This window comes from Xenopus laevis, chromosome 4S (assembly GCF_017654675.1).
Source record: "Xenopus laevis strain J_2021 chromosome 4S, Xenopus_laevis_v10.1, whole genome shotgun sequence".
NCBI classification, from domain to species: Eukaryota; Metazoa; Chordata; class Amphibia; order Anura; family Pipidae; genus Xenopus; species Xenopus laevis.
This window is the reverse complement of record NC_054378.1, coordinates 51,178,232-51,239,179: the sequence shown is the minus strand read 5'-3', so window position 1 is coordinate 51,239,179 and position 60,948 is coordinate 51,178,232. Positions and strand designations below refer to the sequence as shown.

The following is a 60,948-nucleotide window of genomic DNA, read 5'->3' as shown; positions in this document are numbered from 1 at the left end:
ATTTATATACACAATATGCATGGCATCTGTTAATGTGCTTGAACAATTCCTAAAATTTGTAATCAGTGGTCACTAGACAAAATCATGAACAAAATATGATCTTTTACGTGGTTATACTGACATACAGAGGGTTATTCGTCAAAATACGTTTTTTCCCCCAATGTTTTAAAATAAAAGAAGAAGAAATAACATTGTGGCCTTAAATGACTTACACACAGTTTTACCTGACACACAGTTTTACCTGACACACAGTTTTGGTAAAATTAGCTTTTTATTTTATAAATCTTCATTATATTTATTTTGCTAAATATTACCATTACAATAACCTTCATTTTTAAGGAGAATGATTTACTAAAGCTGAAATATGCAGAAGTTGAAAACACCATCTTAATGAATTATATAAGGAGACTAAAAGGAGAATATTTACTTCAGCTGAAATATGAAATCAGATGACAACAAACATCTTATTGGTTGCTATGGATTACTATATGGGGGCGTCAGAAGACCTTTTATTACATGAGCTTCGTATGTTTTTGTTTTCGTTTAGGGTTTCTGTACTAATGGGGTGTTGACCAGGGTCAGCCTTAGCAATTGTGGAGCCGATTCATCTGTCTGTGTATCTATCTATCTATCTATCAATCTATCAATCTATCTATCAATCTATCTATCTTTCAATCTATCTATCTATCATCTATCTATCTATCTATCTATTATCTATCAATCTATCTTTCAATCTATCTATCTATCATCTATCTATCTATCTATCTATCTATCATCTATCTATCTATCTATCATCTATCTATCATCTATCTATTCTATCTATCTATCTATGTATCTATCTATCTATCTATCTATCTATCTATCTATCATCAATCATCTATTCTATCTATCTATCTATCTATCTATCTATCTATCATCAATCATCTATTCTATCTATCTATCTATGTATCTATGTATCTATCTATGTATCTATCTATTATCTATCTATCTATTGATCTATCTACCTACCTTCCTGTTATTTAGCAAAACAAAGAACAAATATGTAGTACAATGTTGACTTATTTCTTTTGAATTCTGTTTGTGTGGGGATTTGCTGCAAAAGATTAACAAATTATGAAATTATTTAATTTCCAAAAATGGAATACAAGAGTTGAAATGGAATAGGTTGCACATTCCCCAGCTGAATATTTAATCATGGCTGAGTCTTTAATAATAGGCTATTCAGCTCCTGAGCAAGCCAGATGATTTGTGACAGAACCTAAGGCATTTATTATTGTGCACAACAACAGACATATTATATCAGAGCAGGAAAGCGAGCAATGCTTGTGGCAGTACAGTTAACATTTTATTATAGTGTTGGATTATGAACATGCCTTCCAGCTATTGCTCTATTTATGGTGAGCTCGTCACTATAAATTGAATTCCCATAGCCCCTGTTTACAGGGGGATAGTCTGCTCTTACAGATCTCCCTCAAAACTGGTGATAACGACACTTTTTTCACCTTAACAAATAATTTGATTTCAGGATAAGGAGTTTTGCATTTTCTTGAAAGTCTCTTTGAATGTTTCTGACTGAATACACATTTTGCAATAAACCAGGTATAGTGCTACCTTGCAGACATAAAACGTATGCTGCAGAACAATGTACAGTACGTTGTAAAAGGCTAACAGTGTACACTATTCCATATTATGTATTGGCACAGCATCAAGCAATGAATCCTAAAGTGATCTGATTCTCAATGCAGTTTTTTAAATTCAATTTGTTAAAAAGAACCTATGGGAGGGCCCTATGTTACATGAGGCATGGGCTAATTAAGGAATCATATCGATGAGCCCTATTGGGGTAAGCTCCACATCGGGCTATCAACTCCCGGAGTTAAATCGCTCTCACTCAACCTGTGCAGTTGTTGATAGCCTGATGTGGAGCTTACCCCAATGGCCTATTGTTTGTCCGTCTATGCCCTGCACCGAAACCATGTTATCGCATGATGAACTTTCATAAGTTGAAAAAGACTGCAACAAGCATACCTACCCTAAAGGGTTAACATATATTCCTCTGGTGAATGCCAGTAACACGTAATACAGGGATTGATAAGTATGATTTTCAACTCATCTATGGATGGTGCTATTGGCTGGTGTAAAAGCATTGGTGATTGTGCATGGCCACACATATCTGACATATACTCCACTTACACTTATTGTGGATTTAAGAGGGTGAAGCTTAGAGTTATTAAGCCGCAAAGTGAGCGATAGTTTTGATACTTGATAAACTAATTAGTACAAACGATGGAATGAGTCTCTAAACAGGCCTGTTATCTTAACTGAAACTTTGGATGTTTTTTTTAACATTGTTTAATGCTGTGTTGAGGAAGTAAGTAGTTACAACAATACTAATAGATTGAAAAAGAGTTACATAATATCGTGCTTTTAACTGTAAAATAGATTTATTGTTTTAAACGTTGAGATTATTTATAGTTGCTATTTATATAAGTGCTATGCATTTTTTAGACGTATATGTATGTAATGAGCGATATTTAAATGGCAGTCACGTTTCAGTGACTATGTCACTACATCAGATTCAATTTGCCTGGTTTCCCGTCTGTATTTAAGGCATTTTTACAATCTCTTAGACACTTTGAGAAAGGCCTCGAAGGAGGCCGAAACGTTAGTCTCGCATTTAACAATAACATTTTTTCTTTAATTCATTTAAGACTTGAGAGTGTGGTTCTTTCTTGCTGGAGATATATATATATATATATATATAGGACTGCTGTAAAAATGCAGAGAAATATTTTCTCCTCTGAGCATTTGAGAGTCTGGGTTGAATTAATAACATCACTGCACATATGTTCTCCTTTATATTGCTTTCAGTAGATTAACAGATTCATCCTTATCTTTTCTGACTATTTTAGAGCCCCTGCACAAATTACTCAGTGGAAACGGAAAACAGAATGTTATAAACAGCTTTGCATGAGCACCATGAAAAATAGCTTAGTAAGCAACAGGGCTGTAATGAAATATAAAGAATCCCTCATACATTCCCTTCAAACATAACAAATACAGGCAAGTCCATCACCTAATAAGGTTTTCATTTTGGCAACACCATTTGCCATATTGTCCTATTTAAACAAACAATTTTTATTTTTGACCGATTTGCTCCATCGTAATAATGAAACAGTAGGTTTTGTCTTAATGATTTATGTAGCCTTAAGTCTTGGTGCTCCACTTATGGGAAAGCCCCTTATCTGGAACAACCCTGGAAGAAGCATTCTGATACTTCTTTTGATTCTGTATTCACTATTAATATATAATGGGTCTGATGTGTTACTTAAATTGATGGTGGCAGGATGAAATGCTTTTTACATATATAAATCAAACTGACAGAACCACATGTGCCTGAGAATCAGTAGAAGGATCCCCTCCCATATTAGCATTATCTATACATGTTTTTTATGGGTTATGGGTTATGGCTATTTTTAAAATTTGTGCTGGTAGAATATATAAAATAAACATTTTTTAGTAGATTTAATTTTGGTATTATTTGATTTGTTCTGCTGGCTTAAAATTGAGTCCCTATATAAGTGTTGGTTCTATAAAGTTACTAACAAACATGCCGGACATCGGGTGGGGGCAGGTAGAACTTCTGTCACATGTCCTGTTAAAGTTGGGGCCCAGACTACCTACAGAGGGACAGGAAAAAACCCCAAAAATATATGCAATCATCATGACATGGCATAATGCATGGGTTCAGTGCCCTATGTTCCATGTATACCTATTACATCAGTTGAACTAGTGGCACACCTTAAAAGTGACCAATAATTACATGTAGGGAAGCTTTGTAAATCCTATGGGAGGTTGAAATGACATTATAACTTTGACAAAGCCTGTTTCAGTTAAATAATTTAATTTGTATTATATCACCGCAGTGAGCAGTGCTGAAACTTCCAACATTTATAGTTCAGTGAAAGGAGTAAGTGCAGTAAAACTATTTACACAATACAATCAGAATGGAAGATTGAGCCAAAAAAACAGCTTAAAACATTGCAGTTCATATGGGCCCTGAGCATTTATGGCAATAAAAGCAATTACAACTACAACTGAAGAAACATGTTGAAATAATGTGAGGCAAATAGGGTGACAGAACAGATAGAACTATTGAGTAATGTGCAAAATGTACCTGGTTCAGTAACCCATAGCAAATTTCCCCATGTAATTATATAACCATATTATTGTTTTATTGGTTAAAATGTGTCCTAAGATTGTCACACATACAGTAGAACCCCAAGTTTATGCTTTCTGGGTGAGGGGTTTCAAAATGGCATAAATTTCAAGAAATCCAGGAAAGAAAAAATGCATCTTGCCTGAATGGGACCACAACAAAACAGCATCAGCTCAGGGAAAACAAACTCCAGGGAAGTAAAACCAAGGTTCTAATGTAGCATAATGTTATATAGTGCTTTACAGAGGTTGTTTATTATTATATGATCATAAATATCATTCTCCCCGATGAATACTTCTCCTTAACGAATAGAACTTTTTCCACTTCTGGACGTTGTGTCTCCTTTGTGTATTTTTTGCCTCCTGACTATATGCTTCTTAAGTCTCATCTGCCAAGATGCCTTATGTTTCAACTATGGTTGAAAAAGTGAGTTGTACCCTTACTTTAATGGTGGTCACTCCCCTGTGGTGTCTCAAAATCTTGTTATTGTGCAACACTGAAGCAGTACAGTTATGCATGCAGTAATACCAGCCCAACACAAGAAGTCTGAAACCTGTATTTGATAAAATGTTCATGGAGTGACATTTGCTTGTTTATCGGTTCATCTAAAACTCTTTGACTGACTTTGCTTAAAATACTTGTGCAGCTCTTAACTCAAATGATGCAGGCAGTGGCTCTAAGGCTCTAGGGAAGGACATGGCTGGGGTGCACCACAGAGCTGCATATGTTTGATAATGGTGATGGCGGTATCATGACTTGGGCCTGCTTTCTTGCCTCCGGACCTCCATGACTTGCCATCTTTGCCAAGTACCAGCAAATTCTGCAGGAAAATGTCAGGACATCCATCCTCAAGTCCTTTACCAAATAATGGTAAAAGCATTAGAGTGTTCATGGTTAGAAATTAGAGTCCTTACCTTATGATGAAAGCAGCAGAAGCAGGTAGTTTATGTGAGGAAGCCCACCAACATGCCTGAGCTGAAGCTCTTCTTTAAAGAAAAATGGCCTACAATTTCTCCAACCCAATGCGCAGGACTGATCAACACTGAAGTTATCGCTGGAAAGATGGCAATGCAATGCTAGACCCATAGCACACAGACAAATAGCTACTCAGTTCAGGGTATATTGTGTACACTGCTATTGAGGAAATGGCGAGATGCAACGAAACACATCAAGTGAGGGGTATTATTTACTACTGCGTGTAATGTAAAATGATTTTAAAATATACCCAATAAAATAAGGATTTTATGAAATCAACTGCCTGGTGCTCCGTGCAATTGAAGCAGGGTATACTGTGTAGAACTAATGGGTTGTAAAGCAACAGAAAACATTCAGTACCAACAGCAGCTCTAAGCTTTATCGGGTAAGCCATCACCATTGGGAAATATCTATAATCTCCTTGATCCTCCTCTGAAACCTTGCACAACAAGACTACTAATTCCTCACAGAAAGGAATTATTCACTATGTCTCATTTTCATATAGTAAATCCCTGTTAGAAAAATAAAACACTCAGATTACTTTTAACTCATGGTTTGAAGGCACTGTTTAAATATTGGAATTGGATGATGTTGTCCTAATACATTTTATTTGTACCTAGAAAATAAGAATGATGTTGGAGCCCTCTTTAGCACTGCTTCTCCCTCAAGAAATCAAGGCATTTTGCAAATCATAAGCAGTGAAAAGTTGGCATTTAATAGACTGATAAAGTATCTGGACAGTTTAGGCCTCATAAAGAAGATAATGTTTTAGCAGGGAATAATGGTGATACGTTACAGATTTAGTGCTGCAGTTAATCCACAAAAAAACAATATTGCTGTCCTAAGCCAGATAAACCAAACTGAATTCAATCCTTCTATCGACGATAATGAAGGGCTGCAATATGTCAGCAATATCTATTAGACACTGAAGAAATGTGTTTTCTAATTAAACCTATCCAAAATAAGTTGGCCATTTAAAATCTGAGGATATATATTGGCAATACTATCACCCAGGGAGGGAGCATAGAGGGAGTTGCCTTTTTTCCCACTTAAAGGCCCGGACTGGCAATCTGTGGGTTCTGGCAAATGCCAGAGGGGCTGCTATAAGGTCCCATAGAAAGTCACTATTTAGTGGGCTTGCTGTTTGGGCCTCTGTGTGGGCTAATTGGGCCTCTGTGTACTTGACAGTCAGTGACCCCTATTTTAAAGCTGGAAACAGTCAGAAGAAGAAGGCAAATAATTCAAAAACTATAAAAAAACAAGGCCTATTGAAACGTTGCTTAGAATCAACCATTCTATAACATACTAGTGGGGTTATGTAATAAAAGGCACTAAGTTTGCCGTGGGGCAGTAACCTATAGCAACCAATCAGAAAATAGAATTTACTAGTCATCTGTTTAAATGCAAGCATCTTATCGGTTGCCATGGGTTACTGTTCCTGGGCAAACTTAGTGCCTTATATTACATGAGGGTAAAAGCTAATTTAAAGGTGAATTGTCCCTCATAACATTGTACTACTGCATGTCCTAGCACTCAGGCATAGGATGCATTACCAGGTCCAAGAATATCTGCCAATTCAGAACAGTGTGCCAACAGTCATGTTACTATAATTTTGCAAATGTTGGCTTCCTGATATTACACTTTAATCAAACACAAGAAGGGAAGATGTACAGCTGTGCAATTAAGACAATAACCTGGAGGAATATTGCGCAACTCTTTTTTTTGCCCCCCCCCACAGGAACCGCCTAATGGAAAAATACTTTAATTGCATAATCACAAGAGAATGTCTATGTTGTCAGGACATATACTCATACAACTTTTCTATCATTCTTTAAAGCAGCCATTACAGAGACAAACAAATCTCATTTATGTAAATTACAGAAATGATAAACTAGCTTCAATCAGTTGGATTTACAGCTGGTTCCTCTTAGAATAACTGCAAAGGGAAATCTTTGAAAAAAACGACTATATTCCTTTCCAAACATGCTGTTTGTCAAAGTGAAAAAAATGTTGTTCAAAGATGGAGGTGTGGCAGTCCTATGTAGATAGGAGTTTGCACAAAAAGGGTCAATGTATCGTTGCAACTATAGCGTGGTACAATAAAAATGGCCATACACTATAACATCTGGTCACTCACAAGGTCGCCTAACACACAGATCTTTCCCCAATATGCCTTCCTACGGTAGGTGGTATCGGTCTTAATCTGATTGTTGGTTCTAGGACCAAACAATCAGATTATAACAGCAGCCATCAGAGTGAGGATCACATCAAATATCCGATGTGGTCCTTGATCAAACCAGAAAATCAAGGCTGCTCGATCAACATGTGGACAATTTTTGGCCCATTTGAGGGCCCCATACACTGGCAGATAAGATGTCAATCTGTCTAGGACCCGAATTCGCAGCTACAATCTGACTGTGAATGGCCATCTTTAGGTTCAAGGTACTGTGGAACAGTAAAATCCTTCCTAATAAAAGTAAACGTCAAAGTATCTATTTGGTGGATACTACTTAGAACATGTTCTAGCTGGGTTCAAAACATTTGATGTTTCACAATGACTTGTATACATAAGCTCATTATTTGACCCTGGCAGAAAAATCTAATTGTAACAGACTCCTGGGAGAGATCAACCATGTGGTCATTTGAGAGAACTTCCAAATTTGCCCAATTGATCAAACAGGCTGATATTTAAGCCCCACCCACACAACAAGCTACCAACTTGGCCTATATTGGTAGCTATGTCTTCCCAGTTTAACCCAGGTATAGCCGCCATTCCTGGGGAAAAGTTTTTGTGGTTAGCATGGCCCCCATAGTTATTACACTATTACACAAGAGAGTAGCACATGGCAAACACTAATATTAAGAAAAACAATATTCATAACCCCTAGGGGCAGATTTATCAAGGGTCATCCATCAAGCAGAATCCTCCGACATTTAAATTCGAAGTCGGAGGATTTTATTCATCGTACAATCGTACTATGATCGTACTTCGAATCGTACAATTCAAATGTTTTTATCGTACGATTGTGTGATTTTCCTTCGAATCTAAAAAACATAGAAAATTGCTCTGGAAGGTCCCCTAGGGCTAACATAGCACTTCGGCACGTTTAAGTAGGCGAAGTATTTTTAAATAGACAGTATTTCGATTATCGAGGTTTTTTTAAAGAGACAGTATTTCGATTATCGAATGGTTGAATGGTCGAATGGTCGAACGATTTTTACTTCGAATCGAAGTCGAAGTAAATAGTATCCTATTCGATGGTCGAAGTATTCAAAAAATTACTTTGAATTTTGAACTTCGAAAATTTCCTCGAATTCACTTTGACCCTTGATAAATCTGCCCCTTAGTGTGCAAAACAATAGGAATTCTCAAAATATTTCACTTTTTACTTGAAAGGCCAAATCATGTTACTTAGAGAGAGAATTTTATCATGTAGGTTTCAAGGGGACATAAATCTTTTCTGAAACATTCCCGGTTGAGTCCCATATTTGTCCAAATTAGACTCATCAAAAGTTATTACAGATGAACAAGTATTCCCCAGTTACATGAAGAATAGAGTGTCCATAGAAGGCAAGAGATATTATTGTACTGGGTATGGAGTTCTGCAAAAAGAAATGTAGTTAGAAATCGCCCAGCATACTGGGAGAAGAGTATGCTGGAAGTTGTAGTCTAGATACATTTTTGTGGACAAGACTGTAATAATGGTTTGTCACCTTTTATACATTTTCTCTTGCTGTATGTAATGGCTAGCTGAAAGTCCAATAAAATACAACATGATATAACCCGCATTTGGCAGTCCTCTGACACCAGAAGTAAGGGAATGAGAAATTATTACAAAAAACGATTCTGCCCTCACTGCCTCCCTGAGATGACCCACCCAATAGTGTCAAACTGCACATAACTTCTTAGCAGCAGGACGGGTTAAGGAGGGACCACAGCACCAGTGCAGAGACCGTGATTGTTCTCTCTGCACTAGAATAGCCAACTTCTGCTTTGGAAAATGAAATTTCAGCTTTAAAATTGACCGGGAATGTCTTTTTGCCCTAGTAACCTGTGGGATGCTGCCACCTATAGTAAATAGTGAACTGTGTGCAATTAGGCGTAGTATTTTCTAAAAATCAGAGACACAAACATTCACTGAAAAAATGGACATATATAAAATTAGATAAAGAGCCTGTACTGGGTTAAAAGATGGATTAAACACAAGTACTTCTTTAAAGAACATGTAAATATGTCAAACATACAATGCCAATTTGCTTAAAAACACGGACAGGTCTGTCTTAGTTTACAGTACAATTCTTCTCAGCATCACCACTAAAATACACCATGCTAATATAAAATATTGCAAAGGCTAATCCACTGAAGGCTAGAAACCTACAACAACCACAATACCTTCCCAGTCTATTCAGATTTTTAACTCGTTTATCACCCTTAACGTTATAATTGACAGTAATTTATTTCTATTACTAAAGGAGATGGAAAGATAAAATTGTTATGGGGGGAGTTGTTAATAACCTGTAAATGATTCTATTTGCTTCCCTAGGCTGACACACCAGCCAGCCAGGGGTATTGTTTGCGGACCACAACCATCTTTATCAGTCTCCTCGGTGCACCCCATTGGCTTGGGAGAGTGTATGCACATACAGATTTTATTCTAAGATTGCTGTGCATGCCTATTGGCACAGCATTCAGCAAACAAAAGCACATACACATATTTTGAAGAAGCGGTGTGCCTTCGTCCAACTTGAAGCTGTGGCCAATATGAGAGTTTTTCTTACCCGTCCTATCCAGCACTTTGATGAGACATCCAGCTGATTCTCTGTCCAAGGTCCTGAACAAGGTAATCTGCCCACTTTCTCTGTTGACTGTAATGGGAGAATCCACAGAAGGTGATATCAATTCAAACAATGGGGCATTAAAGTTTTTAGGAACCAGTGTTGATAAAACTGTGCCCACAGCAGCATGCTCAGGTAAAGAGACAGCATAATAAGAATCTGACAACACAGGTGACCTCTTTTGTCTCGGGATACCAAGGTAAGAATCTCCTCTTTTAAGTAAAGAAAATGTCTTGACCCTGGGGCAAATTTCTACCTCAAGAGGTGCACTAACCAAAGGTGGCTGCCCATGATCTTTGGCAAAGATTGTAAGATTGTTAGATGATTGGTTTCTTAACATTTAAAATAAATTCTACCATAATCACCTGTCCAGTTTTAGGGATGACAAAGAAGTAGGCGTTCATTGGATCTGTGAAGTACAAAATGTTAGCATTGATCTGCATCCTCTGCACTGACTCTGTACACTACAGATTTTAGTCCTGTAATTTCATCTTATTCTGTAATCAGTAACATTCAGTGGGGTAAACTGGGGAGCATCGTCATTAACATCCAAAATGTGCACAATAACGAAAGCCAACTCTGCAGCTATGTTTTCTTGTGAGAGGCAAAGTTTGCAGCATATTCCCAGTCAGAACATATATATGAATTTCAGTTCCCTATCCAATATATGAGTGGTTTTAAGAGACAGCTGAGCATACCTGTGGTGGAAATAAATTTCAAAATGAGATCTTCCCCTAGCAGTTGTAAGTGCCACTTGCGCCCTGGAACCATGGAGCACCAATGTTCTTGATTGATTCAGTTCAGGTGGATATTTATAGCATCTACTTTTGTTTTTATGGGCCAGTTATCCAGTACAGATACAGAGAATACAGGTCTTCTTATCTTAGCTCCATCTCCTGCGGCAGTAAAAAATGCCATAGCTGACAGCAGTGTAGATTTGAAAATGCTAATAAGAAAGCTGCTTCTGTGAAAATAGTGCATCCTTCCAGCAAAGAAAACAAAATGTAATCACCTGCAAGTAAAAATTGCTCCACTGTATGTCTCTGTTCTCCTCCTTTAACAATTTCTCTGGGTACTGCATGCAGCGTAAGGCAGCAAAGCTGGAGAATTAGGGAACTTCATGGCGTTAGCTTCCCCTCCTGTGGGTGGAGATTAATACCAAGTGCATGAGAAAGTGCTATGGTTCAGTTTAGATGCAGAGATTATAATCATTTAATCTGCAGAGATTATAATAATTTAATTAAATAAAATGCAACAGCTTCTGATTTGCCATGAAGGCAATTTATTTTTCCCATATCACTTTATATTGGTACAGTATACTCAGTTTATACTTTAACACATAAACATTTTTGTTGTAAAAGATTCCTAGGTCTTGTTAATACACAAACAGTATGAAAAAAAAGGATATATGTGAAGGGGAAAACTACATTTCCTAACATATGGCACCTAAACTATACAGTGGGCACATGTATAGGGCAAAATAACAACTCTATTTTATTTTATGAAGCTTTCCCAGGCTTGTGTAGTGTAATGTATTTGCTGCTACATATATGTCCATTGTACTTTAACTGCACGCCGCATGCATATTTGCAATCACTAGCGTATCTTCGAACCACTGATCGTAACATCGCTAGCGCAACTTCGCAAACGATCGCAACTTCAGATCTTAGTGAATTTCCTTAGCCCTGCCGAATCTATGCCTGGCGAAGTGCGACAAAGTCAATTCTGCCGCAACTTCGGTGGTAAGTAAATTTGCCCCTGGAGAGAAAGGAGTTAATAGGAGAAAACACTGATGGGACTTGAAGAAGATGCATTAGGAGAAGGGGGGTTAATTGTAGGGGGATTATAGATTCAAGGCTGTTATGGGAAGTAGGATTATAAATTGATTATGCTAGAAAGAGAAAGAAAGGAATAGAGGAATACATGGATATTGTAGCCTCTCTAGTATATAGGGATTTTAATGGGATTGGCGCAGGGATTTGCAGAAACTATTACTGGAGACACGAAACACAGACAGGAGACCCTGGAACATTTGCCAAACCCCTCAATAGAAAAGCAGTGGCCAAATTACTATCTGCCCTTAGATTAAGGGAGGCTATTAAAAAAAAATCACTTATGGGAAAGTGACTGGTTCCTGAGACAGATTACCCCCTCCATCTTCCTAATAACCAAACCCCTATAATTATAACCTGCCTTTCCTTCTTAACACTCATTCCCCCACCTGTATTAGAGACCTAGAGAGTCAGCCTACTCCATCTTTGCTACTTCAGAGATGTCCTCCATGGTGTCTTCTAATCCATTATTTTTGACAAGTTGTGGACTAGCTCCCCTGCCTTTCTGCCCCCTCTTTTCCCTCTTAACTGTGACAAACATGACTTTACATGCTTCCACTGTTCAGGCGCGTTTCAGGTATTAATGCCGTCTGAGGCGGTGTTCAGAATGCTTCCCCCGTCGCGCTTAGCTTCAGATCGCCAATGGGGGTCTGGTGGGGGCCACATCGATATCACTAGTTACCGCCCCTGGTAACTGCTGGGGAGCTGCCATCCGAGGCAAGGTGCTCACCTTGCCTCATGGCAGAAATGCCCCTGCCACTGTCCCTTCTCCATCCTCCACTCCACTGGCCCCTGTCAGTGGTTGTTCTGTGAACCACTTATCCTACCCCCAGACCCCCTCAATGCTCCACGTTGCCCACTTAGATTCTGTAATTAGATTCTAAGAGGAAACCTGTTATGTTTTGGTAGCAGAGGATGAGTACAGTATAACAGTGCTTTATTAGCAGATTCATGCAGGCATTACACAACAGTAACTTTTTACTTACACTTTTAAGCTGACAGGAAGTATGCACAGTAACTCATGTAGACAGTGACACCTGCAGGCCATTTGTATAAACACCACAAAATCCTGCTTGCATCTCTCACAAGTGAATGCTCCATGGAACTGCTGCTCCAAGATCACATATTCAAAAAACACCCTTTCCCAAAGTCAGCATGATGAAGATCTAATAATCAGAAATGCATTCAAAATTTGGGATACTTTTCCCCAATGTTTAATAAAGTGAAGGAGGGCAGAACCAGCCAGATAACAGTGTGTAGGACTGTTAGGGACCCCTTGCATCTACTTGGAGATTTTATTTGCAAGGTCAGCATAGAACGGAGACATTGCCTATAAAAATTATCCTTAATGTGGCCATACACAGACAAATAAAACATAAAACCCTAATCTATATTCATGTACTGTATACTATAATATATGAAAAATTGGAGCTGTCCTCTTCAACAAGAGTTATCTTAGAGTGGCTATGCCATATTGTACAAATATATACAGTTCAGTTAAAATGAATTACCTAATGTTGTCCTATGACAATTAAGGACATAGACCTGGAGGCTTATTTATTAAAGGTCAGATCTTAGAGGTTTTTGAATTCACAACTAAACACAGAGTTTTTTGGACAATTTGTAGCAAAAAAAAAAGTTAAAAACCTCTAATATTCTGACTGGTTTAAAGATGGTCCAATAGGATTAGCACACCTCCCGTTGACTTCTATAGCACCTCAGCAACTTTTACTTGGCGATAGTTTGCCATGAAAGGCTTTTCGTGTTTTTTTTTTTAACTTGATACATTTCAAATTTTTAGAGATTTTTAGAAATATATATATAATATACCACAAATTTGTTCATGATTCATGGAAAAAAAATCTAAATTTGATTGTTAGTAAATGGGCCCTGGAGACTAGAAGTGAGAAGGTTTCACTGTGAACATCAACAGGATTTCTTTACTGTAGGAATGGATAATAGGTAAAAAGATGTAAGGCTTGAAATGGCAGGGTAAAAAAATTTACAATTTTTCTGTATGTTTGGCAATTCTCCCAGATGTGATATCATAGTGGTGTCACTTCTGGAATCAAGCAGAACTCTGTATATTATTTGTTTCACTGATTCACATCACCTTGGAAAAGATGATGATGTGGGGGTGAGACTCATAGAGGACTCTTGCATAGACCTCATATTCCTTAATATGCTCAGTAGAACATTTGCTTATCCATAATACAGTATCTCAAACCCTGTGTATCTGTATATTCGTATTTGTATGCATGTGTTGAAGCTGCCGTGTCTGACTCTGCAGCTGCATGTGTCTCCATAGAATATATGCAATTTTCTATGAATAAAATGTAATTTGTTAGGAACTGGTGTATTGCCAACAAAGTGTATGAATTTGGAGAATCAAGTGCAAAAAATAATAATAATAATAATAATTTTCAATTTAAAGTCAGATTTGTTGCCTCTATTTCAGTTGCAGTAGAAAAATGTCAACTAAACCTTGTTTGGAAGTAGTGTTTATCTTCCATTTATTTTTTATTTCACAATTTGTAGCATAATGTTTTGTTGCAACGTACAGAACCTAAAAACTGGAGCTATTTATGCAAGGACTGACTCTGCAAGCTGTTTTTATGATGCAAATAAAAAAAAATAATAAAGAGCATGAGAAATGAGAATATGATTATGATAATATTTTTTCTTTTATAGTGCACAAATACAGTATAAAATATTGTGGATTAAACTATTATTTTGTTCTTTCTTTATTATGTGTCTCTGTTCTAAAAAAAAGAAAGTGTATAGCTTTACGAAAAAATCCCTCTTTCCCATTATATGAATGTTATACAGTTCACAACAGATTGTCTTTGAAATAAGAAATCATACATAATGTGCACGATACTTATCCTCATTGCAGCTGAGAACATAAAAATGGTGTTAAACTATTAGTCTATGCAAATATAACTGGGAAGTCATGTGCAAAAAATATGCCAGCATCCCCAAGGTCTCATTGCAACAAAGTGACTTTTATTACTAGAGGGACATTTTAATGTAAATGTAATACCATTAATACCAGTCAAAGACAAAACATATAGCATATTCAATAGCACTTATTTCTTGGTGTGTAAGAGCGATTTGAATGAGGAATTGTCATATGCATTGCATGCACATCACACAAAATAAAAATAATAGTACAAAACATATTCTAATTATTTTTCTTGTTTTGTATAATAAATGTATGGTCTATGGTCAGGGGCATCTGGGCATGGTGGGGTCAATCAGGGACCTAGAGTAAGGAAAGGTGAAGAACAGAAGTCATTTTATTGCATGCAATTCAAGGGTGAAAGTACCTGGGAGATAATTAATTCACTACGTGTAGAGAACATTGATATCATGATTATAATAGGGTGTGAATGATTTAGATAAAAAGGTGAAATTGAATAGGATACAGGTATCATAGTGTGTTTCACAGAATAGTCAGGATGGAGTGATTATAATAAGAAGTATATGGTGATGATGACTGGTATAGAATCATGATCATGAATTTAATGTGAATTCTTGAGACATGCAGGCGCATTCATGAGACTGTGCAGTACAAGTCAGAATACATTAGTAATAATCTGTATGATAGAATAATTAGAACTTCTCAGTAGTGGAATTTGTTTTTTTAGGTCAAACCTATTGTTCAAATAAATGTATAATAATGCCTCCAGCCATGTATTATCCAGCAACATCTGCAGTAGAATGGATCTTACCGAAGAGCTCAGTGAATTTCATGTGGCACCATCCTTGCATGCCACCTCTCCAACAATCAAATTGGACAAGTTTCTGTCCTGCTAGACGAGCCACAGTCGACTATAAACAACTTAACTGAGAAATATATAGGAAAAAGTTCAGGACAGCTGCATGTAGTATGTAAAAATGGAATGTCCTTAACTGGAGCACATGCAAGTTTCTACTGTATTCCACACTGTCTCTAAAAGCAACAAGAACAAAGACTAGCCTAAAATGATGGTTTCCATTGGTGAGCAGTGGCGCACTTACATAATATACCACTGCCTTTACACTCTGGAGCTTTGAAATGCATTCTTTGGAATAAGGCTGTAATGTTCACAGCGGGAAACCGCTGCAACAGGAGTTAAATTCACACTTGGTAGTGCGTGTGGTGGAAGCCCAGGGAAAAAAGCCACAAATACTTGAAGCAGGCATGGTGAAATATACAGGCATTAATGGAACTGAAGCAAAACAGGAACAGGTCAAAAATAAAGTCTTTACCAGGCAGGCAATGAAAAGCTGGAACAAAAACACAGGAACAAGTTTCAAGAACTTGGAACTTGGAAAATCCAGGAACAGATTCAGGAACAAAACCAAACACATTCAGATTCAAACACATTCAAGGTTTAGGTCAGGAACAAACAGAATACATTCAATGATTCAGCCCTGAGCAAGGCTCAGGGCGTGGTTTATAAAGGGCAACTGATTAGAAAACACAAAACACATGAGAATAACAAGAAGGGAGGAGACCAGGGAGTAGACACACTGGAAACATAACAAGATACAGGATCACTATAACAGGATCAGGAGAAACCCCAAGAGCCTCCAGTGGCTCACTTGGTAAGTGCACTGACTGTGCACTTAAAGTCCAACAACCCCAGTCCCAAGTGTTCAAATCCCAGATGGTCCTTACAAAGGCATCATACTTCAGGACCTGGTCATCTGAAAAGGTAATCTAGGTTCATTGTCAGGAGAATGCATAATCCCAGCTGTAAAGTTTGGTGGGGCAGAATATATAATGCAGTCTGTAAAGATGTATGGAGAAGGAATAAAAGTGTGAAGCTGTTTTTAAAGTTTGGGCTAGAGCCTCTGGTTCCAGAGAAAGCAATTCTGTGCACTTTGAGACAACTGTTTTGGGAAAGACCCTTTTCTGATTCAGCAGAAAACATGGTCTATACAGTATTCATTTGCTGAGAACTGAGCCAAAGTGAACTCAAGTGAAATTAACTGCAATGTCAAATATGAGACAGGGCTGACTGCCCCACATCAACACCTATTTACGGTGGTAGTATGGGAGCAATTCTCACCACTGTTGTTCTACAACAAAGACTTATAAGGGAGTAGAGGCAGAAGATGGGTGGACACACATTAATTAATAATTCTGGTTTTGACGTTAAATGTCTAGATAATTGTGCCATTAAGAGTAAAGTATATAGTAAGATGGATTGCTAAATACAAGTGATATATGATAATCAGAATTAGAAGAAAATATTGGTTATATGTATATGTTGGGGCCCATTTACTTAGCTCGAGTGAAGGAATAGAGGAAAAATACTTCGAATTTTGAATGTTTTTTTTGGCTACTTCGACCATCGAATGGGCTACTTCGACCTTCGAATCGAACGATTCGAACTAAAAATCGTTCGACTATTCGATAGTCGAAGTACTGTCTCTTTAAGAAAAAACTTCGAACCCCTAGTTCGCCACCTAAAAGCTACCGAAGTCAATGTTAGCCTATGGGGAAGGTCCCCATAGGCTTGGCTATCTTTTTTGGTCGAACAAAAATCGTTCGATCGATGCTTTAAAGTCCTTCGAATCGAACGATTCGAAGGATTTAATCGTTCGATCCAATGATTTTTCGTTCGATCGTTTGATCAAATGAATAGCGATAAATCCTTCGACTTCGATATTCGAAGGATTTAACTTCGACAGTCTAAATTTTGAGGGTTAATTAACCCTCGATATTCGACCTTAAGTAAATTTGCCCCTTATGTAGAACCTAATTCAGTTCCATGAGAAACTGTTATTTATCACATGAAAATGTATAGGCGGGAATCAAATTCATGATAAGCAAATAGAAATTATACAGGTATGGGACAAAATGCTCGCACCCGGGGTTTTCCACATTAGCGGCCTTTCCGTAATTTAGATATTTATACCATACCTTCTACTAAAAAATCTTGTAAATATTAAATAAACAGGCCGGTTTTGTTTCCCATAAGGATTCATTACCTCTCAGTTTCAATCAGGCCCAAGGTACTGTTTTACTATTACAGAGAAAAAGGAAATTCTGCATAATGGGTTTCTGGATAACAGATCCCATACCTGTATTGTGTAATGCGTTTTAGTAGGTTAAAAGTAAAACACAGTAAAATTACTACCCACTACTGTTTTGTACCAAAGAGTATATTGCCTAAATGGGATTGCATATTATTTCCCCAAATCACTAGTGCTAATAGATCTGTATACTATAGCAACAGTTTGGTGTATTGATTGCTATCACAGAGGTGCAATATGCCTTGTATTTAAAGGGGACCTGGGACTTTAAGGGGAAGATTTATCAAGGATCGAATTTCGAAGTTCAACCATCGAATTAAAAAACTTCAAATTTGAATATCGAATTTGAAGTTTTTTCAACAAATTTGGCAATCCTGCAGTCGAATAAAAATTGTTTGATCAAACGATTAAATAGTTCAAATCGAACGATTCAAACGATTTTAGCGATCGATCAAAGGATTTTTATTCGATGTGTAAAGACTTAGAAAAATGTTGTAGAAGGTCCCCATAGGCTAACATAGCACTTCGGCAGGTTTCATTTGGCGAAGTATTGAAGTCGAAGTATTTTTAAAGATACAGTACTTCGATTATCGAATGGTCGAATATTCTAACGATTTTTACTTCGAATTGAAGTCGAAGTAAATTCGAAGTTGTAGGGGCAGATTTACTAAGGGTCGAATATCGAGGGTTAATTAACCCTCGATATTCGACTAGGAACTAAAATCGTTCGACTTCGAATATCGAAGTCGAACGATTTAGCGCTAATCCTACGATCGAAGGATTATTCCTTCGATCGAACGATTAAATCCTTCGAATCGAATGATTCGAAGGATTTTAATACAACGATCGAAGGAATATCCTTCGATCAAAAAAATTCAGGCAAGCCTATGGGGACCTTAACATTGACTTCGGTAGCTTTTAGCTGCCGAAGTAGGGGGTCGAAGTTTTTCTTAAAGAGACAGTACTTCGATTATCGAATGGTCGAATAGTCGAACGATTTTTAGTTCGAATCGTTCGATTCGTAGTCGTAGTCGAAGGTCGAAGTAGCCCATTCGATGGTCGAAGTAGCCCAAAAAACACTTCGAAATTCGAAGTTTTTTTAATTCGAATCCTTCACTCGAGCTTTGTAAATGTGCCCCGTAGTATCCTATTCAATGGTCGAAGTGTCCAAAAAATTACTTCGAATTTCAAATTTCTTTACTTTGAAAATTCCCTCGAATTCACTTCGACCCTTAGTAAATCTGCCCCTAAGAAATAATTCCAAATCCTATTTTATGCTGTTAGTCCAGCAATAAAAACTTCCCCTACACTATAAAAATTATTGAAAAAAATGAAATATACAACCACAGCAAGAAGACAGGAATAGGAAAGCAGCAATTTCTGGGAAGTGCAGAATGGAAAGTGAAAGTAATTGCCTGCCCTGCCTTATGCATAAGCTATAGTGGCAAAATGTGATTGACAGCTGAGACTTTTAAAGAAGTTTATAACAGGTATGAATGTTTTAAGTAAAAAAAAGAATTAGGGTTTCATGTTTTATTATACAGCTTTTTATGTCTAGGTGACAGGTCCCCTTTAACATCAGCATGAGGCTCACTTTAATTATACTACACTGAGTTATTTTTAACATGGACAAAGCATAGAAGAATCTTCACAGTATAACAACTCTACAATGTTTAAGGAGTTCCATATTTCGCCTATTTTAAAATCCCATTAACTTTTTTTTTTTCAGATTCAGAACTAATCCATGACATTCATGTCAGAATGTTCGGCTATGAAAAAAATAGAATCTCAATTATAAAGCAAGGCCGGACTGCAGCCTTTTGAGAGAAAGCAAGGAAACACATTAGCAATGTGGAATCACTACTGTGTTCAAGCCCAAGTTAAACTATTGGCTAAACTGTAAGCTTTTCACAATTTATGTTAACTACTGTACCTTTTTCCAACACTTCGCAACTCTACTACATCATACACGTTTGCTTAGGCTTTGAATACAAAATATTGCATTTTGTGAATGATGGTGTCGTTTTAACTTGCCACTGACTCTTTATTGTGTATTATTAGGGGCCCATTTACTTAGCTCGAGTGAAGGAATAGAAGAAAAAATACTTTGAATTTCGAATGGTCGAATATGGTTACTTCGACCATCAAATAGGCTACTTCGACTTAGATTCGAACGATTCAAACTAAAAATCGTTCGACTATTCGACCATTCGATAGTCGAAGTACTGTCTCTTTAAAAAATACTTTGACCCCCTAGTTCGCCACCTAAAACCTACCGAGGCCAATGTTAGCCTATGGGGAAGGTCCCTATAGGCTTCCTAACAATTTTCTAATTGAAGGAATACTGTATCCTTATCGAATTGTTCGATTCGAAGGATTTACCTGTAATCGTTCGATCGTAGGAATAGCGCTAAATCCTTTGACTTCGATATTCGAAGTATTTACATTCGGCAGTCGAATATCGAGGGTTAATTAACCCTCGATAGTCGACCCTATGTAAATCTGCCCCTTAATTTATGCACACCAAATGCATCCTGGGTGTGTATTGCATTTATCTATTTATTTTGTAGCACAACGTAAATAAGAATTCAAAAACTACAAGCCGCTGCAGAGAAGATTGTATGGGCTTTATTTATATGAAAGCATTACATTTTTCAATTGAACAATAATAAATATGTTAGTTATACTACAGCTTTAGAGGCATAATCAACTTTTTTTCAGGATAGCCTTAGCTAAAATCCATTGAGTGGAAATAAACAAAGAATGACGCTCACAGTAATACAAATAATTGCACTATTATATGCTGTGATGGTAAATACATAGCCAGTGACAAGAGCGCTGAGGATGAAGATTGTACATTGATAATGATTAGTTTGTTTTGCTCAAATACAGTGCCAAGCAAGTATATTACTAGTAAGGTATGGGCTGTCTGAGATGGCAGTGCAATGCAGGAACATTAAATGCAATTAGATTTCCATCTATAAACAAAGCGGGTCTGGTGTGCAGCTCTGTGGAAACTGCCGCTTTCTGTTTAATGAGCATTTCTCATTCCTGAATCCAGCAGAAATGCTGCTCATTTAAAGAGCTTTTGATTCCAACCAGCGGAAAAGAGGCAGTGTGGGACAAGTGGAAAATGGAATAGAAAAATATACAGGACTACTTTATATAATGTGCTTTCTTTAAGATCTGTATAATTTCATATTAGTGTCTTTCATTCTTAACATCATCAGACAACTGGCAAGTAATTTTGACCCATGAAGCTCTGAGGAATGTGTCAGTATTACAATGCATTTTCTTTCTATTTTTTTTTTCTTAATAAAATGCTGGTTGCCCTGGAATATTAAAAGTTGGCTACTCCTGGTTGGGAAGCTCTAGGTGTGTTTTCTTTTGTAATATTGAATGCTGAGTGCCATGCCTATGTAAGAAGCAACAGTCATCTCCACAAAAATGTCAGTAGCCCTCTCTCAGGTCACATTTTGTTAAGATAGAACGCCCATTTAGCTCCGGATATTGGTCATAAAGAATGTAGAAGAACTGACTTGGGTTAATCCATTGCACTGCAGTCAACAAAGATGCAGGGTCTCACAACTCAACATGCAATCATTGTGAAGCTTTATTTGAGACCTCCTGTGCGTATGTCCTTTGAGTCCTCAATTAAAGGACAAATAACCACTTCTGCCTATGAAAAAGCAATACAATTACCTAGGGTTACATGCTGTTGCCACTACATTTAAAGGTTGAAGAGGTGAGGAGAGTATTTTCTGTTCTCTCTAGGGTCTCAGCCATATTCAGCTGTTCTTAGGACCAAGCATGTTCACTACCAATAATAAAAAAAAAAATAATCTCTAATAGTTTTGCTGTTTTGCTTTGCTTCCACTTGAATTAACAGAATCAAAATGCTTGCCACTGCTGTTGTAACTTCAAGTTAAAAAGAACACAAGGACAACTAGTGGTGTGAGCCAGACTTGCATCTGCATATTAGAACTGATTCACTGAAATATGCTTGCAAATGTGGGGTCTGATTTAGTTGGATCTAAAAAATGATCTATCTATGGTTTATCATGAGAAAACCACCAACTGAATGGCACCCTAATGCCATCATTAACTCTGTGTGCATCGGCAAGCTGAAAGTGATGCCAGCTCCGATCTGATAATGTTAGCTGTAACTTATGCATTCATAAATATGCATACATTTTGATATATTGTTCACAAATGTGGTAGGTGCTAGAATTTTGAAGAACTACAATGCATTGTGGGGGAAAAACATGGCTTCCTTTCCTGCCATAAAAATGTGTTTCGTTTACTTAAAGGGATTTAAGGTAACTTTCAGTATGTTATAGAACGGCCAATTCTAAGAAACTTTTCAATTGCTTTTAATTATTTATTTTTTATAGTTTAATAATTATTTGCCTTTTTCTTCTGACTCTTGCAGCTGTCAAATGGGCGTTGCAACCCCTTCTAAATGCTGTTAGGCTAGACATTTAGGGGCCCATTTACTTAGCTCAAATGAAGGAATAGAATAAAAAAAACTTTGAATTTCGAATGGTTTTTTTGGCTACTTCGACCATGGAATTGGCTACTTCAACTACGACTTCGAATCGAATGATTTGAACTAAAAATCGTTCGAATAGTTGACCATTCGATAATCGAAGTACTGTCTCTTTAAAAAAAACTTTGACCCCCTACTTCGCCACTTAAAGGGGACCCGTCACCCAAAAAAATTATTCAAAATCCTATATTATCACATTAGTCAAGCAAAATGAACTTTAATTCCACTGTTTAAATGATTTGAATCTTGTTTCCTTCAGTCTGGGAATTCAAAATGATAGCAAGCAGGCAGCAGCCATTTTGTTATTAAGACAAGCCTTGCATCATCTCAGAATTTTGTTTGTGCACCAGAATAGGGGACCCGATGTCCATCCCCATGCCCTGGCTACACAATTAAATGGTAAAGAGAACGGGGGAATGTGTGGAGAGCAGTGACATCAAGGAAGTGCTGAATGGAAAGTGTAAGTAATTGTCTGCCCCGCCTCTATGCCCATGGCATAGAGGAGGGGCAGACAATATTTGATTGACATCTGAGATTTTTAAATGAGCTTACAGCAGCTATGAATGCTTTAATAAAAAATAGAAATTGGATTTCATCTTTAATTTGAAAAGGACTTTTATTATATAGATTTTTGTGTCTGGGTGACAGGTCCACTTTAAAACCTACCGAGGTGCAATGTTAGCCTATGGGGAAGGTCCCTATAGGTTTTCTAACAATTTTTTGGTCGAAGAAAAATCGTTCGATCGATGGATTAAAATCCTTCGACTCGAACGATTCGAAGGATTTAATCGTTCGATCGAACGATTTTTCGTTTGATTGATCGATCAAACTATTTGCGGTAAATCCTTCGACTTCTATATTCGAAGTCGAAGTATTTCCATTCGGCAGTCGAATATCGAGGGTTAATAAACCCTCGATATTCGACCATATGTAAATCTGCCCCATATTGTTATTGCTACTTTTATTTCTCATCTTTCTATTCAGGCCTCTCCTATTCATATTGCAGTCTCTTATTCATATCGATGCACGGTTGCTATGGTAATATGGACCCTAGCAACCAGATTGCTTGTAATGCAAATTGACGAGCTGCTGAATAAAAAAGCTAAATGAGTCAAAACCCACAAATAATGAAAAATGGAAACCAATTGCAAATTGTCTCAGGATATCTCTCTCTACATCATACTAAAAGATATCTCAAATGTGAACAACCTTTGCCATTATTTTAATAATTCACTCTAACATTTAAAATGTTATTCTTAAACCAACAAATGTATTTTTTTTAGCTGCCTGTAATATTGGTGTGGAGGCAGCCATCTCAGTGCTTTGTGCCTAATTCTGAGCTTTGAGAAGGAGCCAGAATTGCTTTAAGACAGCTATTGTTTCTCGCTTCATTGTATGTAATCAAAACCCAAGCAAGGTTTTTCCTGCTTGGGTGGTATTCTCACGTCTACTACTAGGTGGGGCACTGAAATGTAAACAAACCCTTCAGCAGAGGTGTTAGGGAGCTGCCCAATGTTCTGTTGATAGGCTGCTTTGGGCGTGGGAATGGATGGGGAGTGATATCATTCCAACTTGCAGGGTAACAGTAAAGAGTGATTGGGCCCACCAGGGTTGTACCTAGTGTCCCACCAGCCCAGTCCGACCCTGCTCAAGAGCTTTGTATTTAGTACATACAGGTATTTAGTACCTACAGTATATATACCAGGGAACATCACAGCTTCAGCCGAAATCAGCTTAAAAAAGGAACTAAAATGTTCTGAAAGCATGCTATGATTATCTTAACCTTTTTACCACTTTATTTTTTACTGCAAAAGGGTTGCCCTGTTACATAAGTAGAAATTACGGCCATTGCCACTTTTTAAAAAAAACAAATTACCGGCCAACTAAAAGGGCAGAGCGAGACGCAAAAGGGGTGGAGCTGGCGGGCTGTGCAGAAAAGGGGCGGGGCCACGGGGTATTGTCACAAAAGGTGCGGGGCCACATCGCCACAAGCCGAAGAAAATTTAAGTTTTCATTGGTGGGCAAGGGATTTTGTAAATGGTATGACAAATTACCGGCAGCTACATTGCCGGTAAATTTGTAATACCGGCCCCGGCAGGTGTTTTACCGACCAGGCCGGTAAAATTCTGGACGGGTGGCAACCCTATTAAGATGCCAGCATTAACTTGCTAAGATGTTCGAGTAGAAAACCTTTTGGAAAGACAAATTTCCACCAGGCAATTAGTTGAGAGTGAAGAGAGTTTATTGCGTCCACAGCCTCACGCAGTTTGTGTCACAAACACCTAATCATAGGCTCCAGTAGTGTAACAGGAAAACAGCCCAACCAGGTAAGTGGGTGCCCAGTGTTTGAGCCAAACATAACAATGGGGATGGGCTAAGAGAAGAAGAAAATAATTCTTTAAAATCAGGAAGGCTTCCCCCTCAGAAGTTCAAGCTGTTTGCTTCCGCCTAGGATGACAGACAACCCAAAATGGCACAAAACAGAGACTACATTCGATTATGAAAGCCTGCAACTAGTAATGTCTTGGGAAAGGCGCTAGTGCGCAGGCGTGCCGCTGTAAGAACGCCGTGACGCACAATTTAGGCAGTTCCAGGGAGGCCGAGTGTGGAGAGACTTGGGGTGTAACCAGGACTGGAGCGGAATGGCGGACCCGGAGCTGGAGGCGATTCGCAGGCAGCGCATGTCAGAGCTGCAGAGTAAACATGGGGTGAGGAGTCCGCTTTATTCTCCTGCACAGATTCTCATCTATCAGTAACACGACAACGTGCTGAGCATTGAGCCTGATGCTGCTATGCGTCTCATTATCCCTGTGACACTTCCATTCACTCTTACTCTTTGTTCATTGCCAAATCGGCTTCATCCCAGACTGAACATTTAAACACACCCACCACATACATGTCTATAAAATCAGCACTGATTGCCAGTGTGCGTCACATTTAGCGATTGCGACAGCTGTGTGTGCTGAGCACGTGACATGTAATGCACTGGGGGAGAGCACAGGTGCCACATAACTGACAGTGGTCCATAAGCATTGCACCCAGAATGCACAGCGGTAGCACATAGAATTGTCAGCAAGTTTCCATCGATGTCCATTAACCTTGTTTGTTGGGTTTAATGTCATTTGTAAATGTAATTGTTGTTGAATGTGGCGTTTGTCTCTACGCTCTGCCCTTTTCCCTCTGACTCCTGAAATAGGACAAGTCCAATCTGGAGGTTAAGTGAGTTCTGCTTGTGTCACGGCTCTGTGTCTGTCATTTGAGCTACACAAAGGAGTGCATCTGCAGACAGAGAAAAACAGATCATTCCCTAACCTAATCCTATATACTAACCGAAGGCCTATCTATGTCCCGAGTGGAGGGGAGGCAGATGCGCACGCAACTTCGGTTAGGATCTATGAGATGCGCGCGCAACTTCAGCCGAAAGACATAGATGCGGCCTTCGATTAGCAGATGTGCTGGAAGGTTAGGATCAGAACAGGTTAGGATCGGGGAGGCAGATGCGCTGGAAGGTTAGGATCTAGGGAGGCAGATGCGCTCACCGTCTCCTTCTGCCTCCCGCCGCCTCTTCTTTCCTGCTCACTCAGGCGGTGACCGCTGGAAGGTTAGGATCTAGGGAGGCAGATGCGCTCACCGTCACACTAGGGGAACCGGTTGCGTACCTGCACGAAAGTCTGTATAAGCGTCGGCCATCTTGCTACTCCTCTGCGACTTTGTCATCCGCCCACTGCCAAATCCGCCCACTAAAGTCTGTATAAGCGTCGGCCATCTTGCTACTCCTCTGCGAGTTTGTCATCCGCCCACTAAAGTCTGTATAAGCATCGGCCATCTTGCTACTCCTTTGCAAGTTTGTCTAATGGCGGTGCTAGCGTCACTCTAGGAGGGGAACCGGTTGCGTACCTGCACGAAAGTCTGTATAAGCGTCGGCCATCTTGCTACTCCTCTGCGACTTTGTCATCCGCCCACTGCCAAATCCGCCCACTAAAGTCTGTATAAGCGTCGGCCATCTTGCTACTCCTCTGCGAGTTTGTCATCCGCCCACTAAAGTCTGTATAAGCATCGGCCATCTTGCTACTCCTTTGCAAGTTTGTCTAATGGCGGTGCTAGCGTCACTCTAGGAGGGGAACCGGTTGCGTACCTGCACGAAAGTCTGTATAAGCGTCGGCCATCTTGCTACTCCTCTGCGACTTTGTCATCCGCCCACTGCCAAATCCGCCCACTAAAGTCTGTATAAGCGTCGGCCATCTTGCTACTCCTCTGCGAGTTTGTCATCCACCCACTAAAGTCTGTATAAGCGTCGGCCATCTTGCTACTCCTTTGCAAGTTTGTCTAATGGCGGCGCTAGCGTCACTCTAGGAGGGGAACCGGTTGCGTACCTGCGTGGGTGGCCATTTTTAGCAAAACGGGCTATATTATCTCCAAAAAATATTGATGTTGACATGATAAACAACCAAGTGATTGCATTACTTCCTGGACAAAGCTGTGTCTTTCTGAGTACAGACTGTATTGATTCTGAAGACGAAAGTGAGAAACTTAACTTCCCATTAGAATATTTAAACACTATCAACAATGCTGGATTACCACAACACAATCTTATACTCAAAGTAGGAACAATAGTCATGCTGTTAAGAAACCTTAAGGGTAGGGGCACACGGCGCGATTTCGCCGCGATTCTGCGCTAAGCGAGTTGTCGCTGCGTTTTTTAAGCCGAAATAGCTTTGCTAACTTTGGCGCTGGCGTCAATGCAAATCGCGGCGAAATCGCTGCGCTAATTCACACGCGGCGATTCGTTTTCTATTGTCGTCCGAAGTTGCCTCGCTGAGCGTTTCCGGGCGACAGTAGAAAAAGAATCGCCGCGTGTGAATTAGCGCAGCGATTTCGCCGCGATTTGCATTGACGCCAGCGCCAAAGTTAGCAAAGCTATTTCGGCTTAAAAAACGCAGCGACAACTCGCCCAGCGCAGAATCGCGGCGAAATCGCGCCGTGTGCCCCTACCCTAACACTAAGCAAGGTTTATGTAACGGTACACGGTTGGTTGTGAAGAGCATGAGACAAAATGTTATCAAGGCAGAAGTGCTTACAGGATCCCATAGCGGTGATACTGTTTTGATTCCCAGAATTGACCTTACCAGTTCTGACCAGGAATTACCTTTTAAACTTAAACGACGACAATTCCCCATTAAGGCTGCATTTGCCATGACAATCAACAAATCACAAGGACAAACATTGGATAAAGTCGGCATTTACCTATCTGAGCCTGTGTTTGGTCATGGTCAACTTTATGTTGCATTTTCAAGAGTGCAGCGTTCATCTGATGTTAAAGTCAAGATTTTAAGTACAGCTCACCAGGGAGAACTCATTCAAGGACAGGAGAACATTTTCACAAAAAATGTTGTTTATAAAGAAATTTTTCAGTAACACTTTACTACCAATAAACTCAAAATTTAAGAATTCTAATAGCAGATAGGTAATAACAAGCAATAGGCACAGATTCACTCTACATCCCCACAAATTAGCGTCGCCAGTTGCTGCCTGGGGATGCCGAGTGAATCAGCACCCATCGCATTTTGCTGCCTCACTGTTGTTACCATTCTTTCATTAACGATTCTTTAGAGAATCGGGGGTTTACTGGTGTTTACTAGTCCGGGGCTCATAGTGATGCCATTTCCTTAGGGATTTCATTTCCTCAAGTTTTCCTGTGTCCTGAACTGTGGGGAAGACCTTTAAAATAGAGTCCTGTGTGGAACCAATTTCTAAGACCCCGAACCCGCAACACGACCCGCATATTTACCCACTTTGATCCGCTACCCGACCCTGATGCGCAATTGCCTTATCCACAACCGATCGCCATCAAGGAAGTAATGTTGCTGCATCAAAATTTGGCGGGGGACAGAGTAAAATATATAGACAATAAAGTACCCCTTCTTGTAAAATATAAGGATACTATAAGTTACCTAGGAGTTTCATGACCATATAAAAACACAAGGCCGAAGGCAGAGTGTTTTTATACAGGTCATGGAACACCGAGGTAACGTCTAATATCCTCATATTTTGCAACTGGGAGTACTTTATTTATTATAATACACAAGTTTCAGTAAGTCATGTGACAGAAATGACATCAGAACTCACCGTTTATAACTGATGACATCAGAACTCACCGTTTATAAGGATATCATTCATGGCTTTTGTGTATTATAGACAATATAACATAAGATAAAAAATTTAGATGAGACCTGCAACCCGCAGACCAGCATTTATACCCACACCTGAAAATCCTACCCTCATTCCACAGGGTACCCGCTTTTTTTTTGCGCAAGTACCCGACCCACTGTAGGACATTACCTTAAAAGGCTAAAAAAAAAAATCATACATTAAACTTATGAATGTCTGGGAACAAAGCAAGAAAAGCAAGGTTCTTTATAGTACATAACCATTTGGATAATTCCTATCGGTGTCCACTGAAAATAAAACACGATGTGCATTCTGTTACAAGGCTTCCTTAAAGGGGAACCATCTTCAAAATTAAAATTTTATATAAGCGTCATCATACTGAAATAAGAAACTTTCTAAATGCAATAAATTAAATATCCTGCATCGTTTCTGAAACAATCAAGTTTATATTCACTATCCCTCTCTCAGCATCTGTTTGTCTTCATTCTGTCTTCATGCAGCAGTTGGGTGTCAGATAATCATTGACAGTTAGATCCAGGGGCGTAACTATAGAGGAAGCAGACCCTGCGGCTGCAGGGGGCCCAGGAGGTATAGGGGCCCCATTAGATCCTAATTCATATACAATTTCAATGAATATTGGTAAAACAAGTCAACCTCTAGATATTTTGGGGGCCTGAAAAAACATTGCTGTGGGGCCCTGTAATATCTAGTTACGCCACTGGTTAGATCCAATATATCTTATAGGGGGCTCCCTTTCCTAGCAGATGTATTAGAGCTCACTCAAATAACTGATTCCAGTACAAACAAAATAACTGCCTTTTGCACAAATTCTGCATGTAGAGAGACACGATGTCTGGTAGTTTTAATAGAGTGAGCTTTAATACATCTTCTAGGCAAAAGGAGCCCCCTATAAGATATATTGGATCTACCGTAACTGTCAATGCATATCTGACACCCAACTGCTGCATGAAGACAGAATGAAGAGAAACAGATGCTGAGAGAGGGACATTGAATATAAACTTCATTATTTCAGAAACTGTACATAATTCTTATGTAATTGTATTTAGAAATTTTCTTATTTAAGTATGATGAAGCTTATATTAAATTAATTGTCACAATAATTCCCCTTTAAACTCTGGCTCCTTAGATTTATTAAAGGGGTATTTCACCTTCAAAGTAACCGTAAACATTAAAGGAATTTTTCAGTATAAAAACTGGGTAAATAGGCTGTAGAATAAAAAATGTTTCTAAAATAGTTAGTTAGCCAAAAAATGTAATGTATAAAGGCTGGAGTGACTGCATGTCTAACATAATAGCCTGAACACTAATTCCTCCAACTCTCTCTTGGTTTCCACTGATTGGTTACCAGTCCAGTGACTTGGGGGGGGGGCATGGGTCATAACTGGTGCTTTTGAATCTGAGTTGCATACTTAGGGTCAAAAGTCACTCACTAACTCAGAGTTAGAGAGCTGCGAGCTTAGAGAGTATTTTTTATTTGTTTTTATGCCTGCTTAATTAAAGAATCCAATTCTGTTGCTAATAATAATATAGACATTTTTTCGCAGGCTGAGGGGGTCTCTCGCTTGAAAAACATATGTGGCTGCTTTCACACTTGCTTTTGTGGCATCTTGTCATAAATAATCAGCATACACACATATTAAGTACATAGTGTGGGTTCTTTACTGCAGTGCTGTTTGAATTGCTTGTAATTGTGTATTTGTGTAGTTTTTCTCAGTATTATGATACCTTTAAAACTGCATATACATTTCTCAGGGAAATTGAATTCTTGAAAGTCTAGGAAAAATTAGCTGAAAGGTTTCCCTGTTTGCAAAACGAATGTGTTCTTAACTTTCAGCTTCTCCTTTTTTTCATCATTCCTTTTGGAACTGATTATATTAAGTATATCCATGTAGTATAGTCCAGGTATTAATTATTCTTTTATTTTTTAGGATGCTGGGAACGATCAGTCTCAACAGGAAGCCAAACAAAGGTGTGTGCATAAAGTAAACAATGCCCTTAATTGTGATATATGCTGGCAGTGCAATACAGTCTGCCAATGAATGTTCAACCTTCTAGAAAATACATTTTAAACACAAAAGGGGGATAAGTAATATGAGGAGCAAGGTTTGCTACTCTCCTTATCACATATAGCAACCAGTCAGCAGGTAGAACTTACTTGTTACCTGTTGTACTTGGCCAACCATTCTGACATTTATTATATATGAGGGAAAACGGGCTTAGTGAAGTGGTGTTTGACCCTTATACACAGGTCAGTATTGCTTGCTAACTTGACTGCTGACCAAAGTCCAAAGCTTATTGACTAATATATGGGGCAAAAGGATGGTCTTCCTTTGGGGTTCGGCAATGACTTAAGCTGTGAATGCAGTCCTCTCTCAATAAGTCTGCATAGGCCCCTTGTGGGATCCAATTTTTGGCCCATGAAATCAGAGATAAATGTATTTAGCCACCTTGCCTTCCTTTTCCCCTCATATGTATGTGTCCCAGCATGGCTGCCACATTGGGACCGTCCTTCCAGTGGAGGAAACCATTTTTTACTGATGGGTGCCCTTTAAATGGGTTGTTCACCTTCCAACACTTTTTTCAGTTGAGTTGGTTTCAGATAGTTCACCAGAAATAAAGACTTTTTCCAATTACTTTCTATTTTCGATATGTGACCGTTTTTCTAAGTGTAAGGTTTAATTTTTCACCTTCTAAAGCAGCTCTGGGAAGGGGGGTCGCCGATCCTGTAAACTGTTCTGAATACGGAATCCTAATTTGCATATGCAAATTAGGGGTGGGAAGGGGAAAACATTTTTTATTTGTTTTGTGACAAAAAGTCACGCGATTCCGGTTCGGCCAGACAGAAGGATTCGTCTGAAATCTGCTGAAAAAGGCAGAATCCTGGATTTGGTGCATTTTGTTGATATGTTTGTGAGTACAGTGAATCCTACGATCCCAGGGGGCGGCCCTTATTTTTTAAAATGGCAATTTTCTATTTATGATTACCCAATGGCACATACTACTAGAAAAGTATATTAATATGAAAATGGTTTATTTACATGAAGCAGGATTTTACATATGAGCTGTTTTATGCAATATCTTTTTATAGAGACCTACATTGTTTGGGGGGTATAGTTTTCCTTTAAGTTGGAAATGCATTCTATAGCTGTATTTTTCATTGTGGTTTGTAGTAAACAGTGCAGAACTGTTTTTTTTTTTAATTCATTAATTACCCTTTTTAGTTTACTCTGGGTCCCACCTACTGCAAGTAGTCATGTAAGTAGGGCATTTATTTAAACAAATCTAATTTATAGCCCCTCTATAATAAACCCCTTACTTGTAAAACTGGACATACACTGAAAGATCCATCTAGGGATGGGTGATTTTAACCTGTTTCGCTTGGCCAAAAATTTGCTGCTGGGGAAATTTGCCAATTAGTTAGTCTATGGTCGTCAATGTTTTTTTTTTTTCTCCCTTTGCAGTCTATTGGCGTCATCTCTGCAGAACACTGCATGTTTTAGTCATGCAAAAGCTCAGCCAGTTGAACTGATTGTACTGTTTGACCACCAAGCATCAATCAGTCCCACTGGTCATTGTCCAACAGTCAAACTTCCTTGTAGCTTTTTCCCAGGGTAACATGTCTGAAGTTGCATTCACAAATGACTTGATCATTCAGCCCCTTGTGTATTCTGGTCCAGAGGCTTACATTCAGTCATGGTGGGCTACAACATGGAAGACACTTTTTCTTTTTTCTTTTTTAAAGTTGCATAAATTACATACATAAATGTCTAATCTTGTAAGGACATTTTATAGTTCCCTTTGTCTTTGTTTTTTTAAATATGGATGTTCAACTTTGGTTGAAGGTTAAAGTAAGCTTATTAATTTCTTTGCTCTTTGCTCACAGAGAAGATGACATGAGAAATAATATTTTGGCTCAAGTTCTCAGTCAGGCAGCACGGGCCAGGTGTGAGTATCTTCCTGTCTCTTCTGTTTGAACTACACTTAACGCACCTTCTCTTCCCCACTGGTTAAGTCATTATTTCTGTTGTAAGACATGGTTATTCATAGAACCCAATCAGATGTATGACTCGCTCCTCTGTTGAAATGTTAACTACCAAGATGTCCACCTGAATTCATTAGATCCCCAGCCAAGCCTCTCTTCCACCCAGGCCACACCAATAAAGCATTTCTTGGTCCAACAGAGATGTTGCTGCGGATGAGGAGGGGTTTTAATCAGGGTGACTCCCAAAAATGTTGGGTTAGTTGACATATCTGTTAGTATATAAAAGGAACCACAAAAATAAGAGCGTTGTGAGCTTACAGTTTGTGTTGCAGTGCATACATCATATTTTCTTTCATGAACTGGGGAATCAGATTTATGCATTCTTTCTCAAACTGTCAGATTACATTTATAATGTAGTCTCCCAAACTGTGGGGTCATACTCCGATGATGCAAGGTAGCATGTGGGGGCTGGGTTCTTCCCCAAAAGCAGTTACATGTGGGGGCTGGGTTCTTCCCAAAAAGGAGTTAAAAGTCCATCAGTCCCTGCCTCAATGCAGCTTACAATCTAAGGTCCCTCACATAGTAGGGTCAATTTTATCAGGTGCCAGTTAACTTTCTTGCATGTTTTTGAAGTGTGGAAGGAAAATCGAGCACCCAGTCACAAATAGAGAACATACAACAAACTCTTTACAGATCGTAGTACTGTGAGGCAGAGTGCTACCCACTGAGCTACCATGCTCTCTTACATCTGTAATGTTGTTGACTGCTAAGCACTATGAACAGTTGGTTGACCAGAAAGGGACATTAATACCCAAAATCCAAAAAAATAAAGAAAGACTAGGCTTTAAAGGGACCCTGTCATCGGAAAACGTTTTTTTTTTTTCCAAAACGCGTCCATTAATAGTGCTACTCCAGCAGAATTCTGCACTGAAATCCATTTCTCAAAAGAGCAAACAGATTTTTTTATATTCAATTTTGAAATCTGACATGGGGCTAAACATTTTGTCAATTTCCCAGCTGCCCCTGGTCATGTGACTTGTGTCTGCACTTTAGGAGAGAAATGCTTTCTGGCAGGCTGCTGTTTTTCCTTCTCAATGTAACTGAATGTGTCTCAGTGAGACATAGGTTTTTAGTATTGAGTGTTGTTCTTAGATCTACCAGGCAGCTGTTATCTTGTGTTAGGGAGCTGTTATCTGGTTACCTTCCCATTGTTCTTTTGTTTGGCTGCTGGGGGGGAAAGGGAGGAGGGTAATATCACTCCAACTTGCAGTAAAGAGTGATTGAAGTTTATTAGAGCACAAGTCACATGACTTGGGGCAGCTGGGAAATTGACAATATGTCTAGCCCCATGTCAGATTTCAAAATTGTATATAAAAAAAAAATCTGTTGGTTCTTTTGAGAAATGGATTTCATTGCAGAATTCTGCTGGAGCAGCACTATTAACTGATTCATTTTGAAATTTTTTTTTCCCCATGACAGTATCCCTTTAATATCCGTACCAGTGCATAGATATTAAAGAAGAAATCCAATCCATAGGAGATGCCAAAAGTTAGGACACCCCCAAGGATTGTAATGACTTGCCTGATAGCAGCAACCTGGGGTACTCACATGCGAGTGATCCTCTTCCCTCTTCAAAATCCAGCATCAGCACATGCACAGTGCAAATGCTTTTTTTTTAACTGTGCATGTGAGCCTGTGCAAAGAACAAAGGAAGAGGATTATTCGCTTGCAGGTATCCTGGGCCAGTGCAGTTATCGGCTAACAGGAGCACTGGCCCAGGGTATCAGACCAGTGGATTGAACATTTCCTTCTCTTTTCAAACTCTATGCTCGCCATCTGCTCAAATGAACTGTTTGGACTGCAAATGGGCATGAGACATAGATACCCCTGATTTTCAATGTAGCAATAAAAACCCCAGAACAGCTAATACCTTAATGTGTTCAGTTAAACAGGATTATTGACAATATCCAGTCTGTTTTCTAGAGACCCAATGTTATCTGCAGCACTGGCTCCCTAATATGACAAAGCATATACCTTATTTGGGTGAGCCTATGAAGTATAAGAATATAGTCTGCTCTGGTGAATGTGTGATTGTATTGTTTGTACAGTACTGTTCTGTTAGAATTAGGGATGCACCGAATCCTGTAGTCAGCCATTTTTAGCAGGATTCAAGCGAATCTGAATTCAAATCCGAATTCTTAAAATCATTTGACTTTTCGTCACAAAACAAGGAAGTAAAACAATTTTTAGCCACGCACTTCATGCGCAGCTGTTTTTCCGTCCCCCTCGCTGATTTGCATATGCAAATTAGGGTTTGGATTTGGCCCGATATTTGGCCAGATCTTTCATAAAGGATTCGGGGGTTCGGCCAAATCCAAAATAGTGTATTCGGTGCATCCCTAGTTAGAATGGTATTATGTTTATATAAATGACCAATATTATATGAAATTTACTGATAAGCTTACTCATTAATTGACAATATTATTATCTTTAAACAGTGAATAATCTGGCACTTGTTAAACCAGAGAAAGCCAAAGCTGTTGAGAATTATCTTATACAAATGGCAAGATTTGGACAACTTGGTGGCAAAGTAAGTTCCTATTAAATGTCACAAAGATAAATTCCTAATTTACATTATGTTACACGCTATGATTTTGCAGTGGCACTTCTCCATTGTTTTGGTGAAAGGTGCTCAATCCTTTGGTTCCTTTCAGTAAATTCTACACATAAAAAGTCACTACATTTAAAGGTCAGATATATCGGCTATAATAATTTAGTGTATTTTGACACTCGTTCAATTGAGCTGAGCAGTTTGATGCCTCTCCTGGGTGTTTCTTCCTGGGCACAAAATAATCTGGTTTTGTTTGGCATGTCTTGAGTATATTTTACTCACTTTTTATTGGACTATTCCTCTAAAAGCATATTAAAACGGATTTAAAAAATAAATATATATTTATATTTGACCCACTCTCTTTTTCACTACTGTATTCCTGATTTGAGTCAGATTAAAGTTGCAGATCACATTTTAGTGGAGCTTACATTTCTTCAGGATGTAGTTACCATTCCTGTGATATCCCTTCTTTCAATTAAAACATGTTTTAATTCTTTTAGAAGTAACTGGAGGATTGCACCACGTGTTGATATAAAAAATGTTATATTTTTCAAGTCAAGAAGTTGCCTTTATACACAGTGCTTGGTAACTTAAAACCATATACTACTATAAAGTTCTAATGCAATCAGTTAATTAAATTCTTTACCTTAGCCTCACAAGTAGCTTAAAGTGACTAAGTGCTCTATTAAAAGTGGCTGAGTGTTATTAGATAATCAGAAAGAATTGAATTGTAGATTATTAAATCATTAGTAATTAATTCCCAACGCTGTATATAACATTGAATTATGCTAGGTTAAAATAAGTGTCCAATTGATGTTATAAAGTGAATATGTGCCAAAACGAACAATTCTTCCAGTAGAATTCATGTAATTGCTCAAATTTTATAGGTCAGTAAGAAAAGGAAATGATAGAGGGTGGAGAAGTCCTGTGGTAACTGTCTTGATTTTTGCTATCTTCGGGACTCCACACAGTTCGAGAAGTCAGGGCTTCTGGGACTGTTGTCTCAAAGTTACCTTATCTACCTTGTATAAGGAGCTAGCTTTCCTGCAAAACCACAAATCCCAGGGCTCTTAAGAGAGAAAACAGATTGGCATGGTTATAGACTGGATTTCTTAGCAAGAACAGAGAAAAGATGGCTTCCAGCAAAATTCTTAAACCCCCCCCCCCCCAAGGTTTCTATTAAAATGGTATGAACCATCACTATAAAATCAGTTGCCATGTCATTCCATTGCCATTCCTGTGCTCTCACACCAAGGGGCATTTTTATCAAATGGTGAATATTGTGGACATTACAGTTTGCTGGAACAAATGTCTTTTACTATTACAGTTTTTTTAAGGGAAATAGAGTGAAAATAGACCAAATTTATGCCTTATAGTGCGGCGTGGTATATAAGCTCTGTTAGTTTAGGCTCAACATGCAGATATATGGGCTAAGTCCCCAGCTTTCCTTGTATCAGGTTTGTGTTTCAGTATTATTACACACATGAACTTGATTCACTTTAAGCATAAGTTGATATGTGTTGACACGGATCATCAATCACATATTCACATATTTTATGTGTTCTTATGTGTTGTGAGACCATTCTAAATTTAGTATATAACGCAGTTTAATTTCCAGAACAGAAAATATGATGTGTTGCAGGTTACACATTTCAGGGGCATAATGCACCTGGTTTGCAAGACATATATTAAAAAATAAACAAAACAACTTTACTGTATACACTTTAATAGTAATTTGTACAAGAAACCCATTATCCAGAAAACTCCCATAGACTACATTTAATCCACATTTTTAAAATATTTCCTTTTTCTCTGTAATAATAAAACAATACCTTGTACTTGATCCAAACTAGGATATAATTAAACCTTATTGGAAGCAAAACCAGCCTATTGGGTATATTTAATGTTTACATGATTTTCTAGTAGACTTAAAGGGATGCTGTCATGATTTTTTGATGTAATTTTTATTTCTAAATTACACTATTTACATTTCAAATAATTCACTCTACAATACAACATTTCATTCCTGAACCAGCAAGTGTAAAATATTGTAGTTGTAATATTGGTGTGTAGGCAGCTTTCTCAGGTCATTTTGCCTGGTCATCAAATCACTTCAGGATGGAACTGCTTTCTGGTTGGCTGTTGTTTCTCCTACTCAATGTAACTGAATGTGTCTCAGTGGGACATGGGTTTTTACTATTGAGTGTTGTTCTTAGAACTACCAGGCAGCTGTTATCTTGTGTTATGGAGCTGCTATCTGGTTACCTTCCAGGCCCGGACTGGCAATCTGTGGGCTCTGGCAAATGCCAGAGGGGCTGCTGTATAGTTCAAAAGAAAGATACCATATAGGGGGCTGGTGGTGGGCTGTTTGGGCCTCTGTGTACTTTGAATATCAGGGCCTATTGTGACGTCCAGGCCTGTTACCTTCACATTATTCTGTTGTTAGGCTGCTGGGGGGGGAGATGATGATATCACTCCAACTTGCAGTAAAGAGTGACTGAAGTCTATCAGAGCACAAGTCACATGACTGGGGGCAGCTGGGAAACCGGATGTCCGATTCAAAATTAAATATAAGAAAATCTGTTATTTTGAGAAACAGATTTCAGTACAGAGTTCAGCTGGAGTAGCACTATTAACTGATGCTTTTTAAAAACAGTTTTTCTCCATGACCGTATCCCTTTAAGGCAGTGATCCCCAACCAGTAGCTTGTGAGCAACTTGTTGCTCTCCAACCCCTTGGATGTTGCTCCCAGGGTCCTCAAAGCAGGAGCTTATTTTTTAATTCCAAGCTTGAAAGCTAATTTTAATTGCATAAAAACTAAGAATATTGCCAAGTAGAGCCTCTTGTAGGCTGCCAGTCCACACAGTGGCTACCAAATAGCCAATCATAGCCCTTATTTGGCACCCCAAAGAACTTTTTCATGCTTGTGTTGCTCCCTAACTCTTTTTACATTTGAATGTGGCTCACAGGTTAAAGAGGTTGGGGATCCCTGCTTTAAGGTATGACGATTCTAATTTCAGAATGATCAGTTATCAGAAACCCCAGGTCCCAAGCATTCTGGATAACAGGTGCCATAGCTGTATTTCCATATGAGATTTATGTAGACACTACCAGTCAATGAGATATTTTTCTTTTACTTACTCCACCTAAGAATGTGGGGATGTTTTGCAACGCTGTGCCAATGAATGGAAAACCGTGTCATGGAATTCTTAAAATGTGCATGCCCCGTTTCTGAATCAATGTTCTATTTATGTGAAGCTTATTCTAAATTAAGCTTTGAATAAAATGTTCATTTCAGTATTGCTGAGTGGGATGTAATGGTTATAACAGAAATTCTGTTCCTCTCAGTTGTCGGAAGATGGATTAATAGAAATTTTGGAAAAAGTGAGTCAGCAGACAGAGAAGAAGATTACAGTGAAGGTGAGTGCATGGCCAGCCCCACTCTTACTTCCCTTTTCTCTCCTCACGATTTGATGTAAAGGATCTTGTGGTTGTCACTCAAGGGGACTAGTGGCTTCTACTTTTTATTGACTTAGAATTTAGATTTTATTTCTGAAAGAGAAGTATGTTGTTATATTGTACAACATAATAAATGTTACCCAAGCTAACATTAAAATAAGACGGAAGGAAGGGAATTTAATGTCAGGCTTCTTATGCTAACCATATCACAAGGCAGTGAATGCAAGAATTTTGTTGAAAAACTTCTTAGGAAAAAAAAAGTCCTCTATTGAAACAAATTTGAGCTCCAGTAAAATGCTGTACGAAAGCCAGTATGAATCTAATTTTTTTTATTAATATCCTGATCTCCAATATGTAAAGAAATCTTACATTTTTGCTCCAGTCTACAGGAATATTGGCCTGGTTGATGGCAGCATTATATAAAATCACTTTATTCATATGTGTTTTCTCGCCTTCCAGTTCAACAGAAGAAAAGTAATGGATTCAGATGAAGATGAAGACTACTGATTAATAGCCGAGATGTTAAACAACGAGGCCTTTGATGTGATTGAGCTTTCAAGCACTGCATGCTTTTTCAAAAACAGGCATTGAGATTCTTTAAAGGAACAGTAACACCAAAAAATTAAAGTGCTTTAAAGTAATGAAAATATCATGTAGTATAAGCTACACAATAGCTTATTTGTATAAACAATAGTCGTGTTTCTTAAGCAAACACAGCAGTTTTACCAGTGCAGGGCAACACTGCATTATATTTTCATTACTTTAAAAAATTTTATTTTTTGACGTTACTTTAAGTTAAGAACATGACTGAAAAAGACATTACATTTTCTAAATTAAACAACCAGTCTTCGTTAGAAATTTTTTTTTATGGCTTGTACATAAGGCGAGGAATATTGTATGCACTCTATGCTATACATCCGTCTCCTGGAACGTTATCAACCATTTATATGTTAAATTATTTGAACTGCACACATCATTTTCCCTCACCAAACTTGTTCTGAAATTTCAAGAACTTGTTTTAAAAAATTTTTTCCTAGAAGTGTGACTAACATTTGACACATATTTTAGACATGCTCAGACAATAAAGGTTACATTTTGTGGTGCACCGGCCCAGATACTGTACTTTTTGTATATTCGTCATGCATGCCTGTTGTATTTATGGTCTGTTTAGAATATGCAGTAACACTACAGGCTATAAATCACAACCGCATATAAGAAGGGTAACCGAGCTGTGCAAACAAATAGATAAGATATTGCCATTTAAAGGAACACCACCATGATTTTAATGGTGGTATTAATAATATATTACACTGTATGCATTGCAAAAAAAACATACCATTTTAAAATGACATTTTTTAAGAATAATAATCTATAAAAAAAAGTGTGCCTGCAGAAACAGCAAGCACAGCGCAAGTCCTTTTAGGAAACTATTAGGGATGCACCGAATCCACTATTTTGGATTCGGCCGAAACCCTGAATCCTTTGTGAAAGATTCAGCTGAACCCGGATTTGCATATGCAAATCAGTGAGCGGGAGGGTAAAAGAGAGCTGTGCACAAAGGTCGTGGCTACAAATTTTTTTTACTTCCTTGTTTTGTGACGAAAAGTCACATGATTTTAAGTGCCAGAGTATGATAAATCTCAAAAATCGAATACAATTTTTTTTAAAAAAAAACTCTAATCGAGTTTGGTGAATTTCCTACTCAAATTTGACCATTTAAAAAATTTGAATTCTCAATTCGCCCCTTAATAAATCTGCCCCTTAAAGTGATTCTGACAATAAAAAACTACTGTGTGTGCTAAAAAAAAAATCCCTAAACGGTGAGTTAATGCCATATCGTTCATATATTTTTGGGCAAGCATATAGTCTGACAGATTCAAAGCATGTCGACACCTGACATCTTTCTTTTGCAAAAAAACATGTCAGGTGTGTGCATGCTACATCCTTGCATTTATATGATGATATGATTTCTAATATATTAGGAAGTGTTTTTTTTACTCAAAATATTCCCCATATTGTACCATTTATGGCATGTACAAGACATGAACAAATATTTCATAATATAGTTTATTAAGTTTTAGTATTTAGAGGTGAAGGCACATTAGAAAACCCACTAAAAATTATAAATTACTTAGAAAAATATAAGCTGTAAACTCCTATGTTTCTGGACATGTGATTTGCAATTTAATTCAAGAGCTAATACAGAAGCTGAACCAAGTTCAATTCTCTTGTCTTCCTTCATTAATGAACACTGATCCTTATCAAGTAAGTCAAAATATTTAAAAGATGTACTTCTTTATAAAGTGGACTCTTCTGTGCTCTTTGATATGAACAAAAGTGCCAGTCCACAAAAACATTGTTACATCTAAACAGTTGTGCTTGTGGTTTCTTTCTGTAGTAACTGTGCAAAATCAGGGTTAAAAATAATTAAGTAAACAGTGTTGTCCGATTTAAAACATTCCTCTGATCTGAGAAATCCACTTACAACATATAGTGACAAAGAAGTAATCACAAACTCTACATCAGCAAATCATTGTTTGGAACTATGTGTTTACTAGTAAAGATCAAACTTGGCAAAAAATAGCTCTTAATCAAAAATGTCCAATCATTATCCAGCTATAGTTAAGATACAAATCCTAGCTCTGCCGTCAGGGCTGCAGGGAGTTGTAGTTCAACAGCAGTTGGAGGGTCATGGGTTAGGCACAGTTATTTTCACTCCATTCCCTGAACTAAAAGGAAGAAACAAATCACAACAGCAAGGTCAGTAGATTACCTTAGCCCTATGGTTTCAATTCTTTGTACTAAAGGCAGATGATGTTAGAGAGGGACTGTATTAAAATCATCCTCTTTGGAGTCTACAGAGCAGGACGGATTAGAAAAACCGGCCACAGCCCTAGAAGATTCTAATGCCAAAGTACAAGCCACACAAGAACAGTTGTTTGTTCCAGAACAGTCAAGATCATGAGTATTTGGAAGTTCTTTAACACCAGTCCTTTCAGGAAAGGGCTCCTTCGTCCAGGTCATTTCTGATAACTCCTGGTTGCTCAGACAAACTTCATGTCCTGAATCCAGATCACAAGTTTCAGACAAGGGGGAACTTGCACCCGTCCCATTTAAGGTATCTGATGCCTCACTTGAGTCCTCCTGTGTGTCTGTTAAACACGCAACATTCAGGCTGTGTCTTCTCATAAAAAGATTTGTTTTTAGTGGAGACAGGCGGTCATGATTTTCCAGGGCTTTTTGGGCTTCAGCACTGCTTCTGCTCATTTTATCATGGCTGACTTCTTTCAAGTTGCCACCCTCTACCTGCTTTACAGATAACTGCAAGGAAAATTAGTGGACATGTTACCAATCTATACTCTTCCACTGATCTTTTCATTCTAAAAGGAAAGCATGAGATCTGCCTATGCAGGGTAGATTTTGGCAAGAAAATGCGTATACAAGCAAATTTTTGCCTTGGGACAGTGACAGATGAAACCATTTATTCCTACTGCTCTACACTAGGGATGCACCGAATCCACTATTTTGATTCGTCCAAACCCCTGAATCCTCCGTGAAATATTCAGCCACATACGAACCCTAATTTGCATATGCAAATTATAGGTGGAAGGGGAAAAAAAAAATTTTATTGTTAAAGAATAAAAAGCTTTATGTGAGAATCAGTGCAGGAAGAATGAAAGGGTTTATATGGTTTTATTATGTAAACCGTAAAATCAAATGGAAATGAAGCAAAACTTTAGAATGAACCACATTGAACCTCTTTGGGTCCCTGGTTTAACTCCACATCAATCATAAGTGCTCTTATAAAAGAACCAGAGACTATTCTCACAGCTGTTGCATGAACTAAATCCGTTAGTACTGGGTAACAATATACTCAACACTTACAAAATCCTTCCACGTGTACAGTCATGCTTGAAAGTTTGTGAACCCCTTAAAATTTTCTATATTTTTATATAAATGTGACTTAAAACATCATCTGATTTTCAAAAAAAGTCCTAAAAGTAGAAGAATAAAACCTAGTTAAAGAAATTAAACAACACTTATTACATTTGGTCATGTGTTTATTGAATCAAATGATCCAATAACATCTGTGTGTGGCAAAAGTAAGTGAATCCTTAGGATTATCATATAATCTGAAGGTGAAATCAGAGGCTGGTGTTTTCAGTCAAAGATCAAGTGAGAGTGAGAGATTCTGTTTAATTTAAAGATCAGGGATCCAGCAAGGCCTGATCACACATATAACAAATTTGCCAATCCGTATCATGGCTAAAAAAAGAGGGGTCTGAGGACCTCAGAAAAAAGAGTTGATGATGCCCATAAAGCTGGAAAAGGTTACAAGACTATCTGTAATAAATTTACCTGGTGGTCTAGTGGTGCGGCGGTGTGGACGGCCGCCGCACTCCTGTTTCGGCCTCCAGCGCCGGCGCCATCTTGCTTCTCTAGGGCGCGCTTGCGCGCCTCTTAAAGGTACAGGCGCGCTGGTGCGATTACGCCAGCGCGCATTGGGCACATTTTGGCGCGAAATTTGGAGGTATTTAAGGCCCATTCTTACTCCCAGCCAGTGCCCGTGATAGAATCTTGATTCTGGTGGTTCCTGAAGCCTTGTGCTGTCTGTTCCTGTGAAATTTGTATCTGTTATTCCGGTTTTGATCCCTGCCTGTTCCTGACTATTCTGATATCCGAATCCTGACCTTTGCCTGCATCTCGACTACTCTTTCTGCCTGACCCCATCTGTTTGATTACCCGGTTTGACCCTTGCCTGCCTGACGATTCTTGATATCTGCCTGCCTCGACCCTGCCTGTCTGACGATTCTCTTGCCTGCTCCATTTGTACCGTGACCTTCGGCCCAAAAGACTATCTACCGGCCGTGCCCCTCTGCTAGCCAGAACATCTCGCCTTGTACCCCTCGTTAAGTCCAGGTGGCACCCAAGTAAGCTGAGGGCTCCTCCCGAAGCCCAACGGTGGTCACACTACTGGTGAAGCCGAGCCGAGACCAGGGTACTTGGCACCTGTTCTGGTGTTGGGTGCCGGCCGTGACACTATCGCTAAAGAGTTAGGACTCCACCAGTCAACAGTTAGACAGATTGTCTACAAATGGAGGAAAAGCAAGACCGTTGTTACTTTACACAGAAGTGGTTGACCATCAAAGATAATTCCAACTGCAAAGTGTCTAATAGTCTGAGGGGCTACAAAGGAACCCGGGGTAACTTCTAAGCAACTGAATCACTGTGAATATATAAATGCATGTTAATAACTGATGGCCTGTCTCACATTGGTGAATGTTCATGTTCATGAGACCACCATCAGGAGAACACTGAACAGCAATGGGTTTATGTTAGGGTAGCAAAGAGAAAGCCACTGCACTCCCCCAAAAATATTGCTGACCTTCTACAGTTTGCTAAAGATCATGTGGACAAACCAGAAGGATACTGGAAGAATGTTTTGTGGACAGATATAGCCAAAATAGAACATTTTGCCTTAAATGAGGAGTGGAAGAAAAACACATTACAATATAAGAACCTTATCCCATCTCTGAAACATGGTGGTGGGGACGGCTTGCCATCATTGAACAATGAATTCCAAACTATACCAGGGAATGCTAAAGGAAAGACAGTGGGTCATACAGCAAGACAACGACCCTAAACACTCAAATCGTTCTACCGACAAATGATTAAAGAAGAATAAAGTGAATGTTCTGGAAAGTCAAAGTCCTGACCTTAATACAATTGAAATTTGTGGAAAGACCTATAGCGAGCGGTTCATGTGAGTAAACCCACCAACAACCAATAGCTGTTCTGTATGGAGGAATGGCCTAAAATGTCTCCAAGTTGATGCGCAGGACTGATCAACAGTAAGGGGCTGATTCACTAAGGGTCGAATATCGAGGGTTAATTAACCCTCGATATTCGACTAGGAATTGAAATACTTCGACTTCGAATATCAAAGTCGAAGGATTTAGCGCAAATACTGTGATCGTACGATCGAAGGATTATTCATTCGATCGAACGATTAAATCCTTCGAATCGAACGATTCGAAGGATTTAAATCCAACGATCGAAGGAATATCCTTCGATCAAAAAAAGTTAGCCAAGCCTATGGGGACCTTCCCCATAGGCTAACATTGACTTCGGTAGCTTTTAGATGGTGAACTAGGGAGTCAAAGTTTTTTTTAAAGAGACAGTACTTCGACTATCGAATAGCCGAACGATTTTTACTTCGAATCCTTCGATTCGAAGTCGTAGTCGAAGTAGCCCATTCGATGGTCGAAGTAGCCCAAAAAACAATTCGAAATTCGAAGTTTTTTTACTCGAATTTAGTGAATCGGCCCCTTACTGTAAATGTTTAGTTAGTTATTGCTGCACTAGTGGGTCATACCAAATACTGAGTGAAAGTAAGTGAACACAGATATGTTATTGGATTTTTTTTTCTCAAAAAATACATGACCAAATATAATCATTTTTGTTTAACTAGGTTTTCTTCATCTACTTTTAGGACTTGTTTGAAAACCAGAAAATGTTTTTGGTCACATTCATATAAAAATTTAGAAAGGGTTCACAAATTTTCAAGCACAACTGTAAGTGCCTGAAACAGGTACTCTGTCTCTTTATGTGTGTATACAGTATATATATATATATATTTTTTTTTTTTTTTTATTATATACTGCCACCCAGTTATTGTTCTATTGAATACCTGTAGCTCCATAGAGGCACATGCAGAATTAAACTCATGCATCTTTCACACAATTTTATTGCATATGGAGTATCTTTATCAACAATATGTTACTATGTGAGATCCTGATCCATCGCTTCACTGCTGCAGGGATGTTCTAACTAGTCGTACTGTTAATAGCATTTCAAAGCCCAGTCATAATCTGGAATGAAAGGAAGCAGTGCCGGGTATATTTCCTCTACCTGCTTTGAACAATTTCACTGGTTTATTTAAAGTTCATATTAGTGACTGGAACTTACTTAGCCACTTCAGGCTGCCTTGCTGTAAGTCCTCCCTCTTCTCCTCTAGGAATTGAGTTGCTGGCTTATAAAAAGTGAGAATATAATTAACTAGATGGTGTCGTTTCTGAAGAAACCACAAGATGTTGGCTTTGAAACGCAAGAGGTGTTGGGGCCAGTCGCCCCTGGTGCATAGAGAGTACACAAAGTTGGTAGAATCTGGTTTAAAACTGAAAATTGAAGCAGATCAAATTGTACCATTAAAAGCAATCCAAAAACCTGATTGGCTGTTTTTGGCTCCACCCACTTTTAAAATTTGAATCCCAGTCCCCCTGTGACCGACTGTGCCAAGTTTGGTGTCCCTGCCATTAACTGTGAAAGAATGGCAGCAACTTATATATTGACATTGATTAGCAATAGGTAACATTTGATTGGCTGTTTTAAGCTCCACCCAGTTTTCTGAATTTTAACCCCAGTCACCCAGTCATGGTCTGTACCAAGTTTGGGGCCTCTGGCTTTAAAACGGTGAGAATGGCAGTATTTAAAACTTTTACATTGAAGTCAATAGATAAAATCTGATTGGCTGTTATTGGCTCCTCCCACTTTTCCTAAATTTTGACCACAGTCACCCAGTGAGTAATTGTGCTGAGTTTGGGACACTTGGCATGGACGCCGTAATAATAGCAGCAATTTGGCGTTTTTCATTAAGGTCAATGGCTGAAATCCGATTGGCTGTTGTTGCCCCGCCCCCCCTTTTTTTCCTAATTCTGAACCAGAGTCACCAAGTGACTAACACTTTAAGGTTTCGGAATCATGACATTTAACATGTAAAAATGGCAGCAATTTTATATTTTTCTATTGAAAATCAATGAATGACATTTGATTGGTTGTTGGTGGCTCCACCCACTTTTCCTAAATTTGAAGTGCAAACACCCAGTGACCACATTTGTGATATTCGAGGTCCATGACATCAATAACGTGCAAATGGCAGCAATTTTACTTTTTCCCATTGAAATCATCAAAGAAATCTGTTTTTGGCTCCACCCACTTTTCCAGATTTTGATCCCGGTCCTCCAGTGACCAACTGTGCCAAGTTTGAGGACCCTCCCATTAACAATCTAAGAGCGGCGACAGTTTTAACTTTTAAACTAGCTTGTAGTTTCCACATACAGTACCACATTTCTCTCCCACTTAATTCGATCTTGCCCACTCCCACACCTTGTGTATTACTCCCTTCCCTTTAGAGTGTAAGCTCTTTCTGCATAGGGCCTTCCTCACCTTTTGTACCGATATTGATTGTGATGAATGTAACTCCATATGTTCTATGTATATAATTCATGTGATTTAGTTGTATAATCACATTTACTTTACAGCGCTACGCAATACTATTAATAGTAATAATAGTTTTCTGTCTTTTTTTTGTGGCTAATTCCATGAAGGAAATAATTTGTATAAAAAGAGTAAAAAAATGTCCCCTTGTTTTTTTATAAAGCAAATCCAAATAAATGGCCAACTGCTCATGATTAATGAGGCTATATACATTAAACATGGGAAGCTATGTAATACATGTCCCTGTATAACTGTCATTAAAGGAACAGTAACGTCAAAAAATAAAAGTGTTTTAAAATAATGAAAATATAATGTAGTGTTGCCCTACACTGGTAAAACTGATGTGTTTGCTTCAGAAACACTACTATTGTTTATATAAATAAGCTGCTGTGTAGCAATGGGGGCAGCCATTCAAAGTAGAAAAGGCTCAGGTTACACAGCAGATAGCAGATAAACTCTGTCTGTCTAATGTTGTTATCTGTTTTCCATTAGTTAACCTATGCCTTATAGCTCAATTTCAGCCATTCCTCCACAGCAGCTTGTTAAAATGAACTATAGTAGTGTTTCTGAAGCAAACAGATCCGTTTTACCAGTGCAGGGCAACAGTACATGATATTTTCATTACTTTAAAACAATTTCATTTTGTGGTGTTACTGTTCCTTTAACAGTAGCGTGCACACGGCCAAATCACAGTTGCTGAATGACAGTTGACCATAGAGCTGTCTCAGTGAATGGTTCACTTTCACAGCGTCTCCCCAGTGAGAAGCGATTTTTCTATATTTTAGTCATTTTCAGGATATATCAACCAACTATGGATAGATCCAAAAATTCTCCAGAATCCCGTGGGCTCACGAGGAAGAGAACCATCAAGGAGAAGACAGAAGGGGCACCTAAAAAGACCAAGCTTATGGGTAACAACATGGAGGAGAAAAGCTTGCGTCAAGTAGAGCAAGAGGTGCTGAAGAGAGAGAGAGAGCGAGAGCCAGCAGAAGGTAAGAAGTACCACATTGGTCATAAACGTAATTTTCAAATGTTATCTGTAATATGACTATGAAGATTTTCATTCATAGTTATCTGTAACTCATCCTTCCAAGAAAGTTTCCCTGCACCCTGCTAGTTTGTCAGTTGGGCTCAACTTACAGTTGGGGGAGATCTATGGAGAATGCCCATTTGCTTTCCTAGTTACATCTGGAAACCCAACTGAAGGGATATTAGACTATAATTTGAAGGACATTTACTGCTCTACTACTTAGAGGTTGGTTATCTGTCATTGATGTTAAAAAATCACCAAAATCCCATCGGCAAGTATGTTTAAACAGTCCCCTATACGTTAGAAAACGGAAACAATGCTCTGATTGATTTTTGTGGACAACAACACTGGTGACATTGCTATCTATGCTAAAAGTGCAGCCTCAAACATATATCCATGGCAGTTAAACCTTTCTCACTGATCCACTCCAGCTTGTATCATTTACTAACCATATTTTCTGCATGTATGTATTTATTATTTGCTCATGTAAATAAAAAGCACAGCAAACAAGTGTTCGCCCCAAAACTCACTCTAATTGACCCTTAGAATGGACTTCCATAAGTAGCAACAGAGGTTATGTAAAAAAAAAGGTGCTAATAAAAAAGAAAGTCTAGTTATCTAAGACAACCAATCAGCAAATGGCATTTATTGGTCACCTGTTTAAAAGCAGACATCTTATTGGATACTATAGGTTACTTTGTGTATTTAATTATGTATATGGGTTTATAGGGTAAAGCTGTTGATATGAAGCATAAAACTAGTGTTGTACAGGCAATATCTTTATTGAATAACTAAAATGATAAACACAGCAAGCTTTCAGAATATTTCAATTCCTTTTTCAAAGCTGATTGCAAAGATGCTATGTTGGCTCCTACTGGTGTATTATATTGTGTGGTGAATGGTCCCTTTTCTGAGGCATTCTTCATCTTCTCCAATGTAAATGCCTTCACCAATGGGGTTTATTGTATAAAACACATTTATTGCATAAAGCACATCTATTGTATAAAGCAGATTGGTGGATGAGCAAGTGTAGTGGTCGTACCTCTGGTGTGCCAGGAATTGTGAAGATGTGTGGGCAGGTTTTGCATCTCTTCCTTCCACATGGGTGGGTTCCATTGCTCCTGGGTCTTTTTTATAATAAGTCTCCTCAAGTTTGGAGGTTGTCTCTAAAGCTACACATTTTTTTGTTGATGGTACTTTTTATTGCTCATTTTTCTATTCAGACCTCTCCTATAAATACTCCAGTCCCTTATTCGAATCAGTGCATGTTTGCTAGGGTAATTTGTACCCTAGCAACCAGTTTGCTGAAACTGCTAACTGGAGAGCTGCTGAATAAAAAGCGAAATAACCCAACAACCATAATTAATAAAAAATGAGGACCAATTGCAAATTGTCTCAGAATATCACTCTCTACTTCATATTAAGTAAAGAGTGAACAACCCCTTTAAGGTTGGGTGAAAAGTATTTACTTGTTATTGGAACTGGATGAGCTTTTTCTCAGTGTCTGACCAAATGATAAAATGTCATCAATGGTGCAGAGGTATGCTAGTGGTTTGGTGGTACTGTACAAGTAGATAGGAAATCCAGTTCTAGTTTAGCCCTAAAAACTGCAGCATACTGGGGTGCAAACCGCATTCCAATCTGGTCCCATCTGCTGTAGGTACAATTTTTGGCCAAATGAGAAATAGTTATGTGTTAAAGGAGAAATAAAGCTTAAATAAAGAAATAGCTAGAAATGTACATTATGATTTGGATTTATGTACTAGCCCAAGGCAACCACAGTCCTTTAGCAGTAAAGATCTGTGTCTCCAAAGATGCCCCAGTAGCTCCCCATCTTCTTTTCTGCTGATTCACTGCAGATGCTCTGTGCTGCTGTCACTTACTGAGCTTAGAGACCCACTCACAATATACAGTACACATAGAATAGAAATATCACAATATAAGGCTGATTAGTACTTAATACAGATAATTTACTACATGGCAGCACAAAAACCAGTGCAACTAGCATCAGAATTTAATAATCAGCCCTGTAGCATCAGCTTATATTTCAGTGAAACTCAATGAACTCTGGCAAGTAATGGTGGTGACATGGGGCATCACTAAGAATGCAGAAGGGACCATAGCCCTAAGACAACTTGTGAACCTTGTGAATGTTAGAAACATGGAATATATATATATATATACAAACAGGCCTGCACATCTTTTCATCTTATAAACCATGTGCCAATCAGATTTGGGGTTTCTGCAACTTTCCAATACATTTAAAGCAATGCACTGATGCTCAGAGGCTCATAAATAAAAAAATATCTTCTCGCATTAATTCAACACCACAGAAAGGTGTCTTCCAGGGTATGTTAACATTTTGAATGATTAATATTCTTTCCCCCCAGCAGGAAGAAGTGGAGCGAGTAGGCCTTGTGTTGAAGCTCAGATGCCTAAAAATCCTAAAAACATCACCAACTACAAGTTTCACAAGGAGCTGGGAAAAGGAAGCTTCGGAAAGGTGAGTGTTTGGCTTCCCAGGTACCGGTATATTTAGGTGTGTTTAGAAAATGCAAATTTGAAGCAACTCAGGCAGAAGCTACTGATAAACATGTAAAAAATGTGCCAATTTTAGAGAAAGCAACAGGGAGCTATTGTATGTTACAGAAAACAATTCTGCCTATTTTGTGATGTTTTCCCTTAAAAATAAAATACAAAGCCATCAGAACAACTACAGACAATTTGTGTCTGTTCATATCTCCCAACATTTTGGAAATAAAAAGAGGGGAAAAAACCACGCCCATTTTGTGGTCGCCCCCCCTAATTACCATGTTCATTTTACAAAATTTGGCAGGTTATGAAAGTTTGAACATATTTCTTATTACTGTTTTGCTAATGAAGGTGAATTGCCCTTTAAACTGTGAGTGTAACTTCTTCCAAGAGACCTGTTATCTTATATTGTTACAATTACTCATTTGTATCTTATCTGCAGCTGTGGCTGTTCTGGGCTCTCTGCCAAAAGCCAATTAAGTTAGAAACTTTGGTTCTTTTTCTGCCTGTTCAGTGCAGAGAAAATCGGGACTTTCCAGTACAAACGCGGGACTGCGGGTTGGGCTGTCAAAAGAGGGGCTGTCCCTCTAAAAACGGGACAGTTAGGAGGTATGTTTAAGCCTGTAGCATAATTAACTCTATAACATCAAATTCAGAAACTTGGAGCTAAAGGAGAGGTACACTTTAATACAAATAATCACTTTTTTTGTGTATATTAAAAGAGAATTTTAATTCCAGTGCATTACACACGTTATCCTCCTTTGCTAATCACAAAACATTGAAAGTATGGTGAGAATCAGAGGCCCACCATACAACACAATTTTTCAGTGGTAGGGCAAGAGTTTGCAAGACAGACACTGCTTTAATAGTAATTATTAATAAAGTTACATTAATTAAAATGTGTAATTAATGTGTAGCTGTATGAGAATCATTTTGTAAGTGTATACTTAAAAAAACCCGCATATTGTTTATTTTGTCATTCTCAGGTTATGCTGGCGTCGCTTAACAACTGCAGAGATCAAGTGGCAATCAAAGTGATTCGGAAGACTACGAGTGTAGAGGACATCCTGACGGAGGCGCGCACTCTCAGAATCACTGGAGCTTGTCCCTTTCTCTGCCATGGATATGGAGCTTTCCAAACGCAGGTACAGCATAGAGCCAATAGTGCCCTGCAGTTTATGTTACTGTTTGCCTTATTTAAAAGCTGCTACTGACTTTACTTAAGACACCATATTATACTTCTTTTCTTAAAAGGAAATTGGGCACCCCAATGATTCTGGTCTCTCAGCCCTTAGCCAGAGCTGCTGCTTCTCTGCTTCAAAAACTCACCTGTCGGTAGTGTCTGCTCCTGTTCTCCAAAAACTCAGCCCAGGGTAGTATCTGTTTAGTACTAGATCACTTTTAGGGGTTTATGTAATTTAAAGGCATTAAGTTTGCCCAGGGGCAGTAACCTATAAAAAAACAATCAGCAGGTAGAATTCCCTGGTCACCTGTTTAAAAGCAAGCATCTTATTGGTTGCTACTGGACAAACTTTGTGCCTTTTATTACATATGGGAGTTAGTCTGATGTAGTGTGATATTCTGAGACAATTTGCAATTGGTTTTTATTTATTTATTTATGATTTGTGTTATTTAGCTTTTTATTCAGCAGCTCTCCAATTTGCCATTTCAACACTCTGGTTGCTAGGCATAAAGTTACCCTAGCAACCATTTAGAATAAGAGCTATTTAGAATAAGAGACTGGAATATGAATAAGGGAGGGCCTGAATAGAAAGATGAGTAGTTAAAGGTAGCAATAACAATACATTTTTAGCCTTGCAGAGCATTCGTTTTTTAGACGGGGTCAGTGACTTCCTTTGGAAAGGTGGAAAGAGAAGAAAAAGGCAAATAATTAAAAAACTATAAAAAATTTAAAAGTTGCTTAGAATTGGCCCTTCTATAACATACTAAAAGTTAACTTAAAGGTAACCCATAACATACCCATATCTGCCTGCAGCAGGATTAACCTCTCCTTGTTCCATACCAACCCTCAGCAGTGCAGGAGATCTTTGGGCAATACATTTTGGGAGTTGCTTAGGCGAATCATTCCTCATGTGCTGAGAGAAGGAGCAGAAGGCACAACTTCAAGACTAAGTAAAAGAAAAAGGGAGGAAAAAAGTTAGTCCTTTTTAGTCCTGTTAACTCCTGCAGGTCCTGCTTCAGTCTCTACACTGTAAAATTCCTTCACAAAGAAAAACGGATCATCGCCTCTGACAACGGAGAGAACAAAACAACAAAAGCAAAAAGCACAATATATTGTAGTATTTTCAAAATAATCCAATTAGACACCATGTGTTGAAGTAGGGAAATATGGATATATTCTTTTATTTCCCCTTTAAATATTGTTTCACTCTTGTTCTCTCCGTTGCCAGAGGCGCTGATCTGTTTTTATTTGTGAAACAACTTCAAGACTAGACAGAAAAAAATCCACTACATTTTTTGGAATTGTTTTGCTCCATAATGTGTAAATGTGATCCCTGTATTTGGTTCTGCTTTAAAATCGAATACAGTTGTGCTCTAGTAGTCTTGTTTTAACAGCTCCCATGTTTCGCTCTCTTCTCATTTAACCAGATGCATGCGTTTCTTATAATGGAGTTCATGAGTGGAGGGACCCTGGAACAGCTTATAAATAAGAGAGGTTGCCTGAACAGGGACATCATACAGTAAGTGACATCCCAAGATCTATATGGAGTTGCATGTTATTCCCAATCTTCCCTACCTGTTAGAGTATTTTTGCCACCCCAGGTTTTTTTATGTTTCATGCGAAAGGGAGATTTGAATGGGTGCAGTTTCTTGTGGGTTTTCTCCCTCCTTCAGAGCGAGAAAGAGGTGGTATGTCCCATCCCTCAAACTTTATATATCCCTATCAGCATCTTTGAATAGAGAGATTTGGGACACTTGGGCATTTAGGGACCACTAACCCCTGTGCTGATATTAGTTAGACACAGTATTGGGCACTGTTCAGGTGTTATGCTCCAACTCTTGGTGCATTTTACACGTAACTCACTTAATCTTATGTTGTTAGCACCACAGTGTTGTACCAAGGGAATGTCAGAGGGGAAAAAAGCAAATTTGTTTATAGCAATGGCCTAGGCTGTTGTACAAGAAGCAATTAGCATTTCATAACTCTAATTTTCTTTGAATAAAATCCAATATTGCGCGCACTTTCACGGATCAGCAGACAGTGATGGTTTTAAAATGGCTTTATTTCCCCAACAGATTAACTAACGCATTTCATGTGTCATTACATGTACTCATAGGCATAGACACTCATAGTGCCTGTGAGTACGTGTGTGACAGACGAAACGCGTTAGGTAATCTGTTGGGGAAATAAAGCCATTTTAAAACGACCACTGTCTGCAGATCCGTGAAATTGCATGCAATATTGGATTCTATTGACTGTCGTGTCTACCAAATCTGCGGGTTCAGGGCGCTGCACCTGGGCCAGGGACTTCAAGCGGTGAGTGACCTGCAAATATTGAATGCCTGTGATCATAAATTGAATAAGCGAGAGGTCCAGGGCATTTGCACCTGGGCCCACCCAGTTACAGGGTGAGCGGTGGCAACAATTAGCCCAATTAAATTAACTTCACAGAAGGGGGGAGTAGAGTTTGAGCGCAACCAATTTTTTTGTTGTATAGTTTATGTACTTTTCCTTTGAATACCTTATGTTTACTATATATATATATATATATATATATATATATATATATATATATATATATATATATATATATATATATATATATATATATATATAACCCCCTGAAAAAATATTCTTGCACAACTGAACTGTAACTTTCTTAAAAAAAGACACTTTTAGCTACAAAGTTTGTAGAAAGTATATGCATAAGCTGATGCGTCAGTCCTATCCAAGTGAAAAAATAAAGTGTTATCTTGGGGGAAGAAAGACCATACCTGTTTTTCTCTTTATTTAGCATGATCTATAGCATGACCAAAGATGACCTTTATATGTGGGTGCTCCAGCGTTACCAAGGATTATATATATATATATATATATATATAAAATCACAAAAAGGGGATCAGCAATTAAAAATTAAACAGAATTTATTTAGTAAAATAGCAGCAGACTGACGTTTCGGCAGACTTCTCAGCCTTGACTGAGGAGTCAGCCAAAACGTCAGTCTGCTGCTATTTTACTAAATAAATTCTGTTTAATTTTTAAGACCTGACTAGTGCTGATCCCCTTTTTGCGATTGTATGGAGATGTTTGTTGATCGTGCACCCAGGCAACTTATTGCATCTTATCGAGAGTGCCGGCTCCACATGGCTTTGTTTATATATATATATATATATATATATATATATATATATATATATATATATATATATATATATATATATTTATATTTAGAATTTCATATATATGTTAACTACTATTTGCTTATATATTGGATTTGAATCCAAGATTATATTATTAAAAAGATGCTTACATTATTCTTCTTTTTTTTTTTTTTTTGCATAGATTCTATTCTGCAGAGATGATCATCGGTCTACAGTATCTGCATTCATGTGGTATTGTGCACCGGTAAGTACAAGTTTTCAGTCTTGGCCCTAATTCCTCACTACTTTTCCACTATTACGTTCATCATTATTAATTACTACTACCCATAGCTGAATACAGTTGCCAGGCCTATGTCATGACTTTTGTTTCTTTATTCCAGAGATCTTAAACCACCAAACATCTTACTGAGCGCCGAGGGGCATATCAAGATCAGTGATTTCGGCCTAGCTGTAGAAGGGATTTTCGGCAACAAGAAGATGTACGATCTAGTAGGGTCCTACCACTACATGGCTCCAGAGGTGAGAAACTTCTTTTATTTACTATCAGGAATTCATTTACATCTGTAAATTAGCTTTGTTCAATTATTTTGTTTAAAGAAACAGTAATCAAAAAATGAAAGTGTTTTTAGTAATGAATAAATAATGTAGTGTTGCCCCGCACTAATAAAACTGGGGCGTTTGCTTCAGACACTCTATTATAGTTTATATAAACAAACTGCTGTGTAACCACGGGGCCGACCATTCAAGCACAAGACAAATAGTAGATAACAGATGCAAACTATGCAAATATGTAACCAGTATGTGCTGTATTAGAATGCGTTGATTGAGCTTACCGCTGTACGCACCCGCCCCAGACCTTCAGCAAAGGGAGCCAGCAGCATTCCTAGAGGGGGGCGGGCCCTGGTGCGTGACGCACAGCCGGGCCCCACCCCCCTCCGTATCACGCACTGACCCTGTCACATTACAGTGGCGTGCGGTGCTGCCGGGGGCCCCTGCTCCCCCGGTAGTTCAGCCACTGAAGGGAGCAGATACCAGGAAACATCAAAAGAGGCTGGCACAAGCCTGGACCCATAAAGTAGTAAAGCCGGAGTCAGATTGTAAGAGGTTAAAAGGCTTACATTTTATTCTCCATAATTAAGAACCAATGCCTGACGCGTTTCGTGTCTACCAGGGACACTTAGTCATGGGCTGTGTCCCCGGTAGACACGAAACACGTCAGGCATTGGTTCTTAATTATGGAGAATAAAATGTAAGCCTTTTAACCTTTTATAATCTGACTCTGGCTTTACTACTTTGTGGGTCCAGGCTTGTGCCAGCCTCTTTTGTTTAAATGTTGTTTATCCTTGTCCGACACAAGGAAGGGATCTCCTGCCCAATGTTGCATCTCTGTTCCTAAGGCTTCTGTGAGAATGATGTACAAACTTATTCCAGGAATGCTTCCCTAAGAAATGTAATTATCTAACAAAAGATCTTTTTTATTCTCTAGATTCATCTGATGAGTGGATATGGCGCAGGAGTGGATTGGTGGGCATTTGCCATTATTCTGTGCCAAATGGCCGCCAGAAGATCTCCATTCCACGAAGGCTTGACACTGCTCAACATCATCGAATCAGTCACCTTGAAGCAGCCTTCCATTCCAGAGGATATCAGCCCTGATCTGAAAAGTCTGATGCAGGAGGTGCGTAGGAGCATGTGCCGGGAAATAACAGACCCTTAAAAAAAGGACAGAATCTAAGATATAAAAATGAATGGGCCAATGAGATGGTTATCTTTGCATTCCTACAGACTTTCATTTCAACTTTAATACAGGAAATCTTGGAAATGATACAAAACTGAGGTGGGATGGGATAGTTACGTGCAGAAATCCCAGATAAATGATAGAAATATTAACTTGAAGGAAATATTACGGAGTGATCATTTCTTAATGAGGACCCTGGGGGTGAGGAGCATAATGTGAGCTGTGTATTCAGTATGGGAAGAGCCTGCATGTCGCTAGTTATGTTACACAACAGCAGAGAAATTGCAGACACCCTCATCATACATATGTACTCACTGCTGACATAATTCCTACTATTTGCTGTGGAAAAACTTAGAATAAACCCTCCTGGTAATTGTGTAGCCACTTATCCATTTGAACATCTGTTAATGAGTTTTTTTCCATTTAGCTCTTTGAGAAGAATCCAGACAAGCGCCTGGGCACATCGGGGGATATAAGGAAACACCCGTTTTATAGATCGGTTGACTGGGCAGCGTTGGAGAACAGGAAGATTCCACCTCCTTTCAAGCCACAATCTGTAAGTCCATCACTGCAGCAGCTCTATCTGGAGGAAACATCATTTTCTGCACACCAAGTATCAGGTTTATTCTGGTGGGATACAACCTGGGCATAGTAGGCATTTTACTTTAATGGAGAATTCAACCGTTTTCAAAAAAAACAAAAAAAACTACCAATTGAGTCTCAATGTATTCTTTCACCTTTTGCCCACTTCACCTATTGTATTTCCCCAGGTCCCTTTATTACAAGTTCAGTAAGTGTATTGTGCTCATGATGTGGCTTCCTTCCATTATAGAGACATTTTCATTTGCCTTCTCCTGAAGTAACCAATCATTGCTATTTTCTGTAATTCAGCAGGTCCTTTCTCCTTCAGTGCTGTGGCTGGAGGTATATTCTTGAAACGCCAAACCCCCATCCCCTTAGCCAGACTATGACAAATGTGGTTGGTGCTTGGCTGGTTCTGTTCTGGGCAAGGCAGGGTAAGAGTTAAGAAAGCCTCTTTTTTTAAGACACTGTACAGTACATGCAAATATACCCGCACACTCCTAGCTCAGTGCACCTGGGGCTGCCACTATATTGGTTTTTAGTCCGAACCCTACAAATAGTAAATAGTATGAGAGAGAGCAAACAAATGTGTATATTCCTTCTTGCAGATTCCGACTGTGGATGTCAGTGCAGTCTGTGAAGAGCCCCTGTCATTCATAGAAGAGCCAGGCTGCATCAACCCATCAGGTGGTATAAAAATGATTCAGGGTCTGTCATTCCTGAGTCCCAGTTGGGAAAGATCTGCGGGTCCCTTTTGCCTCCACCCTCTGCGCTCTCTACCTAGGGCCCCCGCCATCGGCCCTCCTATACTCAGACCTCTGCCATCGGCCTTCCCCACTTCTGCCCCCCCACCTCTGGCCCCCATCTTTCCCCCCCATCATTCCCCCCCACCTCTGGCCCTCGCCATTTCCCCCCCCACCTCTGGCCCCCATCATTGCCTCCCCACTTCTGGCCCCCGCCATTCCCCCCACCACCTCTGGCCCCTGCCATTCCCCCCGCCTCTGGCCCCCGCCATTTCCCCCCCCCACCTCTGGCCCCCGTCATTCCCCCCCACCTCACCCCCGCCATTTCCCCCGCCCACCTCTGGCCCCCGCCATTGCCCCCCCACCTCTGGCCCCCGCCATTCCCCCCCCTCAGGCCCCCGCCTTTCCCCCCCCTCGAGCCCCCGTCATTGCCCCCCACCTCACCCCCGCCATTTCCCCCGCCCACCTCTGGCCCCCGCCATTCCCCCCACCACCTCTGGCCCCTGCCATTCCCCCCCACCTCTGGCCCCCGTCATTGCTCCCCCCACTTCGGGCTCCCATCACCCCCCACCACCTCTGGCCCCCGCCATTTCCCCCACCACCTCTGGCCCCCACCATTTCCCCCCCACTTCTGGCCTTCGCCATTTCCCCCCACCTCTGGCCCCTGCCATTTCCCCCCCACCTCTGGCCCCCGCCATTTACCCCCACACCTCTGGCCCCCGCCATTTCCCCCCCCACCTCTGGCCCCCCTGCCATTTCCCCCCCACACCTCTGGCCCCGTCATTGCCCCGCCCACCTCTGGCCCCCGTCATTTCCCTCCCACCTCTGGCCCCCGTCATTGCCCCCCCACCTCTGGCCCCCATCTTCGGCCCTCCCACCTTGGGTCACCTGCCATCGACCCTGAACTAAGACTCTCTATCTCTGGGCCCCTGGCTTTTCCATCTCTAATTGTGGGTGGCACTTAGTATTGAGCTGGGGGCAGAGCTGACTGTGGTGTCAGGTGACTAACAGGGCGCAGGATGAAACTTGTGGCGCGTGATGATTCCATGGGATGAATTCATCTCTACTGCTGATGCCACAAGCTTTAATGTCCCTGGCACCTCGAAGGCTCACCTTTCAGTTCACTTACTATGGGCTATCTGCATTATTTCTATCATACATTCTTTCTTATGCTTTTCAGCTGGTGTTTGATCTTAGGAAAATGTGGAGGTAAATATCTTCTTCATAAACGTGGTGCAGCCTTTGTATAGTTGCACATAAATAGTCACTGTGTTTTGTTACTTGTTTTTGAGATTTTGCTAAGAAATCTGTGAACCTATTTCTTTCCTTCAACGCCCAACCACGGACTTCTTTGAGGAATTGTGTCCAGAATTCAGCATATGGTAAAGCAAAGATGGTGCCTCTACATACCAAAAGGTAATGTTTGATTTGAGAGAACCTTTCATCTTGCTCCCGAGTCTGTTTTAGAAAAAAGAATTGAAATGTACTGATTAATATTCTCTGTGTTTTACTCCCGGACTGCACTGAATCAACTCCACGTGGAGACCTGGGTCTCATGTTCCAGTTAGAAGAAGTAGGAAGCCATCGATCAAGACTAAGAAGCTGCTTGCACAGTGAATCCCACGCAAACCCGTAGACCTGACTCTCCTAATACCACAGACAGAGATGGAAAATGGATTCTCTGCTCTATTTTGCTCTTCTTTTTTTGCTGTAAAAACTTTGAAAAATGAATAAAAAAGGAATATATGAAAAAGTATATGAGTGACAGTTTCTTGGGGGGGATAATAGTTACATGTTAGTTATATTGTAATAACCCACAGGCTTGTTTATTCGTTTCACTGTGCTGTAATATTCTATATTCTGGGGGAGGGTCTCATGCACAAGAACAGTTGGTTCTCAATACATACTACTTTTGGATTTGGAAACATCCGGGCTTCCGGTAATTACAGTAAATAATATTTCTATGTAAAGAAACTTAAAATACATAGAAAGTGCTCAAAATGTTATTTATATTTCACACAAAATGCTCCAGTAAAATTACAATATTCAGTGTATAAAATAGGGATGCACCGAACCCAGCATTCAGTTCGGGATTCGGCCAGGATTCTGCCTATATTAGCAGGACTCGGATTTGGCCGAATCCTTCTGTCTGGCTGAACTGAATCGGAATCCTAATTTGCATATTAAAATTAGGGGCGGGGAGGGAAATTGTGTGACTTTTGTCACAAAACAAGGAAGTAAACAATGTTTTCCCCTTTCCACCACTAATTTCCATATGCAAATTAGGGTTCGGATTCGGTTCGGTATGCGGCTGAATCTTTCACAAAGGATTTGGGGGTTCGGCCGAATCCAAAATAGTGGATTCGGTGCATCCCTAATATAAAATAATAGATAATTTCCCTGGTTTTATACTTACCAATTACTTCAAGCAGAAGAGCTGAGTGGGTGTGGGGTGGCGGGATGTCTGACACTGTGCTGTTTGGGATGGGAGTGGACATGCTGAGCAGTGGTGTAACTACCGGGGGTGCAGTTGGGCCAGGGCCCCCCAGCAGCTCGCGCGCCACGGATTCCGGGCGTACGGAGGGGGCCCAGCTTCGTGTCCTGCGCCAGGGCCCGTTCCCCCTGTAGTTACGTTGCTGATGCTTAGGATCAGTGCTAGGGTAGCACCGGGCCAGATTTCTTCTTTTTTTTTTTTTGTGTTGCTTTTTCCCCCAAAAAATTAATAAAACACTCAGGGAAACAGGTGGCAGCAGAAATGGTGCAGAGTACATCCCAACATAGAAGATGCAACCCATACATAGTGAAATCGGGTTGAAAAAAAGACCAAAGTCCATCAAGTTCAACCCCTCCAAATGAAACCCCATAATCATCTTCCCCAGCCTTGGTTCTATGGGCAGTTTAACCAAAATTCTTCCTAGTGGAGATAACTCATAACTGGAGTCCAGTGCATCCAGTTCTCGTAGAGCAGTGATCCCCAACCAGTAGCTCGCGAGACACATGTTGCTCACCAACACGTTGGA

The 60,948-nt window shown here is 39.2% G+C and overlaps 2 protein-coding genes across 6 annotated transcripts; both read left to right on the top strand.

Moving 5' to 3' along the window:
- The first annotated feature begins 24,950 nt into the window (after positions 1-24,950).
- On the top strand, positions 24,951-39,787 carry pdcd5.S (programmed cell death 5 S homeolog). The gene is given in 6 exon segments (NM_001094967.2): positions 24,951-25,149; positions 30,559-30,599; positions 32,514-32,575; positions 35,111-35,202; positions 38,572-38,643; positions 39,142-39,787. Coding segments are annotated over 6 exon segments (381 nt in total). The 5' UTR covers positions 24,951-25,083; the 3' UTR covers positions 39,190-39,787.
- A 7,776-nt stretch (positions 39,788-47,563) lies between these two features.
- On the top strand, positions 47,564-58,066 carry LOC121393275 (protein kinase C delta type-like). Of its 5 annotated transcripts, XR_005960933.1 has the most exons (10): positions 47,568-47,951; positions 50,380-50,492; positions 51,508-51,666; positions 53,132-53,223; positions 55,047-55,109; positions 55,246-55,384; positions 56,352-56,543; positions 57,031-57,159; positions 57,495-57,619; positions 57,794-58,062. XR_005960933.1 is itself a non-coding variant. In XM_041561225.1 (9 exons), exons 1-9 carry the CDS (start codon positions 47,660-47,662, stop codon positions 57,537-57,539), a joined length of 1,221 nt encoding a protein of 406 aa, XP_041417159.1. In that variant the 5' UTR covers positions 47,566-47,659; the 3' UTR covers positions 57,540-58,064. The 5 variants fall into 5 exon arrangements, 4 of the variants coding, with proteins under 4 accessions (XP_041417157.1, XP_041417156.1, XP_041417159.1 ...); XM_041561225.1 differs by having other exon boundaries at positions 47,566-47,951; positions 57,498-58,064; XM_041561224.1 differs by having other exon boundaries at positions 47,567-47,951; positions 57,495-58,064.
- The last annotated feature ends 2,882 nt before the right edge of the window (positions 58,067-60,948 follow it).

Excerpts from the sequence above, each read along its gene's own strand:
- LOC121393275 (XM_041561222.1), top strand. The coding sequence starts at position 47,660 with ATGACAGTTGACCATAGAGCTGTCTCAGTGAATGGTTCACTTTCACAG. Across the intron at positions 53,224-55,046 it reads CTGAACAGGGACATCATACA|ATTCTATTCTGCAGAGATGA; the intron begins GTAAGTGACATC and ends TTTTTTGCATAG. Across the intron at positions 56,544-57,030 it reads TGAAAAGTCTGATGCAGGAG|CTCTTTGAGAAGAATCCAGA; the intron begins GTGCGTAGGAGC and ends TTTTCCATTTAG.